Below are 72,089 nucleotides of genomic sequence, written 5' to 3'. Positions count from 1 at the left end.
ACTTGAACAATCCTTGCAAGCCATCCAAGCTCAGCTTGACAAACTAACTGATGCACTCTCTAAGGGCAAGGAGGAAGCCCGCGAGGAGGTGTATATTGGCAATGGACATAGTGAGGGTGAGTCTAGCCACTCTCTTCACCTCTGGGGCACCCGCCAACAATCTCGTCCGCGACCTCCCAAGCTGGATATGCATAAATTTGATGGTTCTCACACGGCCGCATGGGTAGCACAAATGGAGCAGTATTTCAATCTGAATAACATCTTAGATAATGAGACTCAGCTTATGGTGGGGAGCATGTACTTGGACAATGAAAGATGGCAATGGTGGGAATGGCATCAACGTGGCAATGGCAGTTTTGTGACTTGGGCCGCCTTCAAAAAAGCTCTTACAGAGCGCTTTGACCATGAATCTGCTTTTTTGGGTCGTCTCACTAAGCTCCGACAGACTGGCACAGTGGATGAATATGTTACAGCCTTTGAAGCCTTAGCTTTCCGCACTCGGGATCTCCCAGATGCGTTCTACACGGAATGTTTTATCAGCGGTCTTAAAGAGGCCATACAAGCCCACGTCCGACTACACCACCCTCCCACATGGTCAGAGGCTTGCAAGGTAGCTCGTAACGTGGAACGTGTGTTAGTGGCCCAGTCCATTCGCCCAAATTTCACCGCTAAGGGTCGCCCCCCACAGGCTCACAGCACGACTCAAACACTTAAGGTTCAAAAGGTGTCACCTGCAGAAATGGCCGAAAGAAGAAAGCAGGGATTATGTTACTACTATGATGAAAAATACTCCCTAGGTCATAAATGCAAGGAGCCCAAATTTTTCAAATTGATGCCATTGATTACAGCTCATCGGAGGAAGCCCCACCACTTGAGGAACCTGAGGAGGCAGAAGAGGACAACTAAAAGGACAATGTCCCTGACGAACCAGTTATTTCGCTGCATGCTTTGGTAGGGATTTCTTCACCTCAAACTCTTAAAATCAGAGGTTTTATTAAACATCGCCCAGTAGTAGTCTTGATTGATAGTGGAAGCACACATAATTTCATCCGTCAAAAAGTCGCGGAAGCAGTGCATTGTTTTGTACGAGTAGTTTCTAACTTCCAAGTCCAAATTGCGGATGTGGGAACAATGAAATGTGAAGGCCGCTGTGAAAATGTCAAACTTCAAATGGGGGATTATCAGTTGAAGACCCACATGTTTTCCATACACATGGGAGGGTGCGACATTGTCCTCGGTGCTGAATGGCTTCACACTCTTGGGCCAATCACAATGGATTTACAGGAGTTATATATGAGCTTTAAGCAGAACAACTCCACACATACCCTCCGCGGACTCCAAGCGAGAGCTTCCTCTATCATCAGCTCACATAGGATGGAAAAATTGCTAAAAATGGCAATTATGGAGTTATAACTCAATTTAATTCCATCCAGGCTGTCGAACCCAATTCTCTGTTGATTCATCGTGAGATGCAACAGATTTTAAATAACCATCTGCCAGTCTCTGACAAGCCTCATGAGCTTCCACCCTCGAGAGGGGAACATGATCATAGCATCACCTTGGTTCCAGGGGCCCAACCACCAAATGTGCGCCCATACAGATATCCGTTCACCCAAAAGAATGAAATAGAAAAAATAATCAAGGAACTTTTGGAAGTAGGTGTCATTCGTCCCAGCATTAGTCCTTATTCATCACCGGTGGTCATGGTGCTCAAGAAAGATGGGGAATGGCGGATGTGTCTAGACTTCAGGGCCCTCAATAATTTGACAGTGAAAGATAAATTTCCCATCCCGGTTGTTGATGATTTTCCGGATGAACTCAATGGGGCTCAATTCTTCACTAAGCTCGATCTTCGCTCAGGCTACCACCAAATTCGCATGAAGGAAGTCGACATTCCAAAGACTGCTTTCAGAACTCATGAAGGCCATTATGAGTTCTTGGTCATGCCATTCAGTCTTTGTAATTCCCCATCTACTTTTCAGAGCCTTATGAACCACCTTCTCAAACCATATCTTAGGAAATTTTTCCTTGTCTTCTTCGATGACATCCTCATCTATAGTTGCACTTGGGCCGCACATCTTCAGCATGTAGATCTACTCTTGCAACTGCTCCGCAAGCATAAATTATTTGTTAAGATGTCCAAGTGTTCTTTTGGCATGGAATAAGTTGAGTATTTGGGCCACATTGTGGGGCGGGAAGGTGTCAAGGTGGAACCCAAAAAGATCCAGGAATGCAGGATTGGCCTCAACCTAAGACCTTGAAGAACCTGAGAGGATTTTTGGGTCTCACAGGCTATTATCGCAAATTTGTCCGCAATTATGGTCGCATTGCGAAGCCCCTCACTCAACTCCTCAAGAAAAATTCATTCTTCTGGAATGATGACGCACAACAGGCATTTACAGCTCTCAAAAATGCCATGTGTTCCACTCCAGTCTTAGCACTCCCTGATTTCACCAAATCTTTTGTCATTGAATGTGATGCTTCGGGTATGGGTATTGGGGCAGTCTTAATGCAGGAAGGTCGACCCTTGGCCTTCACAAGCCAACAACTAAGTGGGAAGAATCTGGGACAATCTACCTATGAGAAGGAAATGATGGCCATCTTACATGCAGTAGATACCTGGCAACCTTACTTATTGGGGCGACGTTTCCAAATCCGTACATACCATCACAATCTTAAATATTTTTTGGAGCAACGCCTATCCTGCCCACAACAAAATAAATGGCTTGCCAAAATGCTGGGATATGATTATGAGATCATTTACAAGAAAGGGCACGAAAATAGTGTAGCAGATGCATTATCTCGCCAATTTGAGGAGGAAAGTACCCTGCTCGCAATTTCCCTTCCCATTCCAGAATGGATTGAAGAGGCTCGCAGGGAATGGTTTTCACATCCCTGGCTCTCCCAACTCATTACTCAATTGCAGGCAGATCCAAATTCCACCAAGGGCTACTCGTGGCAGGATGAGATTCTTCGCTACAAGGACAGAGTGGTAATATCACCAACATCCACCCTCAAAAGCCGCATTTTCACAGAATTTCACTCATCCCCCATTGCAGGACATTCAGGCTTTCAGAAGACGTATGCTCGCACTAGAAGATAATTTTTTTGGACAGGCATGAAAAAAGACATCCTTACTTTTGTAGCCGAATGCGATGTCTGTCAACGCCACAAAGGGGAGACAGTCAAAGCACCAGGCACATTACAATCGTTGTCCATACCGGCATCAATATGGATGGAGGTTTCTATGGATTTCATTACAGGTCTTCCAAAGTCAGGAAACAAGTCAGTCATCGTGGTGGTTGTGGACTGACTTTCTAAGTATGCTCATTTTTACGCCCTACCCCACCCGTTTACACCTACTTTGGTCGCTCAATCTTTCATGGATCAGATCTTCAAATTGCATGGCATGCCCACTTCTATTGTGTCCAATCGTGACCCGATCTTCACCAGTAATTTTTTGGGAGGAACTCTTTAGGCTACAAGGCACCCAACTAAAACTCAGTACTTCCTATCATCCACAAATGGATGGTCAAATTGAAGCCGTCAACAAATGTCTGGAAACCTACCTTAGGTGTTTCACTTTAGAAAAGCAACATCTTTGGGTACAATGGTTACCTCTAGCTGAATGGTGGTATAACACCAACTATCATGCCACCACCAAAGTGACTCCCTATGAAGCAGTTTATTGTCAACTCCCTCCTTCCCCTACTTCTTATATCAAGGGGTGCTCAAAGGTACAAGCAGTGGATCAACTCCTACAAAACCGCACAACCATGCTCGCCCATCTTAGAGAGAATCTTCATCAAGCTCAAAACTGCATGAAGCAGCAGGTAGATCAGCGTCGCTCAAAGCGCAAATTTCTAGAAGGGATCAGGTATTTTTGAGGCTGCAACCATATAAGCAAACATCACTCAAAGACAAGGGTTTTCAGAAACTATCTCCAAAATTCTACGGACCATATCAAGTACTTTAGCACATTGGAGAAGTGGCCTACAGGCTAGCTTTGCCACCCACTGCAAAAATCCATCTAGTTTTCCATGTCTCATGCCTCAAGAAAGTGATTGGAAACAATTGCAGAATTCAAATCAATCTACCTGAATTAGATGAAGAAGGGTCAATCTGGCTCCAACCTGAACAGGTCCTAGACACACAAGAACGGCACCTGCGTGATCGCATGATCAGAGAAGTCCTCGTCAAGTGGAAAGACACCTCTCCGAAAGATGCAACCTAGGAACCAACCACTATTCTTCAGCAGTTTCTGTAGCTTCAGCCTTGAGGACAAGGCTATTCTTAAGGGGGAGGGCATGTTAGGGTCCCACCCTAACCCCGTTATTTATGTAGTAGGATCGAGTCATAGTAAAAAGTCAATAAAGCTCATATTAATAATTGTAAGTGGTTAACCCACATTTAATGACGGGACCATAGTTAGTTGCAAATGGGCCATGGTATTAGATAGATGGTATTAATAAAAACCATGGTATTGATCCATGGTATTGCATGTATGAGTCATATATAAAGGATAGAGACTCCTTGCGAGGAGCATCATGTCTTAGTTTGTAATCGAGCTCTGCTCTATTGGAGGTTGCCCCCTCGAAGAGGCAAGTGAACATTGCTTTCTGAATAATAAAATACTTGCTCTTGTTTCTCACTATTCTATGTTCTGGGTATATTTCTTCGCATATTTGGTATTTTGGTAATCGTCTTGCAGGTTAAGAGCATAACAATGTATCACTGTCCTGTTCACCACCTCTGTTTGATCATCTGTTTGTAGATGAAATGTTGTACTCTTTTTCAATTTGGTGTCCATAAATCCCTACAAGCTTGAACAAAAATTCCCAACAAAGAAAGAATATCGATCACTAACAATGGATGTGGGCAATCCAAAATGCACCCATACATTCTGAAAGAATAACTGAGCAGTTTGTTCAACTGTAATTTTCTTTCTACATTGCATAAAAATACACATTTTGATGAACCTATCCACAACTACATACAAATAATCATGACCTCTTTTTTACAACGGAAGACCGCCTACAAAATCCATAGAAACACTTTCCCATGGTCGTGAAGGTATCGGAAGTGGTGTGTACAATCCTAACTTCCTACTGCTAGGCTTACTGACTGCACATAATGAACATCCTTTAATAAAACATGACACACATTCAAGCATACGAGGCCAATTCTGTAGATGTGCCACCATCTCACTTACACCGAAATGACCAACAATAAGAGAAGTATATGCCTCTCTTATGATGTTGACTCTTTCTCCCTGTGGAATACAAAGCTTACCAAGATGGTACAACAAGTTATCATGCAAATGATAATCCAATTCCTCTACTTGGTTAACTTGACTCAAGCTTGCATAAACATCCTGAAAGTCATTGTCTAATACATATTGCTCAATATAACTTTCATTCAAAATAAAAGTATGCTTGAGTAAAGTAGTTGCACTAATAATAGGCCTAGAAAGCATATCAACAACTTTATTGTAGATACCTTTCTTATACCTTATTACCAAGTGGAATTGTTGAAGAAAACCCATCCATCGGAAGTGCCTTGATTGCTGCAACTTAGATTGAGATTGAAAGTATTGCAATGGCTAATGATTAGTGTGAATGAATGTTTCCTTACCCATAAAGTAGTGTTTCCACTTTTTCACACTTTTCACCAATGCATACAATTCCTTATCATATGTAGGATAATTAATCACTGCACCATTGAAAGTTTCCAAATGAAAAAAGATAGGCTTACCATGTTGAATGAGGATTGCACCCATGGTGTAGTCACTAGCATCAACTTGGATCTCAAATGATTGTCTCAATTCTAGAAGTCAAAGTACTGGAGCTTAACTAATATTTTCCTTCAATGCATCAAATACCTTTTTCTGTTTTCCTCCCCACTGAAAAACCTTTTTCACACTAGTCAATGAATGCCAAGGAGCTGCTATAGAAGAAAAGTTAATAATGAATTTCTTCTAATATTGGGTTGCTCCCAAAAAACTTATTATCTCAGTAACTGTCTTGGGCCTTGGCCAATTCAAAATGACATCAACCTTGGAGGGATCTATTTTCAGCTCACCTTCTCCAACAATATGACCCAAGTAAACTAAAGAAGTTTTTCCAAACTCACACTTTGACATCTTTAAATACAATTGTTCTTTCTTTAAGACATCAAGTATTTTTCTCACATGCATGACATGTTCATCACGAGATTTACTGAAAATTAAGATGTCATCTAAGTAGACTATAAAAAACTCATCAAGAAATGGCCTCAACACATCATTCATCACACGCATGAAGGTAGTAGGAGCATTACATAAACCAAAAGGCATAAATAGCCATTCAAACGAACCTTGTTTTGTTTTGAATGATGTCTTACAAATGTCTCCTTCAGCAATTCTAATTTGATGGTAGCCACTCCTTAAGTCCAACTTAGTAAAATACTTTGCATCTTTCAATTGATCAAGTAAATCATCTATTCTAGGTAGTGGGTAACAATTCTTTATTGTAATCTTGTTCAGTGCACAGAATTCCACACACATGTGTCGTGTTCCATCCTTCTTTGACAGCAAAACAATAGGTGACCCACATGGTGAAGAACTTGGCCTGATGAACCCTTTATCCAACAACTCTTGAATTTTCTTTTTAATTTCTTCACTTTCCATCACTAACATCATGTACATGCCAATGTTAGGAAGAGGACTATCTTACTGCAATTATATCTCATGTTCGATTCCTCTCTTGGTAGGAAATCCTTTTGGTTCTTGAAACATCTCATCATATTGTTTAACTACATCAACCAATTCAGGTTTCAATCTTGAGTCACAACCTTGAAAAAAATCATTATCAACATCATTCTTGGGGTTTGATCATTAGAAGCAAAAAATTCTTGCTAGAATTTACCAGTATTTTCATCTACCCCGCGTTTACAAGTGAAAGGTTTAGTTTCTTGCTATGGGCTCTCATAATGTATTTTACTCCATCTTTGAACAAATGGTATTTGTTTTCATGTCTATGGAAGATAGCTTTTTTTTCATACAGATACGAGCTTCCCAAAACTATACCACATATGTCTAATGGCACAACATCAAGTTCCAATTCATCTATGAAATTTGCAGTGATGGCAAATTTTAGTTTACACTTTCTAGTTACTTTCGATTGTGCATTATCACACACCCATCCTAATGGATATGGTTTATGATGTGGAATGGTTTCCAAGTTTAAAATTTTGACAATGTTTTTAGAGATAAGATTGGCTTGAGAGCCACTATCAAAAAGAGAATCAATTTTTCTATGCTTTGAGATTACCCTTAAAATTTCTATCCTCTTCTTTTCATTTGGAGTTTCATTGTGTAAATTTGAAGTACTAGTGTTGGCAATGGATTCTTTTCCTTTCATACCCATGGATGTAATTTTAGTTTCATCACTCAAATCGGATCCCAAATCCTCTTGAGTGGTTGCAACTGTCTTTTGTTTTCTCTTGTTGTTGAATTTCTTTGGTTTCATCTTGGGATGAAGCTTCCAACAATGAGCTTCATTGTGACCCTCTTTGGAACAATGCTTGAATGTTAATTTCTCTCCTTCCTTCTTAATGGATGCATTTTTCTTTCCTTTCCCTTTGAAACCATTTTCTTTTATTTTACCCTTAAATGGCTTTTACTACCCTCTTCTGGAGTATTTTTCCCTCTTGCCTCAGGATGAGTGGCTTGCACACACACCTTATCTAGATTATTGGGATTAAACATAAGGATAGTATGCCTAAGGTAACTGTGTAAAACCCCTATATACTTCAATAATGTGTCTTGTGATTGCAAATATACACCTAACATTAGAGACCTTTTTCTAAATTATTGGGTGTAATATTGCACATTTTGACCTTTAAGTTGTCTAAATTTCTACAATTCATGATGGATTTTTGCATATATGCTAGAGGGTAAAACTATCTTTTAATTTCAGCAATGAAATCAGACCAAGAAATTGAGATCTTACCATGTTTTTTATCTCTTATTGTGTCCTAGATTCCCACCATACTAGTGTTGCACCCTCCAACCTCAAGGAAGCTAGATGAATCTTTATGTCATCATCTTGAAGGTTTTGAATTCTGCAATAGACCTCCAACTAACGAACCCAATTATCAAGATTCTCTGCATTCACTTCACCATTATATATGGGCATTTCAAATTTAACGTCAAGTTTTAACAGGGATTTTTTTTCCAGTTCCTTTTGAGGTATGTTGATGAGTATGAGTAAGGGTTGTATTAATGGAAGAGGGTGAAGATGCCTGTGAAGATGAAGATGAAGAAGATGGTGGAGAGGGTGGAGGTTTAACTCCATTTCCATTACCTCCTCCTCCTGAAGAACCTTCTCCTTTTGGAAGCTTAGAGCTTTCACCCTACAATTTGGTATTTCTCTCTTCATAGAGGACCTTCGCCATCTCTGTCATATCAAATAAAGCCTTCCTAAAGACCTTCTCATCCTCTGTCATATTTGTAGGCTCTCCTTCATGTGACATTCTCATTGAAGCCTCAACTGCAACTTGAGGAAGAACTGGTGGTGGACATTATGGCAACCTTGCACTCCTTCTCCTTGACCCACTTCAGGACTTTCAACTAGCTTCTCTTCTCCTCTCTTGAGCTTCGACCTTGTAAGCATGACATTCACTTGCAAACAGTTAAATCCTTCTTGCATAAAGAAAACCAAGAGCTTTGATACCAAACTTGATTTGAATGGAAAATTAGTTTTGTTGTACTAAATTCCTTTTCAGAATATGTTAAAAGTGCCTAAATATTCATGAGCTTAATTGCAATTTTAAACATGAGTTTTTGAGTGTTTTTTATGTCACTTTTATGTACAAATTAAACAAATGATTGAACAACAACATATAACATACATGAACATCACCAAAAGAGTATCACAGTAGCACACGATGAAGGAGTTCACCCCGCCTGGACTCCATCTCCTTGGTCCAACTTCCAATGGCTTAGCCCTCTTCATTATTCTCAAAAGTGTGAATACATCAGTTTACAATGCTCAGATAGCTCTGAAACCTGTTCCAATGGCTCTAGAATTTCAAAAAATGCCTGTGTAGCCTCTTTCTGCTTCTGATTTGGCCAAAAATTGAAGAAGTTATGGATTCCTCAAGTCTTTCTGCTAATCGCACTGCAATTTTTGCAAAATCTGGTACCATCCTACAATTTCAACCCAAATTGTGCTAACGGAGTGCTAATTTCGCTAATTTCCGGGAAAAATTGTCGGACGCATTAAATTGCCTCTAATGCCAAAATCCGTAATTTTTAGCCACATGGGAGCCACGTGCTCAGGGCTAAGGCTAGTGGCCTGCCCTTGACGACTGGTCCCCCCGTTCTATTCACTAGTGGTCACATACGGGTGGCGTGTCGAAGGATTGTCCCACGTGAGCTGGGCCTTCCCCGAAATGGCACGGACCTAGTCTTCAAATAAATGTCGAGGACTATAATGGTTAAGAACTTCTCTGATGGCATGTTGGTAGGCGGCTTTGGTCTTATTCTTGGAGGTTGCAAGTTCGACCCCCGCTGCTACTTCCTGGACCTTACACAAACTTTTGGTGGCCCCCAAGCTGCCACGTGGCAGCCTATCGCTGAGCCACATGTCAACCTGTGGTTGGTCACCTTCCAACCAATAGAATTCGTCAAAAACCCAACCAATAAAAAAATGCCACTTGGCACCACACCATTCGCTGAAGGACATTGACCAGTCAACCCTTCCACATCATCCTACACAGTCAGTGCCATGTCAGCAGTACAGACTACTGATTGGGCTGTCACATTTTGCAAAAATTCACCTGTTTGGGAAAACGAACAAAACATGTTTAGGGGAGCAAAAAGAGTGTGTTTTACGTGAAATGAGTTGTGTCGGATTCAGGATGATGAGCATTATGTGGTCGTTTAGGTTCCATACCAATTTGACAACTTTTAATTTTGAGCTATTTTTTGAGCACATGATCAACCACCCAACCATATCTAAAGGAAACCTTTTTCCTTGGAACCCCCTAGCTCTATGAGCTCAAAAATAGTACCAACTTCATCAATAGTGAGAAACCTTGAGCTCTATGACCTCACAAACAATACCAACTTCAACAATAATGAGAAATTTTGGGCAAACTAAGGATGATATGTTATCTTCCTCTCACACCACTTCTCAATCAACACGATAAATTATTGGGATTTTAATTTAGAAACTTGGTAGTCATTTTGGCAGCATTTCCCTACTCTTTCTGGTCCCCCCCCCCCCATGGGAAAAATCGTTCAATATTTATAAGCATTGAGTGGAGTGACACCCACCCCCTTCATGCAAAAATTAATCTATTTTTAATTTATAATAATTCATATTATTCACCACCCTCCCTTGAGGTGGAAACCTCTCATTTTTTCTTAATTATTTAATTACTTTAATTATCTAATATTCATCATCCCATGTGTCCTTTGTAGATAATTTTCTATTATTGATTTTTCAAAAATAGATTATTAATATTTTGTATTAAAATAATTTTTATTTTAAATGGCCCTCTAAAGTGGGTAAGTTAGAGTTAATTCAACTCAAAGTTTAACTTAGATTAATTCACCTAGTTGATGTAAGCCCTTAAGTGGTGTTTTTTATTTAAATAATAGGGATTTCACACCCCTATTGTGCACCCCTTGACTCGTTAGGACTCCACACCCTTGCCCTATACCTAGGACTCTGCATTCTAGTATAATCAAGACTCCACACCTTGATCTATTCCAAAGATCCAAGACTCCATGCTTTGATCTTTCAGAAAGGTAAGTCTCTGCGCCCTAATATTTTCCATATATTCTCATATATGATTCTTTGAAGCTTCATGCTCTTCCTTAAGGTACTATTTGTGAGCTCATATGCATCTGATGATCTGTTGACAAGGTCATGTTTCCCCAGACCTGCATGCATCATAACCTTGTATATTAAACACATCAATTAAAATTCATAATGAATTAATTCAATCACATTTTACCCAATTATATACATGACCTCCACAGTCATTTATTATCTGAGCATCCTTCTCAACAAGTAACTAAGTTCCCTGCCAATTCGTGCTAAATACATGGTTAAGCATACATAATCATGTAATTCATAGATCATCAACAATATTATGGTCAATTAACTACTCCATAGTAGCTTCCATTCTCATGTCACAATCATAGACCATCATTCATGTCATGCACCAAAGTCAAAATAAGGATGCCAAAAGAGAAACATCAATAATATGCACTTAACCAAAATCAGTCAATACACACACAACCATAGATATTATCATAAGCATGCAACAACCATGTGACCCAAACCAGGTCTATAAGTTACAATAATATACATAAGTTTGACATAGATAACCTTTATACACTCCATCAAAATCACCCTCTCTAGGTGTCACCAAAACTAACCAAGAAAGGACACTACAATCGTGAATTGAGTTCCCCCTGGGGGTTGATTTTGCGCAGGATTAGAATGGACATGGCATGAATATTTCCTCCACCGCAATAAGTCAATGCATTGGTGAACCTAAAGGAAATTACACTTAATATTTAAATTTTTTACTTCACGTGCAATGGAGATTAGATTTAAGTTTTCATGTCTTTAGATTGATTTAAATTAGTTTGGTTAAAAATTAAGTCACTTTATGGAAAATGTGCATGAAAAAAAATTCTAAAAGCATTTGGCATGGTGAAGTTTTTCTTTTTGATGTATTTGACATGAAGTTGTATGGACTTGAGTGAAAGAGAGTTTGTAAGGCTTCTTCAATGTTAAAATATATATTATTTGGGTAAAAGGTATAGTTTTGGAGTGTAGTAAAATTTGAAGTAAAGTTATGAAAAGCTAGGAGCTTTTTGTTTGAGGTTAGGAGGTTGTTGTAGCAGCTACAACAACCCCAAATTTTTGACATATTCCAAAATTTGGAATCCCCCTTCTCTTTTATTTCAAGTAATAAACATCTTACCTCACTTGCACATTGGGGAAAATTTCCTAATGCATTGCAACTTCCTAGTGCAATGCAAAAGTATAGTGCATCATACTTCCTCAATGTAGCACAACGCTCTTACATATTACATTGTAGTGTTGTATCACATTATAACATCTCAACACAAATCTATGCACCTTCAGAGTGTGACGCAACACAAACCCTTAGCACAATGCAAGATGGTATCTTAGTGCACTGCCTTAGCTCTTCACACAAGTTTTCTCATGAGTAAGAATTTAATGTGCATTAAACCCCCTCACACGTGTGAAAACATATATAAGGGAAAACCCCCCAAGTCATTTTCTTGTTTCTTTCTCATCATGATAACTCCTTGCTCATCGACACATTGAAGCATAATAGTTTTCTCCTTTGCTACTGAGCTTTACGCCGCTGTTAGGAATGAAAAGGTCATGCCAAGTGTCGGGTAAGTCTTTGCACACCTCTTTTGTCATTATTTGTCTTTTGATGTTTCATTTCCTGTGAAAAATTTCAAATTATCAACTTTCATTTTCCCAAAGCACTTATATATATCCACAGGGAATATACACTTAACCCATTTTCTTCACACTCACTCTATCAACCCTCCATTCTTCCTTTCCCTTTAAGCCCTCATCGCCCCACATTTAACCTATTTTTCTTACCTATCTTCCTAATTCCACAATAGCACGAGGTTTCACATCTCTTTGCACTACAAGCATCATTATGTAACACCCTCATCCCACATCTACCCAAGCAACTGGCCAACTGGGGTAAATATGCGACGAGAGGCCACTATAATGGGATTCAACCTTCTAGGTGACCTTAAGGAAGTGGAATTGATGGAAACACAACACACAAACCTTCCACATCAACAACACAACTCCTAAGATCCATCCTAACCACTCAAGTAACCAACCCTTGAGACCAACTAAAGTTTTAGACCATTAAACCCCTGGATTCTCCCTTGATATGGACAAGGGTGCATCTAGGAGGCTCTAGTCACTCCCATAGAAAGGAATGGGTGCATCTAGGGACTTTTCACCTTAGTCCTGTGCCAATGAGTTTGATATTTGTGCCACTTTTCTAGGCACAATGCCCAGGTCACTGCCTAGAACTCAATGATAGGTTCAGAAATGAAATTTCACAGTGGAACAAAGATACATTTGCAAAAACGTCAACAAGGACTAGACTGGACCCCTACTAGCCATGACAAACATTTTGTCAAACATGTCACAAATATGTAATCTACAGGTTTAAAAAACAAATTTGAGCATAGGGGTCTCATACTTATCTGAGAAGATCTAAGAAGAATTGATGCCACAACGCATTAGCTAAAATATCATCTATTAGGCCATAGATAAATTGTTCATTCATTTACAAATCAAAACATGAGGAGAGCAAGACATCATCACTGTCATAATACATGCTTATAACCAACATAATAAAAATAGAAATATCAAGGATACATCAGCCATAGACTCCATATATAAACCAATACATTTACACATAAGATACCAATGAGAGAACCTCTTATTAATGAATGCAAAAGCCAACCCAGTATGGGACTACCACATTCCACCTGACCATAGATTGGATAAGCCATATCTCTCTTGAGCTAATCACCCTTGTGCCATATTCCAAGCATGAATGTGGGACTCAAACCAAAAGAACCAACCAGGGCATCCCGAGGCTAAACCACCTCACCCTCATCAATAGAAACTAGGCTTTACTGCAATCCACACCGGATAACTAGGCCAAAACAATAAAAATGTAATAGCATGCTTTACCATGGTCTCCACCAGATCACTAGTCCAAAACAAGCATGGATGCCAATGGATTTCTCCGCCCACGCTGTGAGGAATTTTCCTGTCTCCTAGTCTCTAGGATTTACCACAATCTACACCAGATCACTAGGCCCTAACTGAGCCTCCACTCTTCATGCTTTACCGTATATCCCATCTTGGAATTACTAGGCCTGGTGGAGATCACCCACCTTTGGGCTTTACCATATATCTCTCCATTCACTAGTTGAGGATTCCTAGGCCCACCAAGGCAACACAAAATCCCGCTTTACTGTAACCCACAGTCAGGTTCGATGGTTACTAGGCCATGTGTTATTTTATTTAGAGATCTACCCCACTCAGCTTTGAATCCATCCATCAATCCAACTCAACCAAAACGTGAGAACCCCATCACACCATGACTATCTGGAAATGGCAAGGCTATGTTGAAAAACACGGTCACACCTAGAAAACCCTATGCCAATGACATAAAGAGAACCAAGAACACACATGCAACACCATGCATGCCAAATATAGCAAGGAAACCACACATGCAAATCGATACCTAAAAAGAACCTGTTGTAGTTGCTTGATCCTTCTCTTCCTTGCTTGATCTCTTCTTCCTCTTTTCCTATTTTTCCTTTCTTGATCCAATGCTAAAATGCTTCAAGAAAACTCTAGGTTTTCAAGAGTGAGAGAGAGAGAGATAATAATGAGAGAGCTCCAAAACTGAACTAAAGAAAGGTGCCAAATGGTCCTCAAAAGCCTTTTTATCAATTAGGCCTCTTTTTTCTTCATTTTCCTCCTCACATGCAACCTGTGACCTTTCGCTTTCATTTTCTCCTAATTTCCATTATTTTCATAAATAAAATACCAATTAATGCCACTTTTCCTTCCCAAATTCATTTTCCATTGCCTTTTCCATTTTCCTTAGCCATAATAAACCAATGAACACCCACACTAGGATGTCTTTCCCAACATTCAACTTGGAATAAGTCTCTCATAATCCATGGTTATTATTTTTCCTTTAATAACTTTTATTACATGGAATTTTCACTAGGGCTATTATAGGACCCTCCCCCTTGGGGGATACCATCCTCAATGTTCAACCACACCTATACCTCAACAAAACTTCTAAAAAGAAAACATGTTTCCCATGGAGCTTTATAACTTATCTCGTTGCAGTATTTACAGTGATCACCTTGATGAGAAGCAAACCAACATGACAACATAATAACATGACACCCATATCGCTTATTGGAGATTTATAACTTAGCTCATGGTGGTATTTACATCCACATACATATGTACACATATTAAAACATCACCAAAACATATGCCAAAACATATACCAAACTTCACACCAAAATTGATTTGCCTCAACTGACAAACAATGAAGGATACATAGCCCGCATATGACTTTCCATCTCCCGTGTAGCTTCAATGGGCCCATAGTTCTTCCACTGCACTTTAACTTGCTCGATTGCTCAATTCTGAAGCATGAGCACCTTTCTCTGCAATATACACTAAGGTTCCAGTTGGAATTCACCATCTGGATCCACCTGCAATACAAATCAGTCAATCACATGATCAACAGATTTAACATACTTCTTAAGAAAGGACACATGGAAAACATCATGGACTTTTACTGTTGGAGGTAGTGCAAGTCGATAGGCTACTGGCCCAATCCTCTCAAGAATATTGAAAGGTCCACAAAACTAAGGCACCAACTTGGCACGTGATCCAATACGCAAGGAGCTCTTCTTTGGTTTGATGCACAACTACACATATTCCCCAACCTAAAACTCCTTAAGAAACATGTTTTTATCTGCATAAATTTTTTGCATATCTTGTATTGCTTTCATATTCTTCTTGATTAATTGCATTTCTTGTTCCATTTCCACCAACATGCCTGGTCCAAACAACAACCTATTAACTGGATCACTCCAACTGATCGGATTATTGCAAATCCATCCATACAATGCCTCAAATGGACTCACCTTCAAATATTCTCGATACCCATCATTTTAAGTAAACTCTACCGGTGAAATATACTCTTCCCACTTTCATTGTTGATGCATCACGTACATCCTTAACATGTCCTCCAATATCCTATTGAACCTCTCAGGATGTCCATCCATTTGCGAGTGATAAATTGTACTAAAGGCCAAATCTGTGCTTGAACCTGCAAAAAACTCCTTCCAAAACTTGGAAGTGAACTTTTCATCCCTATCTAACACAATATTCTTTGGCACGCCACGCAATCTAACCACATCTTTGATGAACACCTGTGCCACATCACTAGTTGAATACGTAGTCTTTAGTGGAATGAAGTGCACAACAACCATGATGGAATCATGCTGTCTAGATGTCTTGGGAAAACATGTGATGAAATTCATGGAAATGACCTCCCATTTCCACTCTAGAATCGCAATCGACTATAGCAGTCCGCCTACATGCTTACATTCTTCCTTTACCTGTTCAAAATCCAAACATCTAGCCACAAACTCTGCCACATCCTTCTTCAGATTCAGCCAATAATAAAACTTCTTAACTGCATTCAATGTTTTCAGATAACCCGCATGACCTGAATATGGTTTCACATGAAACTCCCTCAAGATCACCTTCTTGAGCTCACTGTTGTTTGGCACATATATCCTATCTCTAAACCTGACAAATCCATCTACTGTAAGACAATAGTCCACGTATTGTGCACCTATACCTTCACCTGTACCTGTACCACTAATTGTACCTATACCTGTACATGTACTCTATTGTAACCTGTGCATAAGCTCTCTATACATGCCATCTTACTGACCCACTTGTAAGATCCGATCCGTAAGTCTGTCCCATAGGAGCTCATAGTTGTTATATGATTCACTTGTATCCACCTACTAAGAGCATCTGCAACCCTGTTCTCTTTTCCCTTTATGTACCTGATCTCAAAGTCAAACTCATTGATCATGGCCAACCATCTAGCTTGCTTGGCGTTCATATTCAGTTGGTCAAATATATACCTCAATCCACTCTGATCACTCATAAATACCTTCGAAGAAGATATTGCCTCCACATATTCAATGCATGTATTATCGCTGCTAGCTCAATATCATGTGTCGGATAGTTCTTCTCGTGCTCATTTAGCTTTCATGACTCATAACAAATTACCTATCCTTCCTGCATAAGGAATCCACCAAGTCCTCTCTTACAGTCATATGTACATACTACAAATTCTTTGTCAAGATCTGTGATCTTTAACACTAGAGAATGTGTCAACAATTGCTTAAGTTGCTCAAAACTGGCCTCACACTCCTTTGTACATTCAAAATTCCCACCTTTCCTCTACAATGTTGTAATAGTATAAGAAATTTGTGAGAAGTTCCTGATGAACCTCTTCTAATGACCTACCAATCCCATGAAGGATCTCACCTCATCTACATAGGAGATGCCCACTCCATGATAGCTCTTAACTTTTCTGGATCCATTGTTATGCCCTCCTTGGAGACAACATGTCCTAAGTAATGTACCTCAGTCTGAAAGAAACTGCACTTGCTAAGATTAGCATACAACTGATGCTATCTCAACAATATCAACATTGTTGCTAAATGCTTGACATGCTCTTTTTCATTTTTAGAATATTAAAATATATCATCAACGAACACAATAACAAACTTGTCAAAATACAGACACAACGTGCTATTCATCAAGCACATAAAGGTAGATGGAACATTAGTTAAACCCAATGGAACTACAACAAACTCATAATGCCCATACCTGGTGTTAGTGTCAGTCTTTGAAGCCTTCCACCAGCGATCAAACATGCTCTTACAAAGTGGTCTTAGGGTGTCAAAGTCAAATTTTGTCATTTCAGTGAGTCTTCAAGTAAAATTTGGTCACTAGGTATTAGGTCTAGGATTTGTTTTCACTCCTTTCAAAGTTTTCCAAATGCCGGTCCATGTCACCATTCGGCTGAGTGTACCATCAATCAAAAGGTTTTCATCATCATTTCAGGTTCCAATGGGTCATTTTACACCTTGTTTTTGCTTCATTTGTGCTCTGGTAAGGCTCATTTCCCTCTCCTAGGGTCTTTTGTTTCTGAGAAATACAAAATGAATTTCGAAATATTGAGAGAGGTTTTTTTCCACAATAGGCAAAGGAAAAAAAACCTCCTTCACTTTTTACCCAAGTTTCATGGTTTTAGAGAAATGTTAAAAATACAATCGCTACAAGAGAGTTGTTGCACCTCTGGAGTGACCTTGGTAAAATCATTTTTTCTCCTAGTTGGAATGAACAAATGACTTTCTTGATGAGTCAAATGATAACTAGACACAAATAGCTTTCCAATGAGCTATCACGATCTCAATTTGAAGTTGAGTAGGACCTTCAAATGTTGACTTCAACAACACTCTACATTTAGGCAGCCTCATTTTGCACATTTTGATTAGTCTTGGGAGATTGGACTTTTGACAGGGAAAATGAACTCCAAATTGAAAAATTAAAATTTTCTAGAAAGTAGACTCGACAAGATTTCCAAAGATCTATCTCACACCCAATTTGGACACCAGGAAGGAATTCAAAAGTGGTCTGAAAAAAGGAGCTACGCACCAGAGACCGGTGCTATGCACCTGGCAGATTTCCTCAGTGTAAAAGTGAACTGGTGCTATGCACCAGGGTGAGGAGCTATGCACCTTCCTATTCAAGCCCCAAAATGCTCCAAAATCTCTCAATTTTCTTCAAATCTCTCAAATTACCTCTTTGCAAGTAAGTAACTCAATCATTCTTGTTGAAAAGGGTTTTTGCATCAGTCTTTGGTGATTTTGTCTCTCAAGAAGTCAAACCCTAGTTTTCACCAAACTATCTCATAAATTTTAAAGCTCACTAATTTATTGTTGTCCTATCTCATCCATTTGCTATTCCCTAAACATCATTCCCTCATATATTTTCCCCAATTCCCAAACCCTACACTATCCGCAAACCCTACTCACTCCCTAAATCCCATTCACACTCTCATTCACTCTCACCTACTTACCTATAAAATCTCTTCATACTCATCTTACATTCATTCACCCTATCTCTTCATTCACCATAAGAGAATACAACTATAGAAACAATGAAGGAGACAGTGAGTATGAGTTTGAAGAAGACACCCTTAGTGACAGTTCCAAGGAGAGAAATATAAAGCAAAGGCAAAGAGAAGATGCACGAGGATGATATAGATGATGAAAAAGAAAGAGAATTTTAGTGGGAAGAGCATGACGATGAGCCACAACACCAGACTCATCATGGAGTAGAGGTCATTGATCTTGAAAGTCAAACTGAAACTTTAGCTCAAAACATGCTTTTGAAGGCGAAGGATGCCCACATTCGGATGCTGATGGATAGCTTGGCAAGGGCTAGATATATTGTCACATATCTAGAGCAAGAGAACAAGCAGTTGGAGGATAAGCAGGGCCTAATGGAAACTAAAATGTTGAAACTGAAAAGGTAAAGTGACAAAAAGCATCATGTCACTTTGACTCCCATTGAGCAAGAGATTGAACATGACCGGGAAACTTGGCTTGAGAGGGTGAACTTGCGTCTTGAAGGATTGATCAACAAGGCCAACAAGGACAATAGAATGCTCTGACATAGGTCATATCATTATATGACTTGAAACAAAATTTGCAATATGAGAATCAGGAAGCTTAAGGCTAGGTTGAGGAAGGCCTTAAGGAGAAAAAAGGAGGAAGACAAGTTGAAAATCTTGGTTGAAGCCTCACTAGCCCATCAAAGAAACTAATGGTGGTGCCTTGTGCCAAATCTGGGCAAGTTTTGATAAGTTTTTGTCATTTTGAAATTTTGAATTTTCCAACACAGAAAATTGCCCTAGGTGCATAGTGCCACCGGTGCTACGCATTTCACTGGAGGATTTTTGAATAAATGGCTTATATATCTGGATTCAGCATGATGAGAACATCAAACCCAGAAAATATCAGCAATTTTAGAGCAAAACTTGGTCACCAAAAGGTCAAAAAACTATCAAAAACTGACCTCTCTACCTCTTTTTGGACACACAGAAGCAGACTTGGGATATTTCACTTTTTATGGGAAAAATGACATCAAAATGAAAAAATTCAAGATGTTCCAAAAACTAGACATGAATAACTTTCCAATGAGCTATCTTGGGTTCAATTTGGCTAAGGGGAAGGCATCGAAAATTAGTTGTGAAGTGGAGCTATGCACCTGGACAATGGCGCTACACATAGAGCCAACGTGCTCAAAAATCCAATTTTCGCCTAGTTTTTCTACAAGTTGACTTTTTCTCTCATCATGGATGAATTTATGATTGTAATTATATGCTATGTAATTTAATTGTAAAATGACCTTAGAGGTCAGATTCATCATTTTGAGGTGGTTTGGGGGTCAATGAATCAATTTCCATGCTTTTAGAGGCAAGTTGTTCCACTACCTATATTCCTGTTCCTTGTTTGGAAATGGTTGTAACAGTTCCTTATCTCTTGGATTCGACCCATGATGGCTAGCATAGGTGTTTTGATTTCTATATTATGTATTTTTTCAGTGATTAGCAAAGGTTGGACTCTCTTGGATAGTCTGAGCTACATTGTACATCTTTACAGTAGTTTGGCAAGGAAATAAACCAGGATTTGCAGCTATTTTTGTGGGATACTTGTGGTAATGTGTTTTGCATAGTTTCTTCTTCTGTCATTAGTTTTTTCTCATGTGTTATGTGTGCCGAAATCTTATTCATTCTTCTAACTAAATGAAATCAAGATAGATAGGTAGAATACATTGGTTACAGTGCTCTGCCTTGGGAATCCATTTAGTTTTTGATGTTTTATACTATTTGAAGAGGACTCATGATATTTGCATGCACTCCTCGGCTCCTCACCAGTATTAAACCTACCATATCACTCAATTTCAAGTGCTAAAACAGCTACCTACCTCGCCCCATAGAACACCCTGCATTCCTGACTTGATTTCCCAGACCCAAAGCTACCTGCTCCATTTGATCCAGCAAAAAAACCATCAAAATCAATCAAAAAACCCTAGAGCTACTATAACTAGCCTAAAATTCGTATTTGTAGCCATCTCGACTGAGATTGACAAGGAGAGAGCCCTCTCCCAACCTGGTAAGGCTAGCTACTAGGTTAAGCTTGGTTTGTGGTTATCATAGGATTGCCTCCCTTCAGCCTGAGGTCAATCTAGGCTCTAACATAGTGGCGACCATACTGGAGAAGTAGTTTTAAGTTCCTCAGTAAAATGTATCAATTTTAGATCTGATTGTTGATGGTGGACAACGATCAGACATCAGAAGGCTGAAATCATTCACTTGGCGACTCCGAATCAGTTTCGAGATCAGGTCCAAGGACTCCACTAGAGGATGAACCTGACCACAATATGGAAAGATCAGGTATTCAAGTCGGAATTTCATCTAAGACATTATGTTCTTTGTTATAAATTATTTCTTCTCTTTTCACGAGAATCTCAAGAAGGCTTTACAAAGTACACTGTATTCGAGAAAAGATCCTAGACCTGCATTTGATTCTTTCCCTTTGAAGATTGTGAATACAAAATATCTGCATGCCTTTGATCTTGATCAAGACCCTACTTCCGAATATTATGATGATCGTCTTCAAACTGATGAGCCTCAAGAGACCAAGACTAATTCTACACCTTCTATACATATTCCTATACCTTGTAAAATTCCAGATAGATACAAACCTCTGATTTTACCTCCTATATCCCATGCTTTCCCTAAAAAAATCATTACCTGTATCTACCAAGATTTGATGGTGATTGTGACAACATCACTGCTGAGAGACATGTATTGAGTTTTGAGTCCTTTCTTGAACTTTTTGAAGTTGATGAAGAGGATGTCAGTATTAGGCTTTTTTCTCTTTCTCTACAAGGCAAAGTCGAGATTTGGTTCAAAACCCTACCTGATGCGAGCATCTCAAATTTCCAACAGTTCATCAAAGTTTTCCACGACAAGTGGGTGGTCAAACAGAACCCTTTCTTGATTCTAGAAGAATATAACCAGCTGAAAAGACTGCCAGGGGAGATAGTGCAATAGTTTTCTACCATGTTTAACCAAGTCTATTTTTCGATGCCTTTCAATATAAGACCTCCTCCTGGATCCACTTTGTTGCACTACCTGGATGCCTTTGATCTAGAAATGGAGTTTCAGCTGAGGGAAAGGAAACTTGCAACACTTGAAGAGATGTATAACAATGCAATAGATGTAGAGACTAATTTGCTGATGAGGAGGGAAAAGTTGAAGGAAGAAGAGAGGAAGAACATAGATCTAGAGGAATCAACATCTTTAGAGGTAAAGCTTGACATTTTGGTAAGTGCAGTGGAAGAGATAATGCAAAAGATCAGCACAAGGAATGAGTATGATGTTCAAGACCATGGCTCACTGAATGAAGAAGAACAAGTGGTTGATCCAAAACATTTCCTTTCTTATCCCAGTTGTCATAGATCTGATAGTGATTTTTTTATAGATCATCTTAGAGAAGAGAGATCTATTGATATGACATGTATGCTTGATGATGTGTTTTATACTAATGATTTGCCTCAGTTTGATCAGTATGATGATGATTATGTTCCCCAAACAGAATCTAGTCTTGGAGACAAATCAGCAGTTGGTTTGTGGAAGGAGGAAGTTCACTTTCAGTAGCTCAAATATAATGACCAGTCATTGCATATCAGCTATGGAAGTGAGGAGGAGAGTGTAGCAAATTTTGAAGTAAGTGAAGGATCTTTTCCTTTTTGTTTTACTTCGTTTCAGATCATCAGAGACAACTTTCGTGCAATCAGAAATCAACCGTCGATAAGTTTTGATCTTGACCATCTAGAGGGCAATGAAATCCTTGTTCAAGACTTCTCATATCTAGATTTGCAGCCCCCAAATTCCATTGATTTTCAAGTTGCAAATGAAGACTTGGAAGCTAGAACATATGATCAAATGATGCAAGATGATTCCGTACCATTCTTTTTTGAATCATTTCAGTTTTTGAAGGGAAATTTGCATAGTATATCTTCAAATGGGCAGCCTGTCGAAAATCATGCAATCTCATTAGAACCAATAGAAAATGGGTTGCAACAACCTTTTCAAGTTTTTCACGATCCAATAGCTGATGTGTTGGATGATGTTTGCAGTCAAAGTCCTTCTCCATTAGCTAACTGTGAGCTTGAAACAAGTATTGATACAAACTTGATCTAGCAGTCGGTTTCTTTGTCATTTTCAGCAGGAGTCTTGTCACAAAGCTCAGATGAAAGTTTGCATTCATGGTATGAGAAGAAGCAAAGTAATCCATTGGATGAGCTAAGCCCCAGTGCACATGAATTTCAAGATCTTTATGTAGTATTTTTGGAGTTAGACAGAGCATCCATATTATTCAATCTAGGAAAATTTGGATCTATTTACAAGTTTTCATGGGAGTTGCATTTCAGTAGTTCTCTCTTTTTGTTCATAAACAAGCCCTTGAGGAGAATTCAAACAACATCCAAAACGCTTACTTGGTTGCATAGGTTGTTTCATTTCACCTGATCAGGTGATGAATGGAAAAGTTAGAGTAGGTTTTATTGAATAAGCTCCATTTTGAGCATGTTTTCCAGTTTGTCAGTCCCCATGGAGCCAATGTTAGTGTCAGCCTTTGAAGCCTTCCACCAGTGATCAAACGTGCTCTTACAAAGTGGTCTTAGGGTGTCAAAGTCAAATTTTGTCGTTTTAGTGAGTCTTCAAGTAAAATTTGGTCACTAGGTATTAGGTCTAAGATTTGTTTTCACTCCTTTCAAAGTTTTCCAAATGTGGGTCCATGTCAGCATTTGGATGAGTGTACCATCATTCAAAAGGTTTTCATCATCATTTCAGGTTCCAATGGATCATTTTACACCTTGTTTGTGCTTCAATTGTGCTCTGGTAAGGCTCATTTCCCTCTCCTAGGGTTTTTGTTTCTTAGAAAGACAAAATGAATTTGGAAAAATTGAGAGAGGGTTTTGTCCACAATAGGCAAAGGAAGAAAAACATCCTTCACTTTTTACCTAGGTGTCATGGTTTAACAGAAATGTTAAAAATATAGTGGCTACAAGAGAGTTGGTGCACCTCTGGAGTGACCTTGGTAAAATCATTTTTTCTCCTAGATGGAATGACCAAATGACTTAATTTATGAGTCAAATGATAACTAGACACAAAGAAATTTCCAATGAGCTATCATGAGCTCAATTTGGAGTTGGGGAAGACCTTCAAAAATTGACTGCAACAGCACTCTGCATTTAGGCAGCCTCATTATGCACATTTTGACTAGTCTTGGGAGATTGAACTTTTGGTAGGGTAAATGAACCCGAAATTTAAAAATTGAAGATGTTTTGGAAAGTAGACTCGACAAGCTTTCCAACAAGCTATCCTACACCCATTTTTGACATTGGGAATGCCTTAAAAGGTTGTCTACAAAAAGGCGCTACGCACCAGAGACCGGCACTACGCACCTAGCAAATTTCCTCAGTGTAAAAGTGAACTGGCGCTATGCACCTAACTGGTGCTACGCACCTACCCAATAAGACCCCAAAATGCTCCAAAATCTCTCAATTTGCTTCAAATCTCTCAAATTACCTATTTGCAAGTAAGTAGCTCAATCATTCTTGTTGAAAAGGGTTTTTGTATCAGTCTTTGGTGATTTTGTCTCTCAAGAAGTCAAACCCTAGTTTTCATCAAACTGTCTCATAAATTTTAAAGCTCACTCATTTATTGTTGTCCTATCTAATCCATTTTCTATTCCCTAAACATCATTCCCTCATATATTTTCCCCAATTCCCAAACCCTACACTATCCCCAAACACAACTCACTCCCTAATTCACACTCTCATTCACTCTCACCTACTTACCTATAAAATCTCTTCATATTCATCTTACATTCATTCACCCTATCTCTTCATTCACCACAAGAGAATACAACTATAGAAACAATGAAGGAGACAGTGAGTATGAGTTTGAAGAAGACACCCTTAGTGATAGTTCCAGGGAGAGAAATATAAAGCAAAGGCAAAGAGAAGATGCACGAGGATGATATAGATGATGAACAAGAAAGAGAATTTCAGTTGGAAGAGCATGACAATGAGCCACAATACCAGACTCATCACGGAGTAGAGGTCATTGATCTTGAAATTCAAACTGAAACTTCAGCTCAAACATGCTTCTGAAGGTGAAGGATGCCCACATTCAGATGTTGACGGATAGCTTGGCAAGGGCTAGATATATTGTCACATATCTAGAGCAATAGAACAAATAGTTGGAGGATAAGTAGGCCTAATGGAAACTGAAATGTTGAAATTGAAAAGGTAAAGTGACAATAAGCATCCTATCACTTTGACTCCCATTGAGCAAGAGATTGAACATGACCGAGAAACTTGGCTTGAGAGGGTGAACTTGCGTCTTGAAGGACTGATCAACAAGGCCAACAGGGATAATAGAATGCTCCAACACATGTCATATCATTATATGACTTGAAAAAAAAATTGCAATATGAGAATCAAGAAGCTTAAGGCTAGGCTAAGGAAGGCCTTAAGGAGCAAGACAAGTTGAAAATCTTGGCTGAAGCCTCACTAGCCCATCAAAGAAACTAATGGTGGTGCCTTGTGCCAAATCTAGGCAAGTTTTGATAGGTTTTTGTCATTTTGAAATCTTGAAATTTTCCAACATAGAAAATTGCCCTAGGTGTGTAGTGCCACCGGCACTACGCTTTTCATTGGATGACGTTTTGAAGAAATGTCTTACATATCTGGATTCAACATGATGAGAAAATCAAACCCAGAAAATATCAGCAATTTTAGAGCAAAACTTGGTCACCAAAAGGTAAAAAAACTATCAAAAATGACCTCTCCGCCTCTTTTTGGACACACAGAAGCAGCCTTGGGAGATTTCACTTGTGAGGGGGCGATTGACATCCAAATGAAAAAATTCAAGATGTTACAAAAATTAGACATGAATACCTTTCCAATGAGCTATCTTGGCTCAATTTGGCTAAGGGAAAGGCCTCCAAAAGTAGCTGTGAAATGGCGCTATGCACCTGACCAGTGGCGCTACGCATAGAGCCAGTTTGCTCAAAAATCCAGTTTTCGCCTAGTTTTTCTACAAGTTGACTTTTTCTATCATCATGGATGAATTTATGATTGTAAATGATGCTATGCTATTTAAATGTAATTGTAAAATGACCTTAGAGTGCAGATTCATCATTTTGAGGTGGTTTTGGGGTCAATGAATCAGTGTCCATGCTTTTAGAGGCAAGTTGTTCCACTGCCTATATTCATGTTCCTTGTTTGGAAATGGCTGTAACAGTTCCTTATCTCTTGGATTCAACCCCTGATGGCTAGCATAGGTGGTTTGATGTCTATATTATGTATTTTTTCAGTCATTAGAAAAGGTTGGACTCTCTTGGATGGCCTAAGCTACATTGTACATCTTTCCAGCAGTTTGGCAAGGAAATAAACCAAGATTTGCAGCTATTTTTTTGGGATACTTGTGGTAATGTGTTTTGCATGGATTCTTCTTCTATCATTAGTTTTTTCTCATGTGTTATGTGTGCCACAATCTTATTCATTCTTCTAACTAAATGAAATCAAGATAGATAGGTAGAATACATTGGTTACAGTGCTCTGCCTTGGGAATCCATTTAGTTTTTGATGTTTTCTATTGTTTGAAGAGGACTCATGATCTTTGCATGCCCTCCTCAGCTCCTCACTAGTCTTAGACCTACCATCTCACTCAATTTCAAGTGCTAAAACACCTACCTACCTCGCCCCATAGAACACCCTACATTCTTGACTTGATTTCCTGGACCCAAAGCTGCCTGCTCCATTTGATCCAGCAACAAAACCATCAAAATCAATCAAAAAACCCTAGAGCTACTATACCTAGCCTAAAATTCATATTTGCAGTCATCTCGACTGAGATTTACAAGGAGAGAGCCCTCTCCCGACCTGGTAGGGCTAGCTACTAGGTTAAGCTTGGTTTGTGGTTATCCTAGGATTACCTCCCTTTAGCCTGAGGTCAATCTAGGCTCTAACATAGTGGCGACCATACTGGGGAAGTAGTTTTATGTTCCTCAATAAAATGTATCAAGTTTAGATCTGATTGTTGATGGTGGACAACGATCAGACACCGGAAGGCTGAAACCATTCACCTAGTGACTCCAAATCAGTTTCGAGATCAGATCCAAGGACTCCACGGGAGGATGAACCTGACCAGCAGAAACATGAAAGGACAATATGGAAAGATCAGGTATTCAAGTTGGAATTTCATCTAAGACATTATGTTCTTTGTTATAAACTATTTCTTCTCTTTTCCCGGGAATCTCAATAAGGCTTTACAAAGTACACTGTATTCGAGAAAAGATCCTAGACCTGCATTTGATTCTTTCCCTTTGAAGATTGTGAATACAAAATATCCACATGCCTTTGATCTTGATCAAGACCCTACTTCTGAATCTTATGATGATCATATTCAAACTGATGAGCCTCAAGAGACCAAGACTGATTCTACACCTTCTGTACATATTCCTATACCTTGTAAAATTCCATATAGATACAACCCTCTGATTTTACCTCCTATATCCCATGCTTTCCCTAAAAATCATTACCTATATCTACCAAGATTTGATGGTGACTATGACAACATCATTGCTGAGATACATGTATTGGATTTTGAGTCTTTTCTTGACCTTTTTGAAGTTGATGAAGAGGATGTCAATATTATGCTTTTTGCTCTTTCTCTACAAGGCAAATTCAAGAGTTGGTTCAAAACCCTGTCTGATGTGAGCATCTCAGATTTCCAGCAATTCATCAAAGTTTTCCTCCACAAGTGGGTGGTCAAACAGAACCCTTTCTTGATTTTAGAAGAATATAACCAGCTGAAAACACTGCCAAGGGAGATAGTGCAATAGTTTTCTACTAGGTTTAACCAAGTCTATTTTTTGATGCCTATCAATATAAGACCTCCTCCTGGATTTGCTCTGTTGCACTACCCAGATGCCTTTGATATAGAAATGGAGTTTCAGCTGAGGGAAAGGAACCTTGCAACACTTGAAGTGATGCATAATAGTGCAATAGATGTAGAGGCTAATTTTCTGATCAGGAGGGCAAAGTTGAAGGAAGAAGAGAGGAAGAACATAGATCTAGAGGAATCGACATCGTTAGAGCTAAAGCTTGACATTTTGGTAATTGCAGTAGAAGAGATGATACAAAATATCACCATAAGGAATGAGTATGATGTTCAAGTCCATGGCTCGCTGATTGAAGAAGAAGAAGTGGCTGATCCAAAACATTTCCTTTCTTATCCCAGTTGTCATAGATCTGATAGTGATTGTTTTATAGATCACCTTGGAGAAGAGAGATATGTTTATATGACATGTATGCATGATGATGTATTTTATACTGATGATTTGCCTCAATTTGATCAGTATGATGATGATTATGTTCTCCAAATAGAAGCTAGTCTTGCAGACAAATCAATAGCTGGTTTGTGGAAGGAGGAAGTTCACTTTCAGCATCTTGAATACAGTGACCAGTCATTGCATATCAGCTATGGAAGTGAGGAGGAGAGTATAGCAAATTTTGAAGTAAGTGAAGGATCTTTTCCTTTTTGTTTTACTTCGTTTCAGATCATCAGAGACAACATTCGTGCAATCAGAAATCAACCGTCGATAAGTTTTCATCTTGACCATCTAGAGGGAAATGAAATCCTTGTTCAAGACTTCTCATATCTAGATTTGCAGCCCCCGAATGCCATTGATTGTTAAGTTGCAAATGAAGACTTGGAAGCTGAAACATATGATCAAATGATGCAAGATGATTCTGTACCATTCTGTTTTGAATCATTTCAGTTTTTGAAGGGAAATTTGCATAGTATATCTTCAAATGGGCAGTCTATCGAAAATCATGCAATCTCATTAGAACCAATAGAGATGGGTTGCAACATCCTTTTCAAGTTTTTCATGATCCAATAGCTTATGTGTTGGATGATGTCTTCAGTCAAAGTCCTTCTCCTGTAGCTAACTATGAGCTTGAAACAAGTATTGATACAAACTTGATCTAGCAACCGGTTTCTTTGTTATTTTCAGCAAGAGTCTCATCATAAAGCTCAGATGAAAGTTTGCATTCATGGTATGGGAAGAAGCAAAGTAATCCATTGGATGAGCTAAGCCCTAGTGCACATGAATTTCAAGATCTTTATGCAGTGTTTTTGGAGTCAGATAGAGCATCATATTATTCAACCTAGGAAAATTTGGATCTATTTACAAGTTTTCATGGGAGTTGCATTTCAGTTGTTCTCTCTTGTTGTTCATAAACAAGCCCTTGAGGAGAATTCAAACAACATCCAGAATGATTACTTGGTTGCATTGGTTGTTTCATTTCACTTGATCAGGTGATGAATGGAAAAGTTAGAGTAGGTTTTATTGAATAAGCTCCATTTTGAGCATATTTTCCAGTTTGTCAGTTGTGTTTTAGTATCGAGTCAATTTTTAGTTGAGTAAAAGTCAGTTTGTGTCTTTGATTCATCAGTACTCAGTCATATATTTCAGATTGGGTTTTGTTTTTGATTCCATGCCCAATGGATAAGGCTACTTAGTCTACGGTGTTTTTGGCACCTCCAAGGAGCTACCATCCCCATTGGAGCCAATGTTAGTGTCAGCCATTGAAGCCTTCCACCAGTGATCAAACATGCTCTTACAAAGTGGTCTTAGGGTGTCAAGGTCAAATTTTGTCGTTTCAGTGAGTCTTCAAGTAAAATTTGGTCACTAGGTATTAGGTCTAGGATTTGTTTTCACTCCTTTCAAAGTTTTCCAAATGTGGGTCCATGTCACCATTCGGCTGAGTGTACCATCATTCAAAAGGTTTTCATCATCATTTCAGGTTCCAATGGTTCATTTTACACCTTGTTTATGCTTGAGTTGTGCTCTGGTAAGGCTCATTTCCCTCTCCTAGGGTTTTTGTTTCTGAGCAAGACAAAATGAATTTGGAAAAAGTGAGAGAGGTCTTTGTCCACAATAGGCCAAGGAAGAAAAACCTCCATTTTTTACCCAGGCGTCATGGTTTTAGAGAAATGTTAACAATACAGTCGCTACAAGAGAGTTGGTGCACCTCTGGAGTGACCTTGGTAAAATCATTTTTTCTCCTAGATGGAATGATCAAATGACTTGATTTATGAGGCCAATGATAACTAGACACAAATTAATTTCCAATGCGCTATCATGAGCTCAATTTGGAGTTGAGGAAGACCTTCAAAAGTTGACTGCAACAACACTCTGCATTTAGGTAGCCTCATTATGCACATTTTGACCAGTCTTGGGAGATTGGACTTTTGATAGGGAAAATGAACTCCAAATTGAAAAATTCAAGATTTTCTGGAAAGTAGACTCGACAATATTTCCAACGTGCTATCTCGTGCCCAATTTGGACACTGAGAAGGCCTTCAAAAGTGGTCTGAAAAAAAGGCGCTACGCACTAGAGACTGGCACTACGCACCTGGCAAGTTTCCACAGTGTAAAAGTGAACTGGCACTACGCACTTGGGTGAGGCGCTACACACCTACCCAGTCAAGCCCCAAAATGCTCCAAAATCTCTCAATTTTCTTCAAATCCCTCAAGTTACCTATTTTCAAGTAAGTAAGTCAATCATTCTTATTGAAAAGAGTTTTTGCATCAGTCTTTGGTGATTTTGTCTCTCAGGAAGTCAAACCCTAGTTTTCACCAAACTATCTCATAAATTTTAAAGCTCACTCATTTATTGCTATCCTATCTCATCCATTTGCTATTCCATAAACATCATTCCCTCATATATTTTCCCCAATTCCCAAACCCTACTCAATCCCTAAATCCCATTCACACTCTCACCTACTTACCTATAAAATATCTTCATACTCATCTTATATTCATTCACCTTATCTCTTCATTCACCACAAGAGAATACAGCTATAGAAACAATGAAGGAGACAATGAGTATGAGTTTGATGAAGACACCCTTAGTGACAGTTCCAAGGAGAGAAATATAAAGCAAAGGCAAAGAGAAGATGCACAAGGATGATATAGATGATGAAAAAGAAAGAGAATTTCAGTTGGAAGAGCATGATGATGAGCCACAGCACGAGACTGATCATGGAGTAGAGGTCATTGATTTTGAAAGTCAAACTGAAACTTCAGCTCAAAATATGCTTCTGAAGGTGAAGGATGCCCTCATTTGGATGTTGATGGATAGCTTGGCAAGGGCTAGATATATTTTCACATATCTAGAGCAAGAGAAAAAACAGTTGGAGGATAAGCAGGGCCTAATGGAAACTTAAATGTTGAAACTGAAAAGGTAAAGTGACAATAAGCATCCTGTCACTTTGACTCCCATTGAGCAAGAGATTGAACATGACCGAGAAACTTGGCTTGAGAGGGTGAACTTGTGTCTTGAAGGACTGATCAACAAGGCCAATAGGGACAATAGAATGCTCTGGCACATGTCATATCATTATCTGACTTGAAACAAAATTTGCAATATGAGAATCAGGAAGCTTAAGGCTAGGTTGAGGAAGGCCTTAAGGAGAAAAAAGGAGCAAGAGAAGTTGAAAATCTTGGTTGAAGACTCACTAGCCCATCAAAGAAACTAATGGTGGTGCCTTGTGCCAAATCTGGGCAAGTTTTGATAAGTTTTTGTCATTTTGAAATTTTGAAATTTTCCAACGCAGAAAATTGCCCTAGGTGCATAGCACCACTGGTGCTACGCTTTTCGCTGGAGGACGTTTTGAAGAAATGGCTTACATATTTGGATTCAGCGTGATGAGAATATCAAACCCAAAAAATCTCAACAATTTTAGAGCAAAACTTGGTCAGCAAAAGGTCAAAAAACTATCAAAAAATGACCTCTTTGCCTCTTTTTGGACACACGGAAGCAGCCTTGGGAGATTTAACTTTTTAGGGGGAAAATGACATCCAAATGCAAAAATTCAAGATGTTACAGAAACTAGACAGGAAGAAAATTCCAATGAGCTATCTTAGGATCAATTTGGCTAAGGGGAAGGCTTCCAAAAGTAGCTATGAAGTGGCGCCATGCACCTGGCCAGTGGCGCTATGCATAGAGCTAGTTTGCTCAAAAATCCAGTTTTCGCCTAGTTTTTCTACAAGTTGACTTTTTCTCTCATCATGGATGAATTTATGATTGTAAATGTAAAATGGCCTTAGAGGGTAGATTCATCATTTTGAGGTGGTTTGGGGGTCAATGAATCAATTTCCATGCTTTTAGAGGCAAGCTATTCCACTGCCTATATTCATATTCCTTGTTTGGAAATGGTTGTAACAGTTCCTTATCTCTTGGATTTGACCCCTAATGGCTAGCATAGGTGGTTTGATGTCTATATTATGTATTTTTTCAGTCATTAGAAAAGGTTGGACTCTCTTCGATGTTCTGAGCTAGATTGTACATCTTTAAGCAGTTTGGCAAGGAAATAAACGAGGATTTGCAGCTATTTTTGTGGGATACTTGTGGTAATGTGTTTTGCATGGTTTCTTCTTCTGTCATTAGTTTTTTCTCATGTGCTATGTGTGCCACAATATTATTCATTCTTCTAACTAAATGAAATCAAGATAGATAGGTAGAATACATTGGTTACAGTGCTCTGCCTTGGGAATCCATTTAGTTTTTGATGTTAAGCTTCTGAGGTCAGTCTATGCTCTAACACCTAGTCTGGAAAGTTGTCTTGTAGACGTCGTCTTCTTTAATGCATACTTGATGATATCCGGATCTCACATCAATATTCGAGAACACTGCTACTCCCTTCAGCTGAACAAACAAGTCATCAATCCTTGGAAACAACTACCTTTTCTTGATGATCACTTTTTTCAACTACCTATAGTCAATGCATAGCTTGAGAGTACCATCCTCTTCTTCAAAAACAATATCAGTCCACCCGAAGGTGATACACTTGGCCTAATGCATACTTTGTCAAGAATATCTTTCATCTACAACTTTAAATCTACCAACTCAGGTGTGCTCATCCTATAAAGTGATTTTGATGTTGGAGCTTCCCCTAGCACCAACTGAATAGAAAATTCTACTTCCCTGTGAGGTGGAAACTCTGAAATATCTGCAGGAAATACATGTTGAAACTACTATAGAATTGGGTACCTGCTCAAAATATATGCATCCTCAACTTCCTTACCTTTGTCACTAGAGATATGTATTGCAAATAACACAAACCCTTTCATGTGACTACGCTTGGCCTGCATAGCTATCACCATCCTAACTGATGTGGATTTCTCTTTCCCTGTAAGACTCTTAGTTCCTAATTGTCATCCAAGCACTCAATGGCTTTGTAATAACAATCCACCTTGGTCCTGTGAAGGTATATCCTGTCCATACCCAATAGCATACTATATGATCCCAACGGTAATACATTCAAGTGCGTTGATGTAGACATGTCATTCAACTCAAATACACAAGCTCTTACCCAATGATGAACTCTTTTCTTTGTATCTGTAGCCAACTTCACTAACCAAGATTATGCATGCACTTCTTTATTCAAATCACCCTTATACACCAATTCAGGACTAACATACCTATAATTAGATCCAATGTCATTTAAAATAGAAACACCTTGATCACAAAGCTAACTGTCCATTTCAATGATAGATGTTTGATGGTCTGCTTGCCTATTATCCAGTGCTGCATAGATACGAGGAGCACTCTGACCAACATCCCCAATATTTTGTGCCTCCTATGCTCTATATATCTGAGGCCTACTACCTTGATTTTGTGGGAAATATCTCTTAATGTGTTCCTTACTACATGTGCAACACTCCAACCATCCAGTACCATCACCTCTATGTTGTTGATGGGATACATGTCCTTGTCTAGCTGCATTGAACTTATTTTGTGGGCCACATCTTCTTTCTCTTCTGCATTCTAAGCCTTGTTCTTTTTGGTTTCCATTTACCTTTATCTTTGTCTTTCCATTTCCATCCTTGCTAAGATTCATTCTTATGCTTCGACTACTCATAGCAATGCTTCAATTTCGCAATAACTTCCTCAAGTGACTGAGGCTAATCATACTCAATATGATCTCTAAATTCTAATAGAAAACCACTGACAAATCATTGAAATTTATCATTCTCATCTTTAAGATATGGTACATACCTCAATATCTCCAGGAAATTAGTTGTGTACTCTTCATCTATCATTGATCCTATCCTTAGCTCATAGAATTCTTTGGCCTTACTGTCATAACACCTTTTTGACAACTAATTCTCCATGAAAAGTCTCTTGAACTCATGCCAACTCAAGTCCTCTATCCTAATGTCTCTGACCCACTTCACATCTTCCCACCAAATATATGCTTTACCTCTCAGGATAAAGGTAGCTACTCCGGCCTTCATATTATCTATGTAATTATGCAACTCAAAGAACTTCTTCATCCCAAGTATCCAAGCCTTTGCATCTTTTGTATTCTTCAAATATCCATCAAAAGTAGGTGGCTTTGATTTATTAAATTCATCTCGCAAGTATCCCCTATCACTCATTTTGTAAGGATGATAACAATGACAGTCATAATTCCTATTAGGACCAAAACTAGAGTAGTACTTGTGTCCATCACCTCTCCTTTCTAGAGTATCCAACAACCTACCATCTCTTAATTTTTCGTCTCTATCTGACTATGACCACCATGAGACCTACTACCATATGCCCCATTATCTATGTCCTCTTGCCCATGGTTGATCCAAAGTGGCCCCTACTGCTACAATTCTAACAAACTCTGAAGGCTTATTTCATTAACCTCTGCTTGTTTCTCTTGCGCCTACATGATTTTGTCATTGTCTTCCTTACAACAACTAATTTCTTCCTTCAAGCTTCTAAATGTGTCTCCTAAATGAGAAGAGTGCCCAACACCATGCTGCTCATCTGATTCATAGGGAGAATATTTTTAGTATAACATCTTTCTAGTCATTTTTTATCTCTTTTCTGCAAGTCATACTATGTCAGCTAAACCAAATCACAATAAAGCAATGTACCTTAGCATAATTTGTGGAGGATATCTCATCTGCAATATCGACCAAATCAATGTAATACATGTACAAACATAATCATAACAACATATAGACATATAAAAAATAGGTGTATCAACACATAAAAATCATTCTAGCTAGAGTCGAGTCATCAATGAATGACCATATCAACCACACACCATGACCTCATGCATGAAAAAAACAACCATACCAATGTACACTAACAATACACAAGAATAAACAACATGTAACCAATCATACACTCATGATGACACATTCCACGACAACACCCTCACTTTCACATGGCAACACCACTACAATCATGACTATCACCATACATATGCAAAAAGCATACATACCACAATTATGAGTAACACATGTGCAACCGACAAATACAAACCACCCATCTAGTCCAAGGGGTTAACCATGCTCTGATACCACTTTGTGGTATCTGATATCACACAAAGAGACCGGAAACCATATACCACCCAAAGAGAACAAAACCACGCTCTGATACCACTCTGTGGTATCAAATATGGCCCAAAGAGAGTGCAAACCACTCTAATACCACCCTGTAATAGCCTCATCCCACATCTACCCAAGTAACTGGCAAACCAGGGTAAATATGCTATGGGAGGCCACTATAATTGGATTCAACGTCCTAGGTGACCTTAAGGAAGTGGAATCGATGAAAACACACCACACAGACCTTCCATATCAACAACAAAACTCCCATGAGTCGTCCCAACCACTCAGGTAACCAACTCCTGGGACAAACTGAAGTTTTAGACCATTAAACCCCTGGATTCTCCCTTCATATGGACAAGGGTGTGTCTGGGAGACTCCATTCGCTCCCACAATAAGGCATGGATGCATCTGGGGACTTTTCTCCTCAGTCTTCTACCTATAACTATGGGATTTGTGCCACTTTTTGAAGCCCAGAGGCCAGGTCACTGCCCAGAACTCAATGACAGGTTAAGAAATGAAATTTCACAGCAGAATAAAGATATATTTGCAAAAAACATCAACAAAGACTAGATTGGACCCCTACTAGCCATGACAGGCATTTCGTCAAACATGTCACAAATATGTAATCTACAGGTTTAAACAACATATCTGAGAATATGGGTCTCATACTTATCTGAGAATCGCTAAAAAACATTGATGCCACAACACATTAGCTGAAATTTCACCTATTAGGCCATATATATATTGCTCATTCATTTACAAATCAAAACATGAGGAGATTCGTACATCATCGCTATCATAATACATTCTTATAACCAGTATAATAACAACAAAAATATCAAGAATACATCAACCATAGACTCCACATATAAACCAGTGCATTTACACATAAGATGCCAAGGAGAGAACCTCTTATTAATGAATACAAAATCCAACCCAGTATGGGACTACCACGTTCCACCCGACCATATATTGGCTGAGTCAAATCTCTCTTCATCCAATCACCCCCGTGCCATATTCCAAGCATGAATGTGGGACTCAAACCAAAAGAACTAACCAGGGAATCCTAAGGCTAAACCACACCCTCATTAATAGAAACCAAGCTTTACCGTAATCAACACCAGATCACTAGGCCAAAATAATAAACATGTAATAACAGTCTTTACCATGATCTCCACCAGATCACTAGGCCAAAACAAGCATGGATTCCACCGGATTTCTCTACCTACACTGTGAGGAATTTTCCTGTCTCCTAGTCTCTAGGCTTTACCACAATCCACACCAGATCACTAGGCCCTAACTAAGACTCCACTCTCTAGGATTTACTTTATATCCCATCCCAAGATTACTAGGCCTGATGGAGAGCACGCACCTCTAGGTTTCACCGTATATCTCGTCATTCACCGGTCGAGGATTCCTAGGCCCACCGAGGCAACAAAAAAATTGGCTTTACCGCAACCAACTATCCATTTCAGAGGTTGTTGGGCCATGTGTTCTTTTATTTAGAGATCCACCCCACTCAGTTTTGAATCCATCCGAAAATCCAACTTAACCAAAGCATGAGAACCCCATTACACCATGGCTATCCAGAAATGGAAAGGCTAGACTGAAAAACCTTGTCACACCTAGCAAAACCCATGTCAATGACAGAAAGAGAACCTACAACACACATGCAACACCATGCATGACAAATATAGCAAGGAAACCACACATGCAAATTGATATCTGAAAAGAATCTTGTTGTAGCTGCTTGATCCTACTCTTCCTTGCTTGATATTTTCTTCCTCTTTTATTCCTTTTCCTTTCTTGATCCAATGCTGAAATGCTCCAAGAAAACTCTAGGTGTCCAAGAGAGAGAGAGAGAGAGAGAATAATGAGAGAGCTCAAAAACTGAACTAACAAAAGGTACCAACTGATCCTCAAAATCCTTTTTATCAATTAGGCCTCTATTTTCTTCATTTTCATTATTTTCCTTCATTTTCCTCCTCACATGCAACGTGTGATATTTCACCTTACTTTTCTCCTAATTTCCATTATTTTCATAAATAAAATGCAAATTAATGTCGTTTTGCCTTTCCAAATTCCTTTTCCGTTTCCTTTGCCAATTTCCTTAGCCACACTAAACCAATGAACACCCACACTAGGATGTCTTGCCTAAGATTCATCTTGGAATAAGTAACCCATAATCTGTGGTTATTATTTTTCCTTTATTAACTTTTATTATATTGAATTGTCACCAGGGTTGTTACACATTCCAACATCCCTTGTGCTATAGTGCAAATCTTGACCTATAATATCTCCCTTATCCTTGCACTATAGTGCATACTTCAATCATTCCATGTGCTACAGAGTGAAGTCTGACCTTCGACTCCCCTCTTCCCTCGCATAGCGGTGCAGTCTCCCTCTTCAATCTACCCTTCTCTCTAGCACAACAAGGCTCTTCATGCTTGTAGCTACTATAATTTATAGTGTTTCCACCAACCATCTTTCCCTTGTGATGTGGCACATTCCCTTTTAGTTGTCTGTCCTTCTTCCATGCACAACAAAACTACCCACCTGCACAATACCACTAACCTTAATCGTGATACTATAGATTTTTCTCATAGTACACCTTCCCTATGGCATATCCCATCCTTGTAGATCGCAAGCTCTCCTTACACAATAATGCATTAACCCCTTATACACAAAGCATCCACTTTGCACTACACACTTAATTTTTTTTTTATTCTAACATTGTTCATCACCATGAAAGTATTTGAAATGTTAGGTACAATATATTTGGAGTATCTTAGCATTTCCTCATCAACAGAAGAGATGGCCCCACATAAGAGAAGACCAAGCAAATATATTATTGAACACATGCAAAAATGGGTAGAAGAAAGTTCCATGATTTCATCACTTGTATGCACAGATATAGCATCTTGCATTGATAAATCCATACCAATGACTTGGTTTAGAATATATCAAGTATTTGTGTGCAAAGGGGTTCCTTAACATGAGGAAGATAATGTAGTATACCAAAATGTGAAGATCTCTTGATTGCATAAAGTAGCATCGTATTTTTCTATCCTCCATGTGCAGAGACCATTGAATGTATAATAAATTGAATTGACACAAAATACTTGACCATCTTTGACAGTATTGGCATATCTATAGCAATGTATATATATCCTCACTTCACAGAATATTACAAAATAAATAATTATCAAGTGGCACTTAAAACAAGGTGGTTTGAAGGTTTTGTCTTAGCTAGCAAGGATATCACGAAGACTTGGTGGAAAGACCCAAGAAAATATAAGCATGGAACTAATGGGATATACAAGACCAAGCTATTGAGAAAGGCATATTAGATGGTAGTGGTTATGTGTTGTCAGTTGTATAGAAAGCCAAATGTGGAGATATTCGAAGAGAGCTAGGTACCATTGATATACAGTTGTACTCAAGAGGGAGTCATTCAATTGGGAAGAAATTCTAACATCTTCCACCAAGACAAGGGTAAAACAAGCTCAAAATTCACTTGCAGGTAAATAACTTGAATTCTACATGGCATCATACTTGTTAGATACCATATGATCAAGGTGTCAATTTGTGTTACTAGGATGGAGATGGACTTTGGCTCCAAAAATGTCGCCAGTACATATCTATTTTTTGAACTTATGGGATATTAGTTACAGAACTATATTTATAGAAAAATGTACCACAAGATAACTAAAGGATTTATCTCATCCTTATATCACATTCTCTTTGATACTAACTCACCCTATGTGTCAGACCAAGCAAGGGAAGCATTGCATGATATCGTTGATTGGTTTTCATTGGTAGATGCTACTTACATCAGAGTATTCGAAGCTTGTGATCCTCCTCACCAACCTCCTCTATTTGTTACAGATAAATTAATCATATATGAAGTAACATATCAGGTAACAACAAGGATAGGATGCATGCTAGTATGTGAAAAGAAGGCACCATGGCTTGCTTTCCCGATTTAGGTGGGAATATACTGTGTTATAAGTTATAAAGAAGTAGAAGCAGAGGCCAGTGATTCAGAACACTTCAGGTTTGATGAGCTTAGCTTCCATAGGTATGATTATAGAGGCGTTGTTGTGGCTCACTGTAAGCAGCTAAAGTTCGAATGGCCATACACACCTAACATTGATGATGAAGACGAAAAGATCAAGAAATTTTACAATGTTTCCTTGGTTGTGGATTCCAATAGAAGGGAGTTTGCAGTTTTTAACCAATAAATGGGTTCCAAACTACAAATGGGGAATCATTTAAAGTAAAATATGCTTGGGACAAGAAATTTGTCCAAAAGAGAGAAAGGGAGGAAGAGGCGGCAAAGAAAGAGAGAAATCAAAAGATAAAATCAAAAAAAGAAGCCAAGGAGGAGGAGAAAAAGAAGAAATGGGAAGAAAGAAGAAAACGGGCAAAGGAAAAGAAAAATAAGCAAGAAGAACAAAAGAAGAGGTAGGAGGAAGAAAATAGAAAACAATAAGAGGAAGCAAGAAAAAAATAAGTAGAAAGACTAGCAAAAGAGGCAACTGACAAACAATCAAGAGAATAAATTAGACAAAATAGCAGGTCAAGAAGGAAGCTCAAGTCATAGTTACCAACATGGATGTCAAACCCACTACCCTAGTTTTTGTGCCACTCACTAGAGGACACCTATTATTCGGATAGATGGGAATCTTAGCCAGTTAAGAGAATCAAGTTCTATATCTCGCAAGTTTTAGGGTTCGCTCATGCCCAGGGAAAATTTTAAGGATGAAAATTTATTTTAAAGTTTAAAAATCTTAGCAAATATCACTAGTACATAATATGCAATTTTTCAATTTGCAAAATGTTTGGCAATGTTTTTGTAAAAGTATTCAAATTTATAATAAATTTATATAGCCTCTATACACAATTTTGGCTATTTTTAAGGGAAAACAATTTTATACTGTAAAATTTGGGCAAATAATTTTTATAAAAAATGGAAATTAATGAGTCTTTTTTTTGGATAAAGCATGGAAAATTAGCCCAGTTGCGAATATTAGCCCCTAAAATTTTTCCTGCTCATGCCTCAAGTAGATTTTTTCAAGAGAAGCTCAAGTGCTTATCCCAAGAACCAAAAAGTCCAATCTCGGTGACTACTAAACAATATACAGTGTGAAATATTGTGAATAATCCTATAGCAATTGCTTCAATAGGATCGACCTTCTCTGCCACTATGGAAAGAAATATCTACCATTTGTTAAATATGGTCAAATAACTGGAGAAAAATATAGCCAATTCACGACAAGAGAACTAGAGGTTTCATAAGGAGAATCAAAATTGATCAACCTCAAGTTCCCATGAATATGACTTTCGAGTAGCAACATAAGAGGAAAACAGAGTACTAGAAGATCTCATGAAATGACTATACAAAGATATGATCACGCTTAAGAAGGTAGCCTCCTCACTCATGGTCAGTGAAAATTAACTCGAGGTGAAAGGAAAACTATTAAGGGAAGCTTCGAATTTTGTGGACATAATGTACAAGTGGGACACAAAGTACCCTAATGCCCCGGCTAATTTACCAAGAAAATATGAGATTGTCAAGGAAAGGGCTAAGGAAAAAATTAGATTAATCGTCTAAGCCCATGAGAAACTGGGGAAATATTTAATCAAGATACTAAATAATTATCAACAATGTCATAACATGATAACAATTCTTATCAGATCTCATGAAATAGTCCCCATCGAAGAAAGTGGGGAAGTAAGGCTAGAGTAGGATATCTAACAAAAAATTCAAGAAAAGATAGATGCACGCAGGTTGGCTATCACTCAAAATGATCTCAAGACCACTAGGGAAGCCATTGTGGAACACATGGTGGAACCAAAAGAGTTACATACAATTCTCATCATGTTATTCCACCGAGTAGAAGCAGACATGAAAACAATAGTGCTTGGTTCTTTCAAATCTGAGATCACCTATGAGATGTTGATATTGAGCAAAGTCTTATCCATCTATGTCGACTACAAAACTTGGCATACCCACCTAAATCAAGGAATTGCAAGTTCAAATCATATCTTTGGCTATATTGGAATTAGTTCCATGAAATATTTTTATTTTGTTATTCTGAATTTTCATATAATTATGTAAATAAAGTAGAACTAGAATTAAAAGTGAAATAGAAATTAGATGTAAGAGAAGTTGAAAAGCCATGAAAGAAGTTGAAACGTCATGAGGGTATTCGAAAAGTCATGGGAGGTGAAAGGTCACCTCACTTTGTATAATTATACCCTCGTGGCTAGTTAGAAAGAACTTTTGTTTTTGGACTCCTTAGAGCACTTCTAAAGGGAAAGCTTATACATTTATCTTGAAGATCAAGTGAACGTTTTGCATTCCCACTATTGGGTCTCTTAGATAGTTTGTGTAATTGTGCATGGGATATTTCAACACCAATATTGAGAACCTCTTTCATGTGTTGTTGAACATTGTAAGATAATTCTTATTGTTCTTTAATAGTGTGTAATTGTTGTTCATGTGTTCAAAATTAATGAATTGTTTTGTTAATTGGAAACGTATATCTTGAAACTTTTTGTTGAATTATATACATTTTCACGTTGGTTGTTAATTGTCAACTAATTTACAATTGGTCACTAGTATACTTCCTTATGCATGTATCTTAAGTAGAGTTTTCTAACACTCTTTCTTTGAGATCATTTCAACTTTCTAATATGTTGTGGTATTCTATGTATCTCCTGCTTAAGGTATTTCCATAAACTGTTCTAACTTGCATTTCATTAGAAGTCATATTGGGAATTCCTTTCTTCTTGCTCACTCTGTCCAAAATCTAATTCTCGCTTAAGCACAATATGGTAGTTGTGCCAACATTATGGAAGGGAATCCTATCCCAATTGGGGTGAATTCTAATTTAGACTTCATACTAGGGAGATCCCCTAACCATTTTCGATGCATTTAGCCCCGTCAACACAGTCAAAAGTAAAAATTGGAAGTTTAAAAATTTAAGTCGAGGTCAAAGTCAAGGTTTAAGTGTTCAAGTCAAAATTAAAGGTGCATGATTGGTGTTACCCAAAACATTTATCATTGTTGTATTTGAAATGTGGGTGCATGATCGGTTGTACCCGACACCCTGAGTTTATTCTTTGACAAGCGAGTGTGAATCTTAGCAATTTTTAAAATTGGAAAAGGTTGAAAAAGACTACAAACTTCCAATCTTGAAATTGAAGTGCTACAAAAATACCTTAATGATGATTTACAAGAGATAGTCGATAGATTACAAAATAACAAAATAAGAAAAGTTGCAAAGCTAATATCAAGATATAATGAACTTTATCATGAATTTGTTAGTTTCACTACACAACGCATCACCACTTTAGAGGAAAGATTGACATCACTAAATCAATGGGTGGATGTTATTTTCAAAATTAAAGATGAAAATGACAAATTAGTTGAATCGATGCAACAATAATTAGTCACAAAATAAAATGTGTTGTTTTCACTCGATAGTGAAGTGAAACAGTTAAATCAAGAAAAAGCAAATTGTGATGCAGTTTGTGATACTAGTGACCTCATTCAAAATACTAATAGTTCTACCACTTCTTATAATTTCATTGTTGATGATGTACATATGTCTCTTTCTTGTTCTAAGGCTCCAAATAATTATTTTGATAGAGATGAAGATGATGAATTGGGCTATTTTGAGAATCACACCAATGAAATTGGTGCTAAACTCTTAAATAAAATGGGTTATGATGGAAAAAGTTTAGGAAAAAGAAGACAAGGTATTCATAAGCCTCTAAAAATATGTGTAAGGACAAAGTGAAGGCCTAGGTTATAAAGGAAAAATGAGCAATGATACTAACAAATTTGTAAAAGGATAAAAATTGACAATCGGTGAGCCATCTACAACTAATAGTACAACAAATCAAATGAAGAAGCGAAACAAAATTGCAGTCATTGTGGAAGGAAGGGACATGTATGAGATAAATGTTGGAATCTACATCCCTACAATGTTCATAATCTTACAAATCATGATGATTACAAGCATTGGAATAAATAAATATCAAATCCTCATATATAGGTACATTGTGGTTGCTTAGATGTGAATGGATGGTAGAAATTTAGTTTTATGTTGAAAATACTTTACTGGGTCAAATGTTCAATTATACAAAAATATCTCCCATATAAATTTCATGAGTTAGTTGGTTCCCCAAAGGTTAGTCATCACTAAGGAAGTATTTTTCGTTTTATTGAGTTATTTCTTAAGTATTTCTTAGTTCTTGGTACATCAAAAGCCACCTTGAAATGAGAGATGGAGGTTTGTGATCAACTAAAACCATTTGATGTAATGATTGGTTTGTGGTAAGTCAAACCACTTTAAGGTTAAGGGTGAACTAAGAAAATCCTGAGTATGAGGTAATGAATGCTTGAAGGGTAATTCATATAAAACCCATGGGAAGATCAAGGACGTGAGAAAATGTATCAAGAAAGGCTAAAGTTGACTTGTGCCTTTCAAATTTAATTAGTAATTCGATTTTCCACATCAACGGGATGACTTGGATGGAAATTAACTTGTGTGAGATGGATTTTTCTACTTTTTAACTCAATAAATTCAAGTTATAGGCTAGAAGTAGAGTTATGCATGTAGTGATTGCTAAAATTTAGCAATCTAGTTCAGTTGACTCAGTTAACTGAGCTCAAGCAACTAGTTGATTCAATTGAAGGCTAGTTAAAAAGTAGAATTGTTGTTAACTAAGTGATCTCTAAGTTTAACTAGTCAATCAACTAAAAATAACCCAAACACCCATGGAATTTAAATTGTCTAGTTGGAGTGGAGGAAAAGGCACATTGTAATTATCAATTGTATACTAATTGAGTGTAGAGGCTTGGAAGTTAAGTAGGTGAATCATTACTTAAGAATTGTGCAAGGAAATAGGAGAATATTCCTATCTTTTAGGAGTTAATTTCCTTCAGGATTGTGCAAGGAAATAGGAGCAAGTTGGGGCCTTGAATTGGCTAAGTGTTGGCTAGAGCAAGACAATCAACAAGAGAACAAGTTTACAGTGTAGGGTGTGTTTCAAGATCAAAGAAAGACATTGTAATAGTTTCTCATTCTCATATGATTAATGAAAAGCAGTGCAAGGGTTTTTCCTAGTTGGGATCCCCTGTAAATCATTGTGTTATTTTGGTGTTTTAATGATTTCATGTCATTGCATGTGTTTCTAAATTGTGATTTCCTTTCTGCAAAGTAGTAGAGGAAATTTGTAATCTCTTGTTTTCAGTTCAAATACATCAATAGCAGCAAATTTCTATTAATTTCTACATGGTATCAGAGAAGAAATCACACTGGAAATGAGTCAATAGAGCTTATCCTTTAGATATTTTTATTTGCAAATTCAATGAAGCAGTTTTTCTTATGTGCGGGAAAATGTCTTTCAATGGATTGAGATTGGAGTATGCCCTTAAGGGAACTTTGAATTTCATAGCTTGGAAGGACAGGATGGAAGCAATGCTTGATAATAATGGTGTGTTAGAGTACACCAAAACTGACATTGCAAAGCCAGCAGTATCAAATGCACAGTAGTTAGCCAAGTGGAAGAAGGATACCGCAAAATCTAGGAGGATCATCCTGGAGGGTGTGAGAGACCACATAGTCTCAAATTTACCTACCAAGGAGACTCCATTTTCTATGTGGAAGACCCTCATTGAGCTATTTGAAAATAGAATTGATGCCAGGAAATTAGCATTGAGGGGAAAGCTTAGAAACATCTTATTGCAGATAGGAGAAACCATTCCACATTACCTCTCTAGGTTCACTCAGTGTCGAGATGAGCTTGGAGGAGTTGGAGAAAATATTCCCTCTTCAGAACTAGTGATCCTAGCTCTCCTAGGCCTTCCAAAATCTTAGCACAACTACCAAGACTCTATAAATGGAAGGGACAAATTGCCAAATTGGGAGAGACTTTAGTCTGATATGGTGTAGGAATAAATTCGGCAGGACACTATAGATGGAGTAACATCCAAATATGAGGAGGAAGGGAATTTTTACTTGGTTGGGAAGGGAAAGAAGGGTAAGGGAAAGAAGGCCCAAACCAAACTAGAGACTAGCCAAAACAATGGCAGGACACTTGAGCAAGATAAAATGTTTTCACTACCATGAATTTGGGCACTATGCAACAAAGTGTCTGCACAAGAAGTCTTTAGGAGGAACAAGAGGTGAAGAACTTACCTCACAATTCGAATTAGACTTCACGTTGATTGCATTCATGGCGAGCACTGTGATGGGGAGTGTGTGGTATCTAGATTAAGGTGCCTCATTCCATATGAAAGGATCCAAAGAATTTTTCAGTAGCCTAGAGGAGAAGGATCTCCATATGCACATTGAACTTAGGGATGATGGGTGGTACAATACCAAAGAAATTGTTACTGTAACCCTTAAGAGGGATTCAAGCTCCCATCTTTATCTGAAATATGTCATGTATATATCGGGATTGAATAAGAACTTGATCTATGTAGTTGTATTGGAGGATCGTGGCTATGATGTTGTTTTTAGTAAGGGGAAATCCTTTCTGAGGCATGTAGATACCAGGAAGGTGAAACAAATTGGAGTTCGTGTGAAGAACCTATACAAACTTGAGGTGGAAGCTTGCACTGCACTAAGTAGCAAGGCAGGATAAGTGCATATTCAGGATGTCATAGAACTATAGCACGGGAACATATGACACTTACACCATGGGGCCTTGAATATCATGCAACAGATTACCACCAGTCTCCCAAAATTCACCTTTGACTAGCATGATGTATGCAAGGGATACACATCGGGGAAATATGTCAAATCCACCTTCCAGGGCTGAGATAGAAGAGAAGGAGAAATCTTGGAGTGAGTCCACTCTGATGTATGTGGACCCTTTTCTACAACATATACAACAAAACACAGGTATTATGTTATTTTTGTTGATGACTTTTCAAGAAAATGTTGGATCTTAGTCATGCAAAAGAAGGATGAAGTTTTCTCAAAATTTGTTGAATTCAAAGCATTGGTTGAAAGGGAGGCTGGGAAGAAACTAAAATCCCTGAGAAGTGATAATGGAGGAGAATTTGGTCCTAACACCTTCAAGGAATTTTGTGCCAAAGAGGGTATTAAAAGAGAATTTATAGCACCCCATAACCCACAACAAAATGGGGTGGCCGAAAGGAAGAAAAAAAAGCATAGTGGGAGTAGCTAGTGCCATGTTGCATGATCAGGGGTTGCCATTACATCTATGGGAAAAAGCATGCAACACCGTAGTTTATTTGCAAAATTGGAGTCCTCATAGAATACTGGGCATGATCACACCCGAAGAATCTTTCTCTAGGAGGAAGCCAGATGTATCTCATTTTAGAATTTTTGGAGCGACTGTGTATTGTCATGTCTCTAAGGATAGTAGGAAGAAACTTGAGCCTACAACCGATATGGGAGTTTTTGTAGGATACACAGAGACACCACATTACTATAGGGTGTATTTTCCCTCACTTAAGGGTGATAATAGTGAAGAGAGATGTCAAATTTGATGAGGGGAAGGCTATGAGATGCTCTTTAGAGTGAGAGTCAAGTATCCCACAACAAGAGGAACTTCTAGTTCCTAAGGAGGAGCCATATGCATAGCTTCAGGAGGTTGTGGAGAAGCCACACGCAAAGGAGTAGACAAGAGGCCGAGTGGAGGCACCCACTCAACCAGAATCTTCCAGAGAGGGGAGGAAGAGAACTCGAGACGCTGACAGATTGGTATAAGATGCACGAGAGCATGTGGGATCTCCTACATCTTAGCGCAGGCATAGGAGGTCACTAGACAAGTACATTAGGTATATGGATCTCATGAAAAAAAATCATTGAGATAGAGCCTTCTTCATTTGAGGAAGAATTCTCTCAACTAGTGTGGGTTGATGCCATGGTGGAGGAGTATGACTCCATTGTGAAGAAAAATGTACGGGAGGTGGTTTTGAGGCCAGAGAACAAGTCATTGGTTGGTTCCTGATGGATCTACAAAGTGAAGCAAGCAACTAATGGGAACATCAAGAAGTACAAGGCCAGATTTGTGGCCTAACGCTTCTCTCGGGTAGAGGGAGTGGACTATGAGGAAACATTTTCCCCAGGGAGAGATATTCCTCAATCAGAACCATTCTAGCATTAGTTGCGCGGATGGGGTGGAAGATCCGTCATATGGTTGTGAAGACCACCTTTCTCAATGGTGTTGTTGAAGAATAAATTTACATAGAGCAGCCAGAGGGATTTGAGACATATGGCAGGGAGACACATGTGTGTAGACTCAAGAGATCTATGGTCTCAAACAAGCACCCCGAGCATGGTACACTTGGATCAATACATATCCCAGTGGATTGGGCTTCACCAAAAGTGAAGCAAATGCGAACCTCTATCACATTGTGGTAGATGGAAAGTTTCTTATCTTGGTTTTGTATGTTTATGACTTGATATTTACAGGGAATGAGTAGTTGATCCGCTCTTGCAAGGAGGACCTTGCGAGAGAGTTTGAGATGAAAGACATGGGCTTGATGCATTACTTCCTTGGGCTAGAAGTACGACATGTTGATGGTGAGTTTTTTATGAGTCAGGGGAACTATGACTCTTTTATGCTTCATAGATTTCACATGGAGAATTGCAAGCCTATGGACGCACCTCTAGCTACAAACTAGAGGAAGGAGAGTGTTTCTTTAGGAGAGGTAGTAGATGCTACCATATACAGATAGCTTGTGATATCCTTGATGTATTTGGCGAACACAAGGCTCGACATATGCTATGAAGTTAATCAGTTGATTCAACCCATGGTGAAGCCTACCAAGATGTATTGGAAGGAAACAAAGCATGTGTTGAGATACCTCAGAGGCACAACCAAGTATGGGTTATGGTACAAGAGGACAGAGGGAGTGAGACTCCAAGGCTTCACCAATGTAGATTAGGCAGGGAGTCCATCAAATATGAAAAGAACTTCAGGTGCTACCTTCAGTGTTGGGTTTGCAACTATTTCCTGGTATAGCAGGAAACAGAGGTCTATGGAACTTAGCTTAGCAAAGGCTGAATACATGGATGCAATTTAAGTAGCATGTGAGGCCATATGGATGAGGAAAATACTTGTGAGTCTTTTCAGTCAACAAATGGTTCCGACAATGATTTATTGTGATAATCATAGTTGTATTAAACTCTCTGAGAATCTAATATTCCATCACAGGTCTAAGCACATTGATATCAGGTACCATCACTTACGGGATTGTGTGCAGAGGAGAATTATGATGCTACAATACTTTCCGACTGAGGAGCACTATGCAAATATCTTGACAAAGGAATTTTCTAGAAGCAAATTTGAATTCCACAGGTTCAGGATAACGGTGGTGAAAAATCCCTTTCTTGCTAAGAGGGAGTGTTAGATAATGTAACAAGAAAGGCTAAATTTGACTTATGCCTTAGTTAAATTTAGTTATTTGATTTTCCACATCAGCAAGATGACTTGGATGGCAATTAAATTGTGTGACATCACTTTGTCTACTTGTTTACTCAGTAAATTCTAGTTATAGGCTAGAAGTAGAATTATGCATGTAGTGATTGCTAAAATTTAGCAATCTAGTCCAGTTAGTTTTAGTTTGACTCAGTTAACTGAGCTCAAGCAACTAGTTGAGTCACTTGAAGGTCAGTTGAGTAGTAGAAATGTTGTTAACTAAGTGATCTCTCAGTTTAACTAGTCAATCAACTAAAAATAGCCCAGACATGCATGTAATTCGAATTGCCTACCTGGATTGGAGGAAAAGGAACATTGTAATTATCAAATGTATACTAGTTGAGTGTATAGGCTTGGCAGTTAAGCACGTGAATCACTCCTTGGGAATTGTGCAAGAAAATAGGGAAAATTCCTATCTTTTAGGAGCTAATTTCCTCCAGGATTGTTCAAGGAAATAGGAGAAAGTTGGGGTCTTGAATTGGCTAAGTGTTGGCCAGAGCAAGACAGTGAGCAGGAGAACAGGTTTGCGGTTCAAGGTGTGCTTCAAGATTGAAGCAAGACATTGTAATAGTTTCTCATTCTCATCTGATTAATGAAAAGCAACGAAGGGGTTTTTCCTTGTTGGGTTCCCCTATAAATCACTGTATTCTTGTGGCATTTTAATGGTGGCATGTCATTGCATGTATTTCTAAATTGTGATTTCCATTCCACATAATAGTAGAGGAAATTTGTAATCTCTTGTTTTCAGTTTGAATACATTAGTAGTAGAAAATTTCTATTAATTTCTAAAAAGAGTAAGCTAAAGAGATCCTTGATCTGAAAAAGATGTAGTTCAAATGATTGACTCAAGATTCAAAATGTTGCAGCACAAATAATGACAACTAATGATACAGATGAAGATGATGAAGACAACTCAAGACATCTAGATTGAATCATAAGTATTCATTGAGGGGGGTGGGGGGTGTGGTGGGGTGGTATGAAGGAATAATTCATACTTATGATATGATGAAATTATTAATAATGCAAGTAGACTTTTCTTAGAAGTCTATGTATGATTAAAGATGAGGACAATGAGAGAAGTTCAGGATGGAGATCACATAAAATTAACCGATATATTAGTGGAGATATTTATGGAGATGGTTGAACCAATTAGCCAAATTAGAAATTTGTTATGGGCACCTCAATTCTATAATATGAGGCCTCATGTAATATATTGCAGCGTGAGAGATTGTGATGTACTTATTGTAAATTAGTGCAATGTAATCTTTGGATTATTTTGTTGTTCTTGTGTGATTTTCTATGTGTACATGTTTGCCTCTACTACTCATAATACCGACATTTCTTGTTTTAATGCTATGATAGTATACTATGTATGTATACAATGACAAGTTAAAATAATTTATGTTGTCATATTAAATGAGCAGGACTAGTGTGTTGAGTAGTTAACATGGTTTTCCCAACTGTTGAAATGTATTCCTTCACGAATATGAAATGTTGTGTGAAATGGGAGTCATTCATCTATGTTAAATAAGAATATTATGTGTTATATGTTCTTAAATGGAATAGCCAACCTAGGTTGTAGTGGCTATGAATAGGATATACATTCAATTCATGCTTATGAATGCCTCCATGTTGCTTTAATCTATATAATATAACTGAGAAGTAAAACTACTATGTGGGTGGGATCCTATGGCTCCATGGATCATTGGAGGTTAGCCAACTAGTGGCCTCATTATTGCATAAGTGATGGAGATGAGAAATTTTGGGACTAAGCCCCTTTTGTGCTTTGGATTGTTGGAAGATCTGGGGGATAGTATTTCCCATCAATATGGTAGAGAACTTGAAAATTTGGAGTTTGGGGGCCCTGGCCTTAGCTACTAGTCACATGCACCGACAAGAGCTAGGAATGGGAATTCACTATAAAGGGGGGTTTATCGACATAGAAAACCCTAGAGGTTTAGTAATGCATATTGTGGGGAAATTCCCTGATATGATACAATGTGAGAGAGGAACCATCAAATAATGACCCTATTCTCATCTACTAGGGCTGTCCACTAACACCATTGGGATACAGAGTATTAGAGCATTGGGGCCTTGTCATGATGATGTCATGATTGATGACATGGAAATTCCACGAGGATGACACGTGTCATCCAAAAATATCAATTGACATGCCAACCACACCAATATGACCAACATATGGCACTCTTAAGAATTTCCATGTAGTAGAGGACGCGTTATCACATGCCACGTGTAAGCTGGCCACATGTCAAACAATTCAGCCTTCATCACATGGTAGCTTGTGAATAAATAGTAGTGGTATGAGGAGGCAATCCGAGCTAGCCACAAGCCTATCGACTTATCAGTGTTTCATAGGATTTTTTCCCATTATAATGTTCTTGTCGAACCTCCAATATTCCACATTGATATAATGCTAAACATATTGGTGAATCCAAGGGGGTTTGTGCCTATATCGACATATCGACCATATTAACAATAGGGATTATTGGCCTATGAGAAGGTACATGTCATACCACCTATATCAGTGCAACACTATATTGCCATATTAGAACCTCAGAGCATTGATATATCGACATACCAAAGCATTGGAAGATTTGGGAGGTGTGCAGGTATAAAACCCTTGATATAGCAGGAGAATGGTATGAAAATTGAGCAACAAACATGGACTAATGCGGAATTGCCACATAGCCAAAGGGAAACCATGTGTCAGCCATGTAGTATGTATGTATGGATGATGATGTGGCACTTAAAGGGAAGAACTTCAAATGGGCATAACTTTGTGCCCAGAGCTCATAATGAGATAAAATTGATATCGTTGGAAATCCCGTGTTGAGTAGAAAATAATGGTGGTATCCAAAGTTTGATTTGAGGAAATGGAAGTAAGAGAATTTTTAGATAACCTTGTCTTCGTAATGTACCTTGAAGGTTGGGTCAAATTACACCCCACATCCCTAATATGGCATTAGAGCGTGGGGTGTATTACAAGTCCAATATAGAAACATAATGACTACAACTAATCTAGATACATATTAAGTGATGCCTCCTCTTAGAGGTGGCAAAGAGGAAACAACTTTGAACCCCTTACTAAACAAGAAAGGGGATCTGAAGTCCTCAAATGAGCTACCAAGGGAGAAGCTCAAACTAATGGCTTTAAGAATGTTGAACCAAGTAATCAAATCTAAGGAAGTAAAATTAAGGTTGGGTCACTATGATATATGTGTAAATCACAGTGGTGAGAAAATGTGTTGAATCCAATCACATGAAATCCTACCATGTTTGAGAGTGCTAAGGACTTGCTCAACTTGGCCCAAGATAAACCATTAACGAAGAAGAGGACTATCATGATACATAAAACTAACACTTAGAATCAAGGATGTAGTGTTGATCAGGAGTAGGCACTTAGGGATAGGAAGAACTTTTGAAACCCAACATCCAAAGTACAACAACTAAAGCTATATATCTAGAAACAAGTGCCATATCTGGAACATGTGGGGCCCTATCAAAGCATGGTTTCAATACTTAAGACTTATATTTCATAATTACATAAATATCATGTTTGTGTAGACAATGTAATCTTTGTTTATTTTTATTGAATATTAAATCCTTTAATTATAAAAATAATTAAATGAAACTTTATTATTATGAAATTTAAAAAATCCTTGAAAACAAAATTGTTGAAATGACCGATTGAGAATATATCATTTATTATTTAACAAAACACAAGTGTTAGGTTAAAAAATGAAGGTATATACCATTTTCATATCACTTTAATCAATTGAATTTTAAAGTCTTCTTAAATATATGAAATTATACTTTCCATGAGTATTCTTTTCATATGTTTCGTTCTAAATGCTCACGAATAATCAGAATTTTTGTAAAACAATTTCAAAAAATCTAGCAAGTACTCGTGTTTGAATCATGTTTTTGATGGTGGAAATAGATTCAGCACCATCAAAAATTTCTAGGCCGCCCAAAATCTTGAATTTTGACCACTCTAACCTGAATTTACAAAAATCCATGTCAGATTTTGTCAAAATTTTACCGAAATTTCTATAATTTTCTCAATTTACAAAAATCCCTACCAAATTTTTTATAATTTCTGTTTAGACTATGGCCATGAAAATCGTACACCGATTATAGTCTACACACATGGATCAAATTCACACAAACCGAGACTGAGTGCCTGTCTAATTCTTCGTGGGTGCCTTTCACATCCCAACGACAATACTGATTGTTAAGCAACATAGGCCGTAACATTATCTTCTGAGAGGGAATATTTTCCTGCGGGATACCTGTGATGGGTCGCTATGGTCAAATTAATTTTATATTGACGTTTGACCAACATGATTAATTAATTCCGGCCTGCGTTCTTTGGTCAGAGATTCAACGAATAGTCCTCGGGTTTCTCTGACCTTGGAATTATTGAACACGATATATATATATATATGGTTGTAATTGAAATATATCGTTATATAATTGATATAATCGAGGAGTACCATAAATTATTATATATTTTATTAAGCATGTTATGATATTATAAATATAAATGATAATACATATAGAAGTTATCTAGTGCATAAGGTGTATTGGAAATTCTCAATTTTGACCAATACCTAATTATATATATAAAAGCATAAAAGAAAGTAGGCATATATGGAATTTTGTTTGTATCTAGTTATATTATTAAGATAAAAAGTTATAAAATATTAGATCACAAAATTATATTTAAGTTTATATAGTTTTATAGGAGATTAGATCATGAGACTTGTGGGGACCAAATCTTTCACAAGATTATATTTAGGCATACATAGTCCTACACGAGATTAGACCACGAGACTTGTGGGGACTAAACTTCCCCACTTAACTGTTGAACCACAACCACAAGACTAATAAGTTAATCTAATACCATGATCTGGTTCATCTTGTCCTAAAGATGAACCACACTAGATGGTTCGAAGCACGTTGACTTATAGTTTCTTTATGTGATTTTTACCAAAAGATCTCTCAATGCTAATAAAGATGTTTTAAATATAAGTTAACTTTTTGTGGGTTAATAAGTTAAGGTATATTCAATATTATGGTTAATTTTAAAAACTATTAGATACAGATACAACTAATTTACTAATATAGAATGTTGCATATTCTAACATAATGAAAAAAAGGATTGGATAATTAATAATATTAGTGTTAAGTTGAAAGGGATAGAAGTTGAGATGCAAGGTTTTGTAGGTAGGGTTTGCAAGGATGCTTGAATGAAGATTGACCTCGTAGACCACATATTGGATCTTCTAGAGAGAACCCAGATCTGGCCTTCCACTCACCAAAACCATGTACGACACCTCTCTCCCTCACAATAGACCTTATGAGCCCTCAATATTGTAACCCCTCCCAAGTCCTTGTTGGTGGTGCCCTCACTGTCATACTCTGACAACCTTCTAACATCTACAATCGTGGGCAAGTCTCAAGTTGGTAGCCCACTCTCCAACCTCTCTACCTCTCCCAAGTCCCTTTCCCTTCCCCACCCTAGGCTACCTTTCCGACCAGTCCCTCCCCCCACCCATCTTGTTCCCCGCAGTTTGAACCTACTACCCCAGATCTTACCATGTTCCACTCGCCAGTATTACTCCCCTATTTCTCCCAAGATGTTCCCCCCATTAGTTTTCTTAGTATTTTGTTGACTCTATACTTGCACGATGGTTGTTTCAACCCACAACACTTACCTTAGGTGGCTACAACTAGCAGTGGTGCCTTGAAACCTAACCCGAAATGCACCAAGCGCAAGGTCGAGGAACATAGTCTCACCCTGGCAAAGGATATCTAACTCAATGATATCCATAAAATCGAAAACTTAGTGGTGGTGGGAATATTTTCTAGTAAGTGGATGTCAATGGAACTTCTTTGCGGGTGGACAGAGCCAAATCTCCTCCAGCTACTTGGATACTCTCCTCGTTGCTTAATCCTGGAAAAAGGATGGATGGGATGAATAGTTAGGTCGACAAAGGACATAGAGAAAATCACAAGGGGACATTGGTCATGGCATTCACAAGCCCTCTTTGCAAAAAAATGGTCAATTAGTTTTGATGCTCACTTGGAGAAGTTGTCCATTGTGCCGATATAGGTAAGACTACTGGGCCTATCTATAATTTTTTGGTTGCCTAATGTTTTTAAAGAAATAGGGAACACATTGGGATGTTATTATGATGTTGATTTCTCCTACCAGTAGATGAGATATATGGGTATAGCTTGGGTGCTTGTGGGCCTAAATCTCTCTTCATGGCTACCAGACTCCATCATCGTAAACTCAGGATAACTCACTCATAGGTAAAGTCTGAACTATGAAGGAATTCCCTTCAAATGCGATCGTTTTCATACCTATGGTCATCTGAGTAAGGATTTTCTAATGGGAAAATATCAAAGGAAATGGGTTCACAAGGAAAATCTCTTCTATGTCTTCCCGCTTTAGGTCTCCTCCCTATATCAGAATCATATTTTCACAAAGGAAGCAACTTAGGTTGAAAACCCTTTGGGACCTATGTGGGATATGATAAAACTCTATCTCCTTTGGACCCTATTCTGACTCTCTTTGAAGGCATGGAAGGTGGCATTGTTCCTCAACCATCTACTGCAGGGGCTCCCTCTACTTAAGGTATGGAACTCTCAATCCCCCCTCCTCATATTTGTTTGAATGATTGTTTCCCTTCCTCTAGATTTCAACACTCTCCCCTTTCTCTTGTATCCTTTGTTCCCCCTCCTACCTCCTTCCCTTCCCTCCCAAACCTTTCTCTTCGCTATGCCTCTCCCTTTCTCATTGTTAACTTACCTACCCCCTCCCTTATCTACTCTTCTTCACTAGTTGATTTATCCCTTCACAAATCGTCGTATTCTGAAACCTTTACCTTCCCCTCTCCCCTACCCTTCAATCGTGGCTCCCTCTCTCAACCTAAGATTCCCCCATCTTCTGACTCCTCTAAGGACTTTGTTTCACATAAAAGCTTTGGGCTAAGGCCCTTAGAAATTGGGGACCACCATTAGGGGATTTTTGAGGTCTAAAATGGGCCTCCTAAGGAAATTATAAAATAATAGTGGAAATAATAAAATAAGATTAGATTACATCATCAAATTTTAGAAGAAAAAAAGAAAAAACTATTTTTTCAACTCGTTTTTCAATCGATCTCCCTATGGGTTTACTCAAATTTCAAGCAGAAACACTTGTTAAATGAAAAATTTGATTCCTCATCCAAGGAGTACCCATGTTGCATACTTTCGATGGACCCTGCTACACGAAAAATGAGAAATACATGAAAAAACGTGATTGCAATTACGTTTTTCATGTATTTCTCATTTTTAATGTAGTAGGGTCCATCAAAAGTATGAAAGATGGGTACTCCTTGGATGGGGAATTAAATTTTGCATTCAATGAGTACTCCTGCTCAAAATTTGATTAAAACCTTAGGGAGATAAGCTGAAAATATGATTTGAAAAAGTAGTTTTATTATTTTATTATTTTTTAATCTTTTCACCTTTTACTCAAAAAATGGTGAATCATCCCCCATGGTTGACATCATCATCTTGAATCCTATCAGTTCTTATAAATTTTATTTTAGTTGTACATTTTTCTTAGGAGGCCCATTTTAGACCTCAAAATTCCCCCAATGAAACCTATTACCAAGGGATGGAAATCTCATATCTCTCAAACTCAGCACCAAGCATCCTTGAAAATTCATTTAGGGAGACAATGCACCATTATAGGGGCCCTTAGAGATGACACCCCCAAGAGGCTTCTAGATGATTACTCTCTATTTGAATTACAGGTGCCTAGCCAACCCCTCAAAGAAAATGGCACTGAAACAGCTGGTTGATGTTCACAAATCCCAAATTATTTTTCTACAAGAAACCATGATTGAAGGGGATAAGGAAATATCCCCTCTCAAACCCATGCTTCCACACTGGGGTTTCAACTCACAAGACACAAGGCCCCCTAAACTTCTCCCCGCCTGTACAAATGATTGCATTGGGCAGGCTAAAATTTCCAAGTGCTTGGATTATTTTCTGATTACTAAAGTCATGTCTTATCTAAATACTAACATGTGGTAGTGGGTCTCTGTAGGACGGGACTCAGACCACCATCAGATCCTACTAGAATTTTCCCACTCCCCTCCCCAAACTGCCTAGCCCTTTCAATTTATATCTTCATTGGTTTGAAGATCCCTCCCTACATGACCTCTTAAGTATCAAACATTTTCCCTAGGTTTTTCATATACGAGGATAACGATAACCTAATGGTTGAAGTCACAAATCTTGAACTAGATTAAGTTTTGCACAATTTCCAGAAATAGAAACACTACAACAAAACCAGTGATTTGCGCCAGATTTAGCGCTAGATTTTAGTGCATTTTTTTTGTAATTGTGATGAGCAACCTGGCGCTAAATCTGGCTCTATTGTACAATTTTTAAAGCGTCCTTTTTTGCACCTGATTTTGCATCCTTTTTCACGCTAGATTTTGCATCATTTTTTACACCAAACTATGCATCATTTTTTGCGTCAAATTTTGAACCAAGATTTGCATCTTATTTTATGACAGGTTTTGCTTCTAGTTTTGTCTCATTTTTTGCATCTATTTTTCATTCTCTTTTGCTTCCTATTTTGTGTCATTCTTTGCTTCCATTTTTGCACCATCATTTGCATCAAGTTTACACTGTATTTTGAATCCAATTTAACGTCTTTTTATGCATCCATTTTGTGTCAGTTTTTGCATCTAGTCTTACGCCAGGTTTTGTATCTAGTCTTACACTAGTTTTTGCTTCTATTTTTGCACCAGCTTTGGTGCCTATCTTTGCACCATGTGTTGAATTTGATTTAGCACCAAATTTTGCATCCATTTTTGTGCCCATTTTGCATCTTTTTTTGGACCATTTTTTACATCCACATTTACGTTTGATTTGTCTCCATTTTTCCCATCTCATTTTGCACCATATTTTGCGTCATTTGTTTCATCCAATTTTGCATCATTTTTAACACCATCTCTTGCATCTAATGTTACATCATTTTGAGCATCCAAATTTTCATTTATATTTGCATCTTATGTTGAGTCATGTGTTGTGTCCACCTTTGCATCTTATTTTGTGTCTAATGGTACATTCAATTTAGAGTCATTTTTTACGTCTACTTTTGTATTTGTTTTTGCACCAAGTTTTGCACCCAATTTTAAGCTATTTTATGCCCCTTTTTGCACCATTTTTTTGTGTTTACTTGTGTCCAATGTTGCACCATTATTTACACCGACTTTTTCATCCAATTTTGCATTTTTTTGGTGTCTAGTTTTACATCGTTTTCACCATCCAAATTTGCATCTTTTTTTGCCTCATTTTGTGTCCACATTTGCATATAATTTTGTGTCTGAGTTCGAGCCTAAATTTGCATGTGATTAGGAATCATTTTTTACATCCAATATGGCATCCTTGGTTTCACCTTTTTTCAGCCCCATTTTGCATCTTGTTTTGTCTTTTCTTACATCTTTTTTTTTTCCTTTTTTGCACCCAAGTTTGCATCCCAAATTTACACCATTATTTGCATCATCATTTGGCATATTAATTTGTAACGTTTTTTTCTTCTTTTTAACGCTCAACTTTGCATCTTATTTTACATCTAGTTGTTGTCTTTTTTTGCATCTAATTTGGTGCCCATTTATGTGTCCTTGTTTTTGCCCAATTTGATATCCTTTTGTATGCCATGTTTTGTTCCCTTTTTTGTGTCAACTATTGCACAATTTTTCACTTCTAATTTAAAACACTTTGTATGTCAATTGTTTGCATTTTGTATTAATTCCTAGTTTAACATCCAATTTTACTTTCAATTTTGCATCCATGGTTACATCCGCATTTGACTTCTTATATAGAGTATATTTTTCTTTACATATATGACCCCCTTTATAGATTCATAGTGAAATATATGATAGTTTCTAAATATCATTAAAGCAGATATCACAATTCAAAATCATTTGTAAAGAAATTTAAGAGAAATTGACAACATCCATCCAAAAAAATAACAATGTGTCATTAACAATTTTCAAAACATGTATAAAATAGCATAATACTAATAAAATCAGTATTATTTTTAATCAAAACAAGTAAAATTAAAATATGATTAACAAATCAAAATATTTGAATATCGTTATTCTACGATAAATTAACAACATACATAAATCAAACTCATCGTATGATTACAAAATCAAAATGTCTCATTGATATAGGGTAAATTCACAACACCCATCTAAACATAACAATGTCATTCTACACAATAATTTCTTCATAAAAAACAATGCATGTGCATGCCTAGCTACCACCACCAAGATCATCCTCATGATCATCTTGACCATCCTCATTACTCTGATCCACATCATCACCAACACCGCAACTATCATCATCATCTCCTCCTTCACCACCATCATCCTCATCCTCATCCTCATCATCTCCTGATATATGTTGAACATAATTTGGATCATCGTCTTGGCAATCATTACCTATAGCATTCTGACAAAAAAAATCAATATTACATGTTAGTATTAATTACATAACACAACGCATGTTTTTGTTATACAATGTTAACCATAAAATGAGGTAAGATATAATATCTAATAGTACTAAAAAATAAAATGAAAATATGGTTTAAAAGTATATTGGAAATCCAACTAAGATTACATACCATAGAGTCCATCCAAACAACAAATTCAACCCATCTCTTTTGCTGCAGCACCTCCTTTTCCAAATGATTTGGAGGTCTTCCATTTTTAGTTCCTATCAATCAGTAAATAGGGAGAAATTAGATAACAATGACTTTCTTCTAGTACAAAATTTATTAAAAAAATATCACATGTTTAATATACTTACAAAGGTTGTTATCAGTGCTTTTAAACCTTTCTGGCCACTACGATGAGTGACTTTTGTCTTGGTTAACCTCGCCTTGGATGCCTTGTCCTTAAACATAAACCAATTCAATTTATTTTCACACAAATACATGTCTAAGATACTTATAAGTATTAATGCATTCTAAATAATGTTTAATGAAAAATTCAATACCTGAATGCTCTCATTGCCGGCTTTTCTTTGTGCATCCAACTTCTCATATGATTTTACAAGTTCTTTCCATACTTTAAAAGGTATGTCAATAGGTCTTTGTTTCATTCTTTGATCTTGAGGTATTTTTTTTATTTTTCTTGTTTGGTTAAAAATTTTGGTTAAAAAAAACCGAACAAGTAATTCACATCAATGGCATGGGGACTCTATGGATATGTGTAAACAAATGGCTATAAAGAAAACATCCAAAAAACATATGAGCTCTCCCTTTGATGGTCACTTGGGGCATATGGCTGGAAAGGAACAACTCCATTTTCGAAAATCAAGGACAATCCTTTCTCAAAGTCCTTCCTAATATTTGCTCCAAATGTCTTAAAATGAAAAACAAAATTCAAACGTCATCCTTAAACATCTCCCTTAAATATAACGTTGGACCATAAATTCTTCACTTTTATTGTTATCGGCTCTGGAATGATTTTTCTATATGCAATTATATAATGAAATATGTGTGCACTAATGAAAAAACATTGAGTTTCATTTTTCATAATCACAAACAATGAAAAAAGAATCACACGTAACTAGCATCATTTTGGAAATTTTATATTTATTAAAAATCTTTAACATGTTTTCCTCCCATATCTCATAAAAAGGTGTGAAATTTTTTATATACTCTCCAATAAGCACTACAACAAAACCAGCGATTTGGAGGTTTTACACTAAGTTTTTCAACATCGAGCTTACTAGGGCTTGCACCACCGGGGTTATTAGTAAGAATCTCATGAGGTTTGCATAGCCATGATTATTAGAATCAAAATAGTAGGATTTGCACTAAAAAACAGTTCATAGAGCTTTCCTGCTGGGGAGAAAATCACAAGTTCAACTTCTGCAGTGCAGAGCACCGAGAGCTCGTAAGCTTTCTTCAGCAATCTACCTACGTTTGGAAAATGTAGCCTGCCTGCTAGAGATGTTCTCAATCCTCTTCCTCTGCATCTTTCCCCTCACTATTCTTGTATGTCCTCTTTCGTTTTTCCCTCCAAACAAACCCTCTCAAATTGAGAAAGCAGAACAACTCACTCGATGAGAATCTGAATCCAATTATCGCTTCTAACAATAACCCAATACGATACCAGAAGTGATTACACAAAACCTCATTGACTCTTCATTTGTTTGGAAAAGAGCCAAGCATATACTTCTGACGAGGGTTTCCGTCTCAAGTCTGGCTCGCAAGACATCGCTTAGTCAATTGCGAGAAAAGTTTTCCACCTGCCTGTCACATACGGTTTGTCACACTATATATTAAAATAAGGTTGATCATACTAACAATAAGGTTGTATAGTTTAAAAGGAGGGCTCTCCTGACTGCATTTGGTTGGTTTATAGAAAAGATTGTTGGAATGTGTAATGTGAATGCTCTGCTAACTGTTTTTTAAGCATTTGGAAGTATTAAAACCCCCTAGGATAATTAATGTAAACCTGTTAATTAATGTGTAAAGATGGATATTGTCCTTGGGCTACCTTAGCTGTTCGTGTTTAGTGATCTGTGGTATTATGACTCCTCAAGTCACTATTAAACCATGAGAACCATGCCCAGGCAGACTAGTGTGACATTGTGGATGAGAACCAAAACTAGACTCCTATAACCTCCTTTTTCATCCTTTAAATTGCAGAATTAATTGACTTTTCTAGTAATCGTTCTTGAGCACCTGAAGATGTGCACCCTAAATAATAAGAATAATACCCTGTAACATATGAATAGTCCATCCTGTGCATGTAGGATATGCACATGAGGTCCAATAAAATCACTAACCAGAATACCAGGTGTTATTAAAGCCTCTACAGGGTAATTGCAATAGTTCTTCATTTCTTATTACAAGAGTTTCCAATAGATAGGTTTTGAAACAGCTAAATTAGTTCCATAGACATTGGTTACATAAAATTACAAGTTCCAATGCTCGAGGAGAAGTCTTAGCTTACCCATAATCTCCCTACATATACTTGTACAAAATTTGTATTGATCCCACCATATCAGAAGGCCATATACTCTGCCCATTGTTTTCTTCTATCTTTTGTGTTTTTTCAAATATACCATTTCAATTGCTTCACTTGACAACTTTGTTTATTAGACAAACACAATGTCAGGCTTGTCAAATATTAGCTTCTTTTTATAGAGCTCTACCCTTATTTTCTGGCTTACCTCTTCTAGTATTCGAGGTTACGATCTTCATGACATTGTAAAAGAGAAAAAAACGTTTTATTGACTTCTGGTGTTGGAATTGTAGCATCATGCTTTGTTCCCTAAAGCCTTCACAACCTTTTTAGATGTTTGGGGCCTTTCGAGTCCTAACAAGGATTTTTCCGACTGCTTCCAAGTTCCGTCTGCACAATCCTTGATAGACTTATTTGTTTTTTAGTTATCTGGGTGCACGATAATCCCATTCACATGGTTTTTCATGCTTCTGCTAAATTGTCATCCACAAGTGATGTTTTCCACCAAGAAAAGCATGTGTTATTTTGGGCTTGATGATTAGGCATGGAATAAGGGGCACCGGTTCAGCCTCTCTTCTCGATGCATATTCTGGTAAGAAAATGGGACAAATTTTCTTGTGAATGAAAATTGCAATCCCTGTAGTCTTGAAAATGCAAACCTTGACTATAATGGGGCCTCTAGCTGGAAATAGGGCAATATGTGTTCTCCTTATGCAACATCGACATATCGGTGATTTTCAGTTTGCCCGATTCTCAGGTGGGTGATATGAATTCCTTGTATATGGCTGTTGATAATCAAGTGACCCTTGCATGTTTACCCCCCATGATGTACATTCAGTTGTAACCTAGCTTGGAGATTAAGCTAATCCAGATCCACATGTTTTTAGCATACATTTGCTAAAGAACCTTTCAACTTGTAGATAATTCACTATATCTCATCCACATGTAGTCAACTTACTGAAGATTAATTAACTTGCACATTCTCTTGTTGAAGAGAATTTGTGCTCGTCCATGCATGAGCTAGATTGGAAATATTCTGGAAAGCTCCTAGTAGTCTCTGTCCATGCATTCTAATTTCTGTCTCATGAAGGTGTCAGATCTGCGTTAGCTATCCAAGACTTCGGTTCATCCTTTGACTTTGTTAAATTCAAACTTCATCTTATAATTTTTAATACTATGTATTGGGAAGTGTTCTCTCTCTGATCTGATTTGTGCAAAACTAAGAAACAGCTATGAGAAATTACTAATTAGCCTAAGGTCACAGCTAATTACTCCTCTGTTTGGACTGTCATTTCTCCAGTCAGGAGGGTGTCCCTCGTGTTCATGCACTTTCAGCACTTGGAAGCATATGCTTGGTCAATATGAGTGATCAGCACAGAAAGTAGTTTTCATTGATATATGTGTAAGCATCCAAGGACACAAGAAACTTATAATATCAAATAATATGCAAAATCCCAGTCCACGACCACCAAATATGAAAGAAGAAAAGATGGTTGTGCACTTTTAAGTGATAAAAAATCTTCAAAGTACAAGCACTTAGGTCATTCACACTACTGCAACATACAACACTGTTCAACCATCGAATTTGGAGAGCTGTAAAGAAACTGCATGGTCAAACTCCATCACTGTATTAGTCAAAAGATTGTTTGCATCATGGAGATAAAATATGAGAATGATTGCAATAGTATGCACTGCACAGAGATGTAGGCAGCAATGAGAGAAAGGAAGGATGGAAGAGAACGTTGACTGCTCACTGAGAAAACTCTAGAAAATAATGCCATTTAGTGTTCTCTTATAGCTCCCCAAATTCCCAAAGGTGGGTGGCCTATTCATGCAAAATCTAACTGTTGTTGAGTGGTTGAAGTGAGGAAAATGCTGCAAAATTGCCCGATAACAACCATAAATATGGCTTCCACTAAACCATTGCAATAAGTGACTTGATCTCTTCATAAGTAAACAAAAACTCATGCAATCAGCTAGAATTCCATTACTAACTAATTTGTCTCAACAAATAAGAAATCCAAATCAGCTTTCTTGTTCAATAATAAAGTTCCATCTCACATGTAAAGTTGCAAACTAATCAACGGGGTCAACTTTGTCAAAAATACAAAATAAACATTTCCCAAACTTCAAGTTTTCCAAATTTAACAAAGAGGAATTTTAAAATCACCCAAATTAAGTTAGGCAGCTCCTTTGCACCTCCTTTCTAAAAATGGTGCCAAGCCGCCCACTGAAAATAGAACTGGAGTCATGAAAAACCACTTTTAGCTAACTACCAGATGTACCGAAGGAAGGGCACCTAGGGTATTCCTTATAGGATTTCCTTATACCTCATAGCAAACAACCATTGTCCCTTCTATAGATGAGCAGAATAAGTGCTTGGTTCTCTACACTAAATAAAGACAAAGTATAGTACTTATTGCTGACAAAATAGGATTTAAATCGCGGTTCAATTGCTTGACATTCAGCTGGTCACAGAATTGTAGAGTGCATAATCATAAGTGATGTTGCGAGCCTCATTGCTCAAAGTCTAAGGGTCTTGCGAGCCATAATCACAGCCATGTATGGCATATCTTGTGATTATGGCATTTTATGAGGTCAATTCTTGTGAAGACATTTCAGTTTATAATAAATTTTGAACCTCAACAGAGTTTTGGCAAGACCTGGCTGAGCTAGGACATCAACAACACAGCTGATATGAATGACATAATCTAGCCTCAAGAGGGAGCCTCTTTTGTTTCATCACTCTAACAATCTATGAAGTGGTGGAAAGCATAACAACTTCCCCTTGAATATGACACCTAAACTGAGTACAAATCCTAAATGATGCAGCCCTTGGTGCATGTCTCTCAAAGTATCGATATTTCAAATGTTGAAAGCTCTTGTGCCCATTTGATATGCATTCGATTGCAGTCCCCCTGAAGAAAGAATCTTATAAAGGCGAGGCCATGGCCAATATGTTAAACATACCCATTGGAGTTGCCATTGCTTGACAACTTTAGTGTGATCAGTCCCACCATGATTCACATGGGCTTCTACTCAACACTGGCTGTTGCTATTGTAAGAGTCTTCAAGCTCGTTGAACCCATAGTATTGATAAGTGTATTCTTTGGGTCTCTGGTTTTCAAATTCTGCCTATGTTTTCCTCTCAGTATCATTATTTCAAATGCTGAAAAGCTCTAATTCCCATTGCTGTGTATTTGATTGTGGTTTCCCTGAAGAAAGAAGCTTATAAAGGTGAGCCTGAGGCCAATATGTTGGCCATATCCATTGGAGTTACTATTTCAGCTTATGGGGAGGCCAAGATGAATGCATGGGAGGTGATTCTCCAGTTAAGTGCAGTTGCATGTGAGACTACCCAATTGGTTCTCATACAAATTCCACGAACATCAAAAGGGATTAAGTTGAATCCCATCACATCTTTGTTGCTCCTTGTTGCCTTGTTTTTCTCAGCACCCCCTGGGCCTTAGTAGAATACCCATTTCTGATAATCAGGGTCTCTTCCTTTGATTTGGATTACATGACATTTCTGCTTGTGCCTTGGCTCTTAATCTTGCAGTGTTTCTTCTGATAGGAAAGACTTCAGCCTTGACTATGAATGTTGCTGGTCTTGTCAAGGACTGGCTGCTCATAACATAATCTTTGTCTGTAATAAATGAAAAGGTTACAGTCATAAACTTGAGTGGGTGTGGACTGCCTTTTCTGGCTGTCTGTTACTATAATCATTTGAAACTTCAAGCTCTCAAGTCCAATGACAACCAACCAAAGTACCTCAGCAGTGCAGCTGATGCCAATGATGAAGGAGAAGGTTTGATAATGACGAGTGGGATATTCTCAATCAGAGATTCAGAACCAGTAGAGAAAAATCAAACTCAAGCTTCAGGATTAGGTATTTAGATCATTAATATTGTCTTGTGCTAGAGATTACTGTTCTTGGATTGGCTCCTCTATGCCCAGATCTATTTGCAGGGAACAGGCCAGTCATTCACAGTGAAGAAGATAATGACAAGATTGGTGTATAATGATGGACAGGATGGTGCCATGGTGCCAACCTAAATCTCAAGTAAGGAGACATCTGTTCATCAATTTGTCAAGAAGCATGGCCTACAATTCAATTGCTCTAAGCCTATCACTTCTTCCACCTGTCAAATAAATTGTTTCCTGTTTGTTTAGTTGGCTATGGTTCTAATAAATATACTATTGTTTGATGTAAAAAGACAAAACAAAACAAAAAATATGGAAAGTTGTGACCCCATTTTCTAACTACAAATTGAAATCGGATTACCATAGTGACCACCTCTGATTATTGGAATCAAAAAGGGGGTGGGTTATGCACAATCCTCCGTATCATTTGCTATTACCAGAGATAATTAAAGCCACCCTAAACTCAAGTCTTAACTATGCTGATAGGGTGTTTGGGGAGGGGGATCCCTTACCAACCCACTATAATCTGCACAAAATCATCCTAAGAACATATGCAAAATCAACCCTTCAATGAAATGATCCAAGAATATAGGTACTCAAACATTGATTTTATCAAAGAAAAATACAAGACAGAAAGAAAAGATCATAACAAGGATTAGAAGAGTCTAAGAACAGTGCTCACTGTCTACAGAGCCAAGACGAATGCAGAAGAGTTCTTCCTTCAGTTCCCCATCTGAGAAATCAGTTGCATGCCAGACCCAAGTTTTATCACTACCTGCGTGCTCCTGAAGTGACATTGGGGAATGAACTGCAAGGCAAAAAAAAAAAAAAAAAACATAATCCAGATAATAAGGATCAACACAAATTCTCGGCACAGAAAGCCTCTTAAAACTTGGACATAAGATAAGCTATTACAATCTCAGGGGGAAATTACACAAAAAAAAAACAAACAAACAAATATACATACTTAAATGGTTTGCACATATTTTCAATGTCTTGGATTGTTCCATTGATTCCCATCCTTGTCAAACCTGTACAGCTTCGCCTTCCTGCAGGGTCAAACATATAAAAAAGAATGGGAATATTAATAAACAATGAAACTGCATTAGGATCATTTTAAGAGCCCATGACATCCATTAGAAGTAACGTCTGCAATATCCCACCATATCAAATGCATTCAAAGATAAATTACCAACGACCTATTAAAAACACAGGAGATATTCCTTAACATTACTGAAAAGGATCCCACAAAAAAGCTCAATAATAACATCAAACATGTAAGAATACAAATCATCAACTATTTAATAACAAAAGAATGCTCATCCCATACATCCCCATAAAGTACAGAAATGATCAACAGCCTGTTCAAAACATCATAGAAAGTCAACGAAAACAGTTGACAGAAGACCAAAACAGACATATGCCTGAATCATACCACCTCACAACATAAAAAGACAAATCACCCTAATGCCAATAACCAAAAGACAAATTATCAAATAGGCCCAATTCAGTATTCAATGACTAATCCAAAAACCAAAAAATACAAAACCCCGTATGCTTAACAATAACAAATGACCATCACACCCCCCACTAAACCAGAATAACAGAGAAACCATCATAGATTCTTCAAAGACATTGAAAAAAGGATGGCCTATAGTTCAACAAAATATAAAAAGACTCGTCAAAATACAAAACCCCCAATGATAACAAATAAACCATCAAATGCATCCCCGAAAAAATCTTCATCGGCAGCCTATCAACATAGGAAAACAATTATTACAGACCATAATGAGATCAAAAAATGTTGATCAAAATATCAATGGGACATCAAAACAACAAGAAACTCACAAAATACACAGAAAAGCAAAACCCTAATTACCCGATAAAACAAACCATAGCCCGCTAAATGCATCTACCATAGAGTTTCTTCAGCACCCCATTGAAATGACAAATCCGATCATCATCAACAGGCAAACAAAACATCAAGAACCCGATAAAAACAGATCTTACTAAAAAGGAGAAAAACTAGAAGTAAATAACTGCTCAAATGCATCTTCCTTATAGTCAAGGTCCCATTTATGTGCACAGGAAAAGGGCCACCGAAGAGGCCATGAAAACAACTTTCAACTGAGAAAACAAAATCATGAAATAGCCATGGATTAAGAAATTTACATGTCAAGAAGGACATCCTCCTCTTCTTCGCCCGTGGTGATAGTAACCTCCTCAAGCTTAACAATGGGTGCAACCTGAGCTCCAGTGTCCTCTTCCTTTCCGGCATCATCCTCGTTCTCTCTCGAATCGTCATCCACTGCCCGTGTAAGAATAGGATCCTCCTGAGTTCCAGCCATCCCAATACCAGATAGTGCACAGAGGGAGGGCTCGAATGAAATCGATGGATCCAAAATATGCCAGAAACTCGCCCAATATCAGACACGAATGCGAAACCCCGAGGATTTTGGACAAAGGATTTAACTGTGCAAAAATGCTTCGAAGGCAAAGGGCAATGAGGTCGACGGAGAGAAAACACTCTATATAAGGGTTTTTGAGGTCGATGGAGAGAAAACACTCTATATAAGGATTTTGAAGAGGGAAGGCCGGTAGTTGTTAAAGATTGAGAGTAAAAGTAGCATCGTTAAAGATAATATAATAAATTATTACAGGGATGGTTGGGGGGTTTCAAAGGGAGAGAAGGCCATGGAATAACCCCTAAATCATCTCCAACATGAGAGGCCTACTTCATTCATGTTGTCATGTTGGGACCAGAGGTTGTTGTGCGTTTTTTGTTTTCGCAATTTTGAACTCTTTCCTCGGTGATATATTATTGTGTTTATTGTAATAATAATGGGATGGGGTTGAGGGGTGTTACACTAAAAAATGTCACCTTGACTACTTACAGTTAGTATGGCTCAAATCAACAGTCATGCTACCCTCTTAGGCAAGTCTTATGCCTCTGTTATCCATCTCAAACTCAAAGAAGAGAGAAAGTCTTGTAAAAAATATGTTTATCTCTGGGGTCGCAGGTTCTCTCTAGCCTTACCTGCGGGGACGCTGACCATGTTCACAAAAGGTGCGTCCTTGGACGCTCTGTATGTTAAGGGACAGGTGCGTCCTTCTGTAAAAGGCAAAATGCGCGAGTTTCATCTTAAAAAAGTTACTTGTGGTTACTTCTAGAACTTTCTAGAGGTCGGTTTGATGAATTGGATGCGCCTCCAGTTGGTTCATGTATCTCTATTAAGGGGGAACTTATCCCATCAATAAGGGAGCTATCCCACCCAAAGAGGGGGATTATCCCATTGATGGTGGACCTGAATAACCTCTTTACAGCACTATAAATAAAGACATTGAGCCAGAGGGAGGGGAGGTTGGAGCTATACATTTTCTTTGGGTAAATGCTGCAGGAATTAGGACTCCCATTTAGAACCTTGTGAGGAGAGATTGTCTTTGCTTGATTCTACTTGGAAGTGGGTGAGCTTTGTCAAAGTAGAGGAAAACCCTTGATGGACCCTGGGAGGAACTTGCACAACACCAAGGCCAGGTTGTAAGAGTTTCTTTGTTTCGTTATTAATACAAACTGGTTTATTTTTCTCAATAGCTTGTGTTAATGAGTTATTTCATGTGTTCCTTGGTCTGCATGTTGAATATATGTTTTATTATATGAGATGCAAGTGCTTGGTAATTGTTTGATTGTTTGTGGTTGCAGGAATTGACTTGAAGGAGGAGCTCATCCGGATCGGCAAGGACGGACTACAACAACCGCGTTTTGGAATAAGGTAAGCCTAAACACTTGTAGTTTTCATGTTTTAAAAGGTATATTTAGAGAAAGATCACTCCATTTTGTCTTGTTTGTCGCTAGAGAGTTTAGACTCCTAGGGAGGTCAGTTGTGTCCGCACAAACGACTTTTTCCGCCACGACAAATTGGCGACTCCGCTGGGGAATCCATTAATGAGAGAGTCTTTTCCTTTGTGTGAACTTTGCTCTGTGAAAATCACTTTTATTTTCTGGTTTTTGACTGTGAGAATTAGTATTTGGGTGGCTTAGCTTTAGATTTAGTTAGCTTTGGTTTTTCTCAACTTTTCCAGAAGGACGCACCCTCTGAGTACTGCACAGTGCGTCTTTGGACGCGCTGTTGCCGTTTGCACAGAGCGGGCCCGCACCTGTTGTAACGGGTTGCCTGCGTCTTCCTGTAAAATTTAGGAAAATTCCACTTTTTGCTTTAATTGCTTTTAGATTTTGATTTTTCTTAGTATTTTCTACCCAGATCCTTTAGTACCCTGTCAAGAATTTTCACCTGAACTTGTTTTGTGAGCTTTGAGTGTTTTAGTGGATTTCAACGAAGTTTAGGCCTAGGGTTTGATTTTTCAATAGGTCCTGTAGTGACTTTGACGGTAGAAAGTTGTCCAGCCTTAGATCTCTCTGGTTAGTCAGCCTTCTTAGAAGTCGGGCCTGTCGTAAAGTCTCCTTGTGTGAGCAGCTTGCCATTTAAGTTGTTTTGGGTCAAATTTCGAATTACTTGTTTATAAAGTGTTGATTTCCATTTTACAAAAGAACAAAAAGATTAGAGTTTTGTTTTGACTAGTTTTTGGTTCTGCAATAAGCTAGTCCTTGATTTGATTGTGATCAAGTAAAACACCTTAGAATAATCATTGTTGGTTTTGGCCTCGTTAAGATTGCTTAGAGTAAATTTACTTTTTAGTTTGCTTATGAGTGCATTTTCTTAGTTTTTAATAGTTGTTAAGATTGATTTTTGGTTATATTAGATTTATTTGCTTTATTAAAAGAAAAATACAAAAACATCTTCTTTAAAAAGTCTTGTTTCAAGTAGCTTTTTGTTTTTGAAAAGAGAAAAAGAGTTTTTTTCGTGCATGTAAAGAGCGGTCATGTTTTTTATGCTTGGAAAAGACAAACGAATTGTTTCTTTGATTGTCTTCAATTAAGAAGTTGCTTTTATAAAGATTGCATTCTCTCAACTTTTTAGTTAAGCAATTCATCGAAAAAGTAAAGTAGTGGGTAAATCATCCTAGGTGCATTTTGTAGTGGTTTCGAGTCGAGTCAACACACCACTGGTTTCACTTCCATCACCTTTTGACTTAAGAAACAACCTTAAAAGTAACGCTTAAATTAAAATCAATCTAGTAATTTTTATTTTTCTAGGGCTCTGAAACACCAACATAGCTTAGGCTAGGGTCTTGGAGTAGGTGAGTACTTAACTCTCCAAGACTACAAAACCAAACAGATAGTTTATCTTGAGTAGATTAAATCCAATTGTTTCAGTTATACTCTGGGAAAGCTCCTCTTAAAGGAGAAGCACGAGCTCGTGTCCGAACCAGTGAGGGGATCATTCCTCCCTCGTTGGGAACGACGCCAGACAGTACGTATTACAAACGGTAAATCTCGGATTAACCATTGTCGAGGAGCCAGGGGTCACTTATCGGTAAACCTTGGATTGTTGTCAAGGAGCCGGTAAGGGGATTGGAGCTTGTTACTCTGCCCTTGCGTGCTGTCGGAGTTTAGACTGTTCCCCCAGGTGTAATTGTTGTGATTGGTAACTTTAGTGACCATAATCTTTAGGGTTCTACCGAGGTGACGGTGGAGGGAAGGTCCCACTGTACCTGGAGCAGACGTCGGTTATACTCACTTGGATTTTCCGGGGGGTTCACTTCACTTCGAGACGGTTAAAGTGGAGGAACTTGTGCCGGTCTATTCATTAAGCAGGTTGCCGGGGTAACTGTTCCACCCGCCATTTCTGTACTGAATCCTGCGAGGTTGGGCCTAATCACCAACTAGCGCTTTTGGTCCGGAAGACTACTGTTTGTGTGTGGTTTGACGCTCTAGATTATTTAGGCGTGTGCTTCAAATTTGTTTGCTTCTTTAGAAGGCTTTAGGTGGTTTGATTTGAAATTTTTACTTTGTTTTCGTGTGTTGTAGTTAAAAATCTTTAATTGTGGCGGACTTACCGAGACAGTCCCGTAGACTTCGGGGCCAGTCTCCTGAAGTTGTTTCTGTGGCCGAATTGTTGAGAAGATCCCGTAGACTTAGGGGATCCCCTCCTCGAGACGACCCGGGTAATTTAGAAGGGTTAAAGGTCCTTGTAACTCCTCCTAGTGACAGTAGAGTAGGTTCACCTGAAGAAGGAGAATCTTCCTTGGTAGTCCATCCAGATTACCAAAGTTTAGAAACAGGTTACAATCCCGAAACTGTTACAGTTTCCGAGCTTGCTGGTAGTTTTTCATCTGCCAGTGAAACAGGCGAAGAACCTGAAATTTCCGAACCTGTTACTCCAACTTCTAGTGTCCCTGATTCACCGAGAATAGAAAGAATTATCACCGAAAATCTACCTTCT

The 72,089-nt window shown here is 38.0% G+C and overlaps 1 protein-coding gene across 2 annotated transcripts; it reads right to left on the bottom strand.

The window, feature by feature from the left end:
* Positions 1–58,937: 58,937 nt before the first annotated feature.
* On the bottom strand, positions 58,938–68,308 carry LOC149229987 (uncharacterized). Of its 2 annotated transcripts, XM_089375970.1 has the most exons (4): positions 66,716–66,758; positions 66,431–66,556; positions 59,469–59,740; positions 58,938–59,296 (listed from the first exon to the last, which is right to left on the bottom strand). In XM_089375970.1, the coding sequence occupies exons 3-4, from the start codon at positions 59,478–59,480 to the stop codon at positions 59,099–59,101; spliced, it is 210 nt and encodes a 69-aa protein (XP_089232096.1). In that variant the 5' UTR covers positions 59,481–59,740; positions 66,431–66,556; positions 66,716–66,758; the 3' UTR covers positions 58,938–59,098. The 2 variants fall into 2 exon arrangements, 1 of the variants encoding a protein (XP_089232096.1); XR_016247342.1 differs by lacking the exons at positions 66,431–66,556; positions 66,716–66,758 and adding an exon at positions 67,921–68,308.
* Between the last annotated feature and the right edge of the window lie 3,781 nt (positions 68,309–72,089).

This window comes from Pinus tabuliformis, chromosome J (genome assembly GCF_031772625.1).
Source record: "Pinus tabuliformis cultivar Carrire ecotype Pingquan chromosome J, CPIR1, whole genome shotgun sequence".
Classification (NCBI taxonomy): Eukaryota; Viridiplantae; Streptophyta; class Pinopsida; order Pinales; family Pinaceae; genus Pinus; species Pinus tabuliformis.
Note: the sequence above shows the minus strand (reverse complement) of the source record. Positions and strands in the feature narration are given on the sequence as shown.